Consider the following 60,948-nt stretch of genomic DNA (forward strand, 5'->3'; position numbering starts at 1 on the left):
TTGTTGTTGCTGTTGTTGTTGCTGTTGTCGTTGTTACTTTAGAGCAGGGGTCGCGGCAACCTTTCAAAGTAGAAGAGACCATTTCGTTGATCTTGTCTTTGACCACAGCTACTTGTACACAACACAGCAGCAGCAGCGGCTATATAGAAGATGTCAACCATAACAACACCAATTCTGACTTAAACAGAACAACTGATGGAAATAAACTGCGTCTATTGACTTTATTTCCCCTCTTAGCCATTCGTTAACAACACTGTTTGACTGATTGCACATTTTGTCGTCACCAACACATTTCATTGTGACCCATTCCCTGCCATATTTAACAATTTGGTTATTCTATTGGAACCTCATTTGCCAGTAAAAAATATGATAATTGGTTTTTTACCCTCCTATCTGGCAACAAAACTGACACCTTTTTTTACAAGGAGTCATGTTTGCATAGATCACAATACCTGCAGTCATAATGCAAACAAAAAACATAACTCTGATAATGGATGCACTATCCTTGAAGTTGATTGGTCCACACCCGAGACAGCTTTCCTTAGAGCCTAGTCTCACATGGTGTTGGACCAGATGACGCCAAAAGGCGCCTTTTGGCGTCATCTGGTCCAACCCATGTGAGACTAGGACAGTGCATCCATTATCAGAGTTATCTTTTTTGTTTGCATTATGACCGCAGGTATTGTGGTCTATGCAAACATGACTCCTTGTAAAAATTTGGTTATTACCTTTGCGTTCAATTATGTCTAACGATTACGGTTTTTTTCCCCCCAAACGGCTGCCCACAAGGGGACATCCAAAGAGTCACTGCGTGCGGTTGCGGAGCCGCAGGTTGGCGACCTCTGCTCTAGACAATTGACCATCGTCCTTTCAGCCCTGGGCTCGCTCTTCATCAGTCTGGATGATGTCTTGGGTATGCTCGGTATAAGCCACGCCACGCGGATCCTCCTCCTATAATTTGTCGGTGTCGTTCCAAGAATTTTCTCCGTGCTCGTTTGAGCATGTGTGTGTGTTGAACTTCTTTCGCACCGTACGTCGCCAACTGTGGTATCATCGGAGGTGTGGGCGGATGACAACAAGAAACTAAACACAAAAATAAATTCGTAAGAAATGAGTTTTCAATTTCAACGTTTTCATATTTTTCGTTCGTGTCCACATTACTGACCCATGTTGCCGCTGGTGGTGTTAGTGTAGGCATTTGTTAAATCTATACTGCAAAGGACAAACGCAAGTTGGCAATCATTAAATTAACGGGTTGCCTCATTTTTGTACTTCTTTTGGAGAATTGCCGTGTCTTTGTGTGACACTTGACTGTGGATTTACACCTCGTACACTATTTACGTCTCAGCTTCCTTGCCTATCATTTTCAATCACTGTCGAATCCGTATTTATTTATTCATTCATTGCTATTCTATGGTCGCTGCCTCTGTGGAGTATATGGTTTCGCACATTGGGACTCGCAAATCCAGAGATCGCCAGTTGGATTCCATCTCCCGGCGTGGCAGCTGAAACAGACTGAGCTCTTCAATGCTCAATCGCGTCTGTTCAGACCAGATGTCAGTCAATTGACAAATCGCGTGTGGCGGGTTTGGTGAAGTGTGCGCACTCTTGCCTCTTAGAAGATGAGCAAGTGACTGTTTTTCGTCCAAACTTTGCATTATTATTCTGCTCACTGCTCTTGCTCCCTTGGCCATACAAAGCTGTGTGTACTGTATCCACGCGTATACGTGAATCGAACTGCATCCGATGTGCGAGTTCAGAATATATTACCCATAAGCGTGTATACTATATGTTCCAACGCTGGCAATGCGGCGAATTTATAATTTGATTTGAAGCTTTCGTGACTGCAGGAATTACTCTTTGGTTCTTTCGGTAAAGTCACGGAGAAAGAAAATAAGTTAAATAATAGAAGACGACGTTTCGATTGCAACACAAGCAGTCGTCATCAAGTAGAACTAAATTTGAGAGAGAGACAAAACACAGACACGGAGACACACACATTTAGTTTTACCTGATGACGACTGCTTGTGTTGCAATCGAAACGTCGTATTCAATTGCTTAATTTATTTTATTTCTAAGTAATTTTACCGAAAGAACCAAAGAGCAAGTTTATAATTGCAAAACAATTTTAACGTGCATCCTTTCGTTCGTATAGAAAGTGATTGAGAGGTGTTTGCCATTGTAAATGGCAAGGGTGGATACATGGCAAGGGTGGATTGCGAGTCCCTGGCCGCTCCGTGCGTCCAACTCGGCTCAGTTGATGCGGATTCGTGTTGTACAGTTGCTGCTGCTCATGCCCGTTGCTTTCCTTCATTGTTAGTGATTATGCAATTTTAGCTGGGTGTGATTTATGGGATATGTTATCAGCAAGGGCTTACATTTTCACTCAATATGTTACAGAACGCTGTTTAGGTTGTCTGGCTTGGAGTGGGTATTTCTGAGGGTTGCTTTTTTTTCTCTAATAAGAGAGAGAGAGAGAGGAATTCTGCTCCATTTTCTCTCCCATGAAATTCTCTCTGAATTACAGGGCACCAAATGCATAATTTTTTAATGTGCTTCAACAGCGACAGAAATATGGACAAATAACTCCATCCGGAACACAGAGTATCTTAACAAGATTTGGAATGTATTAACAATGCCCATGTATTAACTATGCCTACGCACTATGTACAAGGACATGAAGCAACCAACTGTGGCAGATAATTTATCAACAACAAAGTACAACCAACTCTTCAAAGTTCTAAACACATCTACACAGCGCTCCCGCGCCTCGACAAAGACACAACACCGAACACAAACAACCCTCACAACTCAGTTTAACACGTAGCAGGCTTTCGCGACCAATATAATCCATAATATAGTTTTTTGGGGGTTAGATCACGTAAATATTTGTTCTGTTTACGTGACAACCCTTACTAATTGACTGTGTCGGGTGGTGGCGGGTTTAACGACACATTTATATATTTACGCGATCTAACCTAAAGAAATACGAGATTATGAAACCTCGAAACTTTCGGCAACATTAACAGCGTAATATCAGCACAGCGGCCCCTCTCGTCAACAATTAGAGAACATCAGATACAATAAACTCTCAAAATTCTCGAAACTCGAACAGCTGACACAGTCACAGCGACCCCACGTGTTGACAATCACAGAACACCGTGATGACTGAAACAGAGAGAGAGAAAAACGCGACGTCTCTTCGTACAACACGTTGGCTTGCGCATGATCTTCGTACAAGCTCTTACGCACGACTCGCTCTTGAGTGACCAAGCAACGCGGCAGGAGTCCAGGGTACACAACGGCAGTTTCGGGACTTGGCTGACGTCTTCAACAGCGCAGTGGACAGCTCGACACGGCCAACGCAGCCGCTGTCCTGGTCACTGGGGTCGCCCGCCATGCAGCAGCATCAAAAGCTGATACTCTCATGCGGGAGTCCGTCCCTTGGACGTGGTGAAGCATCATCGATCGTCTGCACCTCCCCGGGCGAACGCCGATCGCCTCGGCGGGACGTCAAACACACCGCGAAGCCCCCGAGAACGTGAAACACACTGTGACCCCCAAAGAACGTTAAACACACTGTGACCCCCATGGAACGTGAAACACACTGTGAGCCCCATGGAACGTGAACACACACTGTGACACTGTGACCCCAGAGAACGTGAAACACACTGTGACCCCCATGGAACATCAAACACACTGTGACCCCAGAGAACGTGAAACACACTGTGACCCCCATGGAACGTGAACACACTGCAACCCCTAAAGAACGTCAAACACACTGTGACCCCAGATAACGTGAAACACACTGTGAGCCCCATGGAACGTCAAACACACTGTGACCCCCCCCACGGCTAACGCCGAACGCATCATTGCGTTTTTGCACCATCCCCGAAAGCTCCACCACACTGAACATCGTGGTGAAGTTTGGCCAAATCACCCTCGCGACATAAAATGGCTCATGAGGCCTTCATCAAGCAGTGGATAGACTACAAGATTAAACATTCAAATATTTTTTTTATCTCGGAGATATTGGGGGGACTGATGCCCATGCAAAATTGCCATCCAGTCACATCTGATTCATCTCCAGTTCTTGTACTATATTATTAATGTCTTATTTAAATTCCATTTTAGTACCGTACTCTAATCGACATTATGAATTAGGACAATCATTGACTTACGAATAAAATGTGTTCATGAGACCCGTTCATAATTCGGAACACAATAACGCGTTGTATTTTAATGCCTATAGGTCATTGTTATGAAATGTGTTACGGTTAAATAAAAAGGAAAGCATTGTTAAACTGATAAATAAAAAAATTAACAATCTGCATTTGCGTGTAACACTGTAAATAAATACTGTATGGTAGATAAAACATAACATAAAGCAACATAAATAGAAACTAAATTCGTTTTATATTCACTTCCTGATGCTGGCTTGCTTGCCAGAAGGTGGCAATGAGGCACCACAATTGCGCGCACACACACACAGACACACAAAGATCCCCCAGTATAGCCTTAACAGACTGTTGGGGCAAGTGCTGTTAGCAAGCACCTATGAAGGCCGGCACGGCACACGAGGGGGTGGGTGGCCAACACCGGCTGCCTTTGTCTCCCGAGTGGCAATGTTTACACACCGCACCAGGTACTCATTTTATGCTGAATGGACCTAGGGGAGGCCCAGAACCGGTTCAGATAATCGTCACTGGTGTTTGCTGTGAGTGGGAATCGGGACGCCGCTTTGATAGCGCAGTACTCCCGCTCGCTACACACTCACTTTCACACGCACTTTCACGCACACACAACCGCCATTCGCCACTAAGTGGCGGTGACATCACCACGACACTTGTGCCAGGCTATGTGCACCTTGAGGCCACGTGAAGTGTTGAACGCCCGCTGGCAGGATGTCACGGGGCAGACCCAGATGCCACAGGTCGACTGACTGAGACGACTGGCTGATGCACCACCTGTGTCCCTACTGTGCCAACTTGCTGTGCTTTAGCCACCCGGCGCTCCGTTCGTTGTTGTGAGCGTTGCTCCTCTGCCCTCCGTTGTTGTTGGAGGGCGACTGCCTCCAAATGCCCAGTAGCGTCCTTCACGAGCCTCCTCCACAGAGGCCGATCTTGACACCGCTGGTACCAGTCGTCGGCAAGTCCACTCAACTCCACATCATCCTGTACCACATCACTCCATTTCTTCTCTAGCCCATGCCGCGCCCGTTTAGCCCCTTCGATCTGGCCGAACAAAAGCTGTTTAGGCATGCGGTGGCTGGGCATGCGGGCAACATGGCCCAGCCAACACAGCCTTGCCTGCCATAGGAGCTCACCGATGGGACTTTGTCCAGATCTTTCAAGGATTTGTGAGCTCCTCACACAATCCAGCCTGGTTAAACCCAGAATGGATCGTAGGCAGGCCAGCCTATGTTTGTAACCGGCGAAGATGTTCCATTAGAGAAGGGAGGGAATGACCGTGGCCGAGAAGACCTGAAGCTTCGTGCGGAGCGAGAGACCAGGTATCTTCCACACAGCCTTACGCAACCGATGAAAAGATAATGACGCTCGACTGATTCGGAGTGAGACCTCTGCTGTTAAACCGGAGCTGGTCATGAGTACACTGCCCACGTATGGGAAACTCTCCACTCTCTCCACAACTGCCCTATCACCAATTGGGAGTTGTGGGGGTGGAGTGTCCGATGGTACAAAATACCCAGGCAGGTGCTTAGTTTTGGTGGGGCTGATGGTAAGGCCCCACCTCTTAGTGGCAAGCTCCAGGTTTAGCAGCAGCGCCTCCAACTCCTCCTCTGAGTGAGCAGCAATGACCAGATCATCGGCATACATAACATGGTTGAGCAATATGGAGCCATCTCTTGACCGCACCCGGGCATCGATCAGCCTCCCATTGTATCTGCACCAGATGGAAATTCCTCTGGTACAGCTATTGAAGGCTTCACGAACTACGTGGTCAAAATAGATGTGAAATAATATGGGAGCAAGAGGACATCCCTGTCGCACCCCAAGGTGTACAGGGAATGGCTCTGACTCCCGGCCACGTAGTTTTACCTGGGCCCGCTCACCATCATGAAGGTCCTTAATGATCGTGAGCAGAGGATCAGGGACTCCGAAAGCACGAAGAACAACCCAGAGCCCAGGCCTACTGATGGTATCATAGGCATTGACCAGGTCAATAAAACAGCGATGTAGGTCTTGTTGGAATTCCCTACACCTCTTCTGTAGCAGACGGACAGAAAAAATGCCATCTGTGCAGGACCGCCCTTTCCTGAAACCGCATTGGGGCTCCGTAAGCCTCTCCTCAGCGTGCCTATCAAGGCGATGTTGAATAATCCTTGCCAGGACCTTTCCCGGCAGATGCCCCTGTAGTTGTTACTGTAGTTGTTACAGTCTGTGTGGTCCCCTTCCAGGGCATCCTTCCAATCCTGCGGAACCCGTCCAGTGGTCCAGACTGTTGTTATGACGTCATATAGGGCAGTCTGTGCACAAACGCCACTCTCCATCAGCATTTCACTTGGGAGATAATCTCTGCCCGGTGCCTTTCCTGGTCTCAGACTCTGGATCGCCTTCAGTACTTCAACAGATGGCAACTCAGCCAGCCACTCACAGGGGGTGACTTCTTCCAATATTTGAGGCAGTGCAGCCTCGGCAGCGTCATCCCCACATTGTCCCACATTGTTTTCCTGGCTGAGGGATTTCCCCTCCCCCAGGACCTCACAGAAATGCTCAGCAAATCTGCAAACCTGTTCCTGGGGGTCGGAGATTGGATCACCGTTCTTTTCGTTAATGATAGTAATAGGTGTGGCACTGCAGGTTACTTTTTTGATGGAATTAAAGAGCAATTTGTGATCGCAGGCCATTGAGGCAGACTCCATCTCCTCAGCAACCCGCGACCACTACCCATCCTTGCAGCGCCTCACGGCTCTCCGAACCTCCAAGCAAAGACTGCGGTAAGCCTCCTCATTCTCTGACGTGGGATGCTGTAGCTGATGAGAGTGGGTCTGTCGCTTTTTCTCAGCCAGCTTGAACACCTCCACTGTCAGCCAGGATCGCTGGGGAGGTCTGGACCGAGTACTCAAAGCAGCCATTGCAGCTGCATGAGCCACAGCCCTAAACCTCACCCATTTCCCCTCGACATCAGGAGGAGTGGGGGACGATGCCAACCCCAGCCGCAAGCGATGATTAAATTCTCACTTGCAACTTTCATCAGCTAGCTGAGACCATGCCACTAAGGGTTTGAATTGGGTCCTGGGCGTACACCCACCACCGGAGTGGAAGAATGGCAGATGCATCTTACAGATGACAAGTCGATGGTCAGTGAGCAGATCAGCTCTACGGTATGTCCTGGTGTAAAGGACATGGGCCCGCATCCGCTGTTCCATCACTATGTAGTCCAGCAGATGTTCTTGCTTGGACCCGGCATGCATCCATGATGTGGTGTGGATGCGCCGATGCCAGAACAGCATGTTGGTAATTACAAGCCCATGGACTGCACAAAAATCTAGCAGTATCCTGCCGTTGTTATTGAGCTGATCTGGCCCATGCCTTCCAATTACTCCAGACCAGGTGCCAGCATCATGAGCAACTCGGGCATTGAAGTCACCCAACAAGATTATTCTATCCCGAGAGGACACTTTAGCTAGCACCTGTGACAGGAGGTCATAGAAGGTATCTGACTCATCGGCCTTGCCTGCATCCCTCCACGGATGTTCGTCTTCAGTGGGGGCATAAGCAACCACGACCACCACTCCTTGCCTCTGGTTGATGGAAAGGTGAGCCCAAAGTAGGGCTTACAGCCTCCCACACCTCACAGCCACGCTCCCACGCCCCTTCATTATTTTGTTCAGAAGAAGAGCCACTCCCTGTTGTTTGGCAGTCTCCTGCCCCTTAGTAGAGTACTGTCCACCCCTCATGGTGGCAGGAGTCAGAACCGTTCCACCGGACCTCCTGAATACCACAGAGATCCAGGCGGTACCGGTCCAGCTCCCGACAGAGGAGTGGCAGCCTCTCCTCCGCAGTGAGTGTTCGAACATTCCACGTGGCCACACGTAGTGGTTTTTTGTTGTTTCTGGAGGAGCCCCAAGGGTAAGGATTCAGTCTCCTGGCTCCGCCAAATGGGATTTGGCCAGGCGACGTCATAGACGCCTGTCCCCCCAGGGCCTCCGGCACAAGCTTATTTTAAAAAAATTGTCGTCGTGGTTTAGTGGTAATTAATTGAAGGTGGAGGGGTTACCAGCCCCTAGCACCCGTCTAGAGCCCCCATTTGGCCGCTGTGGTGGTTACAAACGCCATGAGGGGGAAGGACAATCGGAATTGGCCTTCCCCCCACAGCACTGTCCACGACAGCGTTGCCCGTCCGGCACCAAGAGGAGGTAGGGTACGCATACACACACACATGTGCACACACACACTCCTAGGGTGAGGCTGACTCATTACATCTCCGCTGAACAAAATAGTTCTGCGTTTCAGTTTGCAAGTGCGAGTTCCCATTTTAAGTGAATGTAAACATATATATTTCATGGATGCTTGGTTCGGAAGTGCGGGTGTTCGTAAGTCGATAAATGTCTCTATAGAGTGTTTAATCAATATTTAGTTTTGCTCTGATTAATATTGCGTCGTTTTGCTCTGTTTGCTATTTTCTTCGTTGGTGTACTTATTCCTATGGTTTAGTTTTTTGTAATTTGGTTGACCCAGGTCACTCTTGCAAATGAGACTCATCCTGGTCTCTTGAGTTTCACCTGTTCACACAACGATGCACAGCATTGCCTGCATAGCTTTTGGAAGTTTTTTTTACGAAGGTTGTTAAAATATATTTACACTCTCCTACTCTTCCCGCCCCATATAAATCCTCATGCCCCTATGGGTGGTGTCCACTTGGGTTGGGCAGCGAGTCCAATGCCCTCCATTCGTACGATCCTGCCGCGCCGAATTAGAGATGATGTTTGCGGAGTTTCTATTCCCCTCCCAATGTGATCGGCGTATTGAACTGGCCTTGCGTTGTGTCGCAATAAAAAAAACCCCAACAAATGTTTTCATTACTGGTAACCACTTGGAAAAAAAACTGTAAAAATGGTTACCAGTTTTTCACACACATGTAAATATCTAGAGCAGTGAACGTAAAAGTTTACTTATTTAACTCAGAAACCATTAACAACCACGGTGTTAATGGTTTCTACACTGACCCTGCGATCCAGGTCGTCGGTTCGATCTCTGAGCAAGGCTGTTGAAACAAGGGGGCAAATTTCTTAAATCTCCACCTCCCGTGTCCACCGCTCAAGCAGATTGGTTTTCATTCATCACGGGCGATGGGCAGGTCGCGCCTTCAGTGGTTGCGTAATAAACGACTTCCACGACAATTGAAACTTGCATCTTTTCTTTATTTAGTGATGACTGCTCGGCACCGCACTCCCTTTCTGTATGGTCAGCCTCTCTCTCTCGCTCTGCATGCGCGTGCTCACTGCTCCTCCGTTCCCACGCGGCTTCCCTCGCTCTCCGCTGGTTGACGGCGCGCAGTGAGAGGGGAGAGCTTCGGTTCTCGAGGCTGCCACGTGGCCGGTGGCAGTCCGGACTCCCGGCTCCCACACCGACCCCGAGTCCTCCCCTTGCCTCTCCTTTTATCCCTCTCGGCAGAGCTAAGCTCCGCCTCTAACCACGCCCCCCCTCAGAACCTTCCCGATGGTTCCCACATATAACCACGTATTCCGCCCATTAACTTTGGCCCAGATGGAACCGTTAGCTCTGATTGACTATGACTGATGCAGCAGTGCCTATGCAGCCCTCCGTCGCCCTCTCTCATTACAGTTGTAAAGTGTGGCTCCTCCTGTCTCTTCGAAGCCGTCTGGTTAGCGTGGAGGAGTAGGGGAAAACATTCTCTCTGGAGGAGCTCTCAAGAGCTAGTAGAGGCACTGCTGCCATCCATTCTAATTCTCTATTTTTATTTTATCAGGTAGGGCCCACTGAGCTATATATACTTGAGCTCTTTGTCACAAATAATAGCTCAACAGCCAAATACTATAAACGCGTGACGTTGATTCTAAATGTGGAGGGAAAAACCGGAGGACCCGGAGAAAAATCCACGCGACCACGGGGAGAGAGACACGCAACCTCCAAATGTACAGCAGGCGTCAGGGTCGGGATTGAACCCGCGACCTCCTGCATACCGGGCGAGGGAGTTAACATCTCACCACCGCGGCTCCCCTTTAGAGCCGTGAACAAGCAGTTGCAGCGGCTGCACCTTTGTCTCGGATCCGAAATGTGTTTCTTACTTGAGAGTGCATGGACTGCCTGCAGATGTCTGTGGAGGCGTGGTTGTGGAGAGGAGTCGATGCGATCCTGGGCATGCCACTGCCTTCAACATCAGCATCCAGTGGGAAACTCTCTCGCGGGATTCGCGCGGAGACATAACCAGTGGAGGCAATTTCATGTTCATTTCCCGCCTAATGGATCCGCGGTGCCCTTCCTCTCGTGGCCACGGAGTTTTTGCTGTGATGTAATAGCAATTACCAATACAATGTATTACTATCATCGTTCATAAGTAGAGGAAGCACCAGTCACTGAGAGACGCTCCCACCAACACATGCCCCCCCCCCCTCATCCAGCCACTCACACCCCCCTCCCAGAGCCCCCCCCCCACACACCAACCCCCCGCCCTTCCCGTTGTCCGTGACAACCCTCGGGCGGGGCCCCCCTTCCAGCCCCCCGCGCCCCTCCCCCCCATGGCCCCAAACCTCAAGCGTCCACCCCCCTTCCCAGAGCGCCCCCCACTCAATCCCCTGCGCCCGCCCCCCACCTGACATCTAACCCCCCCCCCCACCGTTTATAAAGGGGGAGGTACCCATTGAGAAGGCGCGGTGGGCGGGGCATGCCTTGGTCTCCAGCCAATCAGAACGCTGTGGGCACGCGGCACAAAGTAATAGATTAGTCGGTTTATGAGAGTAATACACACGCATTTGTTATATGGTGTGAACTAATGCACATTTGTCACCTCTTGTGCTCAACATTAAACTTATGATATGCAACCTCCATACTTAAGTAATAAGCAGGAGTCTCGAGTGATATCATAAATACACACAGAGGAATAACGTGCCATTTCTGAGAAATGTGGCATTATCTATCACTGTAATATATCCACTCAAAAACTACACACTTTACACAACTGTTTTAATACTTTTTACCGACATTTCATGAACAGGATTTTAATGAAAAGAATTCCAAAAAGAACGATTTTCAAAACGATAATTCCGGAGAACATGAACATGGATATTGCAAGAATAAATATTTGGTCACCTCACTTCTATACGACTCATTACCCTCACCAATACCCATCAGCCTCACCACTACCCACAAGCCTCACCACTACCCATCAGCCTCACCACTACCCACAAGCCTCACCACTACCCACAAGCCTCACCACTACCCATTAGCCTCACCACTACCCACAAGCCTCACCACTACCCATCAGCCTCACCACTACCCACAAGCCTCACCACTACCCACAAGCCTCACCACTACCCATCGGCCTCACCACTACCCACAAGCCTCACCACTACCCACAAGCCTCACCAATACCCATCAGCCTCACCACTACCCACAAGCCTCACCACCACCCATTACCCTCACCACTACCCATCAGCCTCACCACTACCCACAAGCCTCACCACCACCCATTACCCTCACCACTACCCATTAGCCTCACCACTACCCATCAGCCTCACCACTACCCATCAGCCTCACCACTACCCATCAGCCTCACCACCACCCATTACCCTCACCACTACCCATTAGCCTCACCACTACCCATCAGCCTCACCACTACCCACAAGCCTCACCACTACCCATTAGCCTCACCACTACCCATCAGCCCCACCACTACCCATTACCCTCACCACTACCCATCAGCCTCACCACTACCCATCAGCCCCACCACTACCCATTAGCCTCACCACTACCCATCAGCCTCACCACTACCCACAAGCCTCACCACTACCCATTAGCCTCACCACTACCCATCAGCCTCACCACTACCCATTAGCCTCACCACTACCCATTAGCCTCACCACCACCCATTACCCTCACCACTACCCATTAGCCTCACCACTACCCATTAGCCTCACCACTACCCATTACCCTCACCACTATCCATTACCCTCACCACTACCCATTAGCCTCACCACTACCCATTACCCTCACCACTATCCATTACCCTCACCACTACCCATTAGCCTGACCACTACCCATTAGCCTAACCACTACCCATTACCCTCGCCACTTCCCATTACCCTCACCACTACCCATTAGCCTCACCACTACCCATCAGCCTCACCACTACCCACAAGCCTCACCATTACCCATTACCCTCACCACTACCCATTAGCCTCACCATTCATTACCCTCACCACTACCAGGGCCGGATTAAGATGTTGTAGGCCCCTTGGCTACAGGTACTAGTGAAGCTCCCAGTATTATTTTCCAAAGGAAAACAAAGTAAAACAAATTTTATTTTTACAAGGCTAACAACAAATAAAATTCAGCATTCCCAAATTAAAGAACTTTTCACTTCATCTCTGGAGGCACTCCAACTGGCAGAGGCCCCTAGGCTGCAGCCTCTAAAGCCCCGTGCCAAATGCCTTAATCCGGCCCTGACCACTACAGCCTCGCCACTACGCACAAGCCTTACCGCTGATTACCATCACCAAGCCATTCACATTCAGGCGATCAAGCGCAGTTAACAACGACCCCCCCCCCCCCGTGATGTCTCCTTCGCACCTTGTGGATGCGGTGCAACAAAACATCGCGTCGCTGAACGTTGCGCGCGGTGTCCGTGGTGCGCGCAACACGTGCGGGTGCGGTGAGCCGAGTTCGATTCCCGCTCACGGTCCTGGGCCTCCCCTAGGTCGACTCAGCCTCAAATTAGTACCTGGTGCGCGGTGTGTAAACATCGCCACTTCGAGAGACAAAGGCGGCCCGGCGTGGTGCTGGCCGCCCTGGGTCGTGCCGGCCCTTCACAGGTGCTACTCGCTAGCAGCACTTGCCCCCAACAGTCTGCTGCAGGCTATACGGGGGATCTTTGTCTTTGTGCTCTCACCCCTGGATGTTTCTGTTGCGCCGTAGTCACCTTAAGGTGTTCCTTGTTCATGTTTTTGTTTGTTGCGGTTGCACCCGATTTAAGAGCCGTATGGCGCACAGGGCAATACTTAACACATGAAACTGAAACTGATGACGACCGCTTGTGTTGCGATCGAAACGTCGTGATTTGTTTCATTGCATTTCTACCCACGTGACTTTACCGAAATAACCCACGAGCATGAAAATTCCTGCAGTCGCGAAAGCTTCAAATCAAGATTGAACTGAACAGTCTGTGCGCTGCGACTCACGCCCTCCCCTCTCCCGTGAAGCCCCCCTCTGCGTTGTCGAGGAAACTCGGCCGCTGCTCCCTCTCGCGACCACAAACGCCTTTGCCCCCCCCCATCACCACCACCACATCCCACCCCACCACGCCACACTTCTTTAAAAGGAGAAAGAAAAAAACCCACCCGAGACACGGTAGCCACGGGCAACGGATTATGTCGATAGGAAACGACCGTCCAGCGGAACGCGCCCGATAGCAGCAGCAGGCGCATGAGACATGAACGCGTCGGCTCGAGCAGCATCTGCATCACGGGGACGCGACGCATCCGCTCCATCAGCGCGCTGCGAGGTGGCGATGGGACGGGTTGGTGATGGGGGCGAGGTGGGGGGGGCGTGGTGGTGATGGGGGCGGAGTGGTGATGGGGCGAGGAGGTATAACGCTGCGAGGTGGCGATGGGACGGGTTGGTGATGGGGGCGAGGTGGGGGGGGCGAGGTGGTGATGGGGGCGGAGTGGTGATGGGGCGAGGAGGTATAACGCTGCGAGGTAGCGATGAGGCGGGTAGGGGGGCGATGTGGTGATGGGGGCGGAGTGGTGATGGGGCGTGGTGGCAATGGGGCGAGGTGGTTGAGGGGTCTGGGTGGTGATGAGCCGGGTTGGCGATGGGGCAAGGTATAGCGCTGCGAGGTGGTGGTGATGGAGCGAATTGGTGGTGATGGGGCGAATTGGTGGTGATGGGGCGAATTAGTGGTGATGGGGCGGGGTGGTGATGGGGCGAATAGGTGGCGATGGGGCGAGGCGGTGATGGGGCGAATTTGTGATGGGGGCGAATTGGTGGTGATGGGGCGAATTGGTGGCGATGGGGCGACGCGGTGATTGTTAAATGCCCGCGCAGAGCGCATACCTCGCGTCTCGAGGCGTCGCGTGTACTGCACCACAGACGGCCCGGGCTGGGGGTGCGCTGTCTAGGGGCAGGGCGTCACGAGTGTGGGCGAGACCCTCGCGATTGGGAGAGACGTGGTGGAGCCGTCGCGAGTCGAGTCGCTCGCAAGTTGCCCTCCCCCCTCTCCACGTCGCGCCGCTATTACACGGAGCAGCGTCCCGCGCCCTGTAGGGGCATAGCGAACGCTGGGGGGCAGCGTGGGGTCGTGTGGGGTCGTGTGGTCTGTAGGGCGCGGGGCAGCGTGGGGTCGTGTGGTCTGTAAGACGTGGGATTGTGAGGTCTGTAGGACGCGGGGCAGCGTGGGTCGTGAGGTCTGTAGGACACGGGGCAGTGTGGGGTCGTGTGGTCTATAGGACACGGGGCAGAGTGGGGTCGTGTGGTCTGTAGGACACGGGGCAGCGTGGGGTCGTGTGGTCTGTAGGACACGGGGCAGAGTGGGGTCGTGTGGTCTGTAGGACACGGGGCAGCGTGGGGTCGTGTGGTCTGTAGGACACGGGGCAGAGTGGGGTCGTGTGGTCTGTAGGACACGGGGCAGCGTGGGGTCGTGTGGTCTGTAAGACGTGGGATTGTGTGGTCTGTAGGACGCGGGGCAGCGTGGGTCGTGAGGTCTGTAGGACACGGTGCAGTGTGGGGTCGTGTGGTCTATAGGACACGGGGCAGAGTGGGGTCGTGTGGTCTGTAGGACACGGGGCAGCGTGGGGTCGTGTGGTCTGTAGGACACGGGACAGCGTGGGGTCGTGTGGTCTGTAGGACACGGGACAGCGTGGGGTCGTGTGGTCTGTAGGACGTGGGGTTGTTTGGTCTGTAGGACACGGGGCAGTGTGGGGTCGTGTGGTCTATAGGACACGGGGCAGAGTGGGGTCGTGTGGTCTGTAGGACGCGGGGCAGCGTGGGAGTGTGAGGTCTGTAGGACACGGGGCAGCGTGGGTCGTGTGGTCTGTAAGACGTGGGGTTGTTTGGTCTGTAGGACACGGGGCAGCGTGGGATTGTGAGGTCTGTAGGACACGGGGCAGCGTGGAGTTGTGTGGTCTGTAGGACACGGGGCAGCGTGGGGTTGCGGGTGGTGGAGGCAGGAGCGCGACCGCCACCATCTCGACCCTCGGAGTCCCGGGCCCTGGAGCGGAGCCATGGGGCAGCTCTGCTGCGGCTGCGTCGGGGAGACGGAGGCTGAGGCAGGTAACGAGGGCCACGTGCTTCGAGTGTCACCGGTTCGCGCCCTGGTCTGGGCTCTGTATCCCCCACCCCCCTCACCATCTGTGGAGTGCCGTGTAAGCGGAGTGGTACACGGGTCCCTGTCTGTACAGGATACTTCACCGCGCTGTTCACTACGGATTGGTGAATGTGATTATGTATACTGAACTTCTTTCGCACCGTACGTAGCCAACCGCGCTTATCGGAATAGGATTGCGCGGTGCGTTACTCACGATCCGGGGTCGGTGGCTCTTCAGCTGCCCCCCTTGCGGGCAGCCGTTTAAAATAAAAAATAAAATGTTAACCTAATTTAACGTAAAGATAATTGATTAAATGTGGTAGGCAATGAGTCACTGTAGAATGTCTTGGTGACAATGTACAACAGTCAAACTATATTCTTAACAAATAACTCGGGGGAAGGGGGGGGGATCTAAATAGATACGGTTTATTCCATCAGGTATTTTTGTGTGTTATTGTTATCTGCTGTGTACACGCTGCTGTTGTTGTGTGTTGTGTACACGTAGCTTTGCGTGTGATGCGGCTCTCCAACTATTTTGGTCAAGGAAAAAAGCAAAAAATGCCTCTTCTTCTTCGAAAGGTCACCCGACCCTCTGCTCGTGGAGGTCGCCCACCCAAGCTCTGTCCTCCAGGCTCAGAACCGGCTTGGTGGCCCAGATTTGACGAGGTCGGCCGTGATGCAGACAATTTGGCGATAGGTGAATGGGTCACAGCGAATGACAGTCATCTATTGGCTCGGCTTGCCCAGTCCACACTGCAGCCGCTCGTCGTCTGGGTAATTTTTTTATTCCACGTGGTTCACTCAGCAAATCCTCACAGAGTCTCATGATTAATTTTTTTCCGAAAGGGTCACGCCAATTTTGCGCAGTAGGGGCCGATGATTGCTTGTGCTGCTGCTGTGTGTGGATTCAAATGGAGTCAATTAGCGGGGTTTTTTTCTTTTTTCGAATTTGGCAGATGTTTGGCCCCGACGCCGGCACACAGCATAGCCCACTCTTTCGAATGCATGTCGGGGGATCTTTTAACGTCCGCCGTGAAGACGACGGCGCATATTTCACGGTTTATTTTTCGACCACCGGTATTAATCAGAGCGGCCACTCGAAATGGATCCGTTAAAAAAACCTCCGCTGTGCTGCGTCGCCGCCCCTTGTTGTTTGACCATACTTCACCACACTTCTCAGTCGCGTTGGGGATCCACCGAGGATCGGTTCGCTTGCTGCTAATGATGTTATCCGTGGCCAGGATTCGAACTCTGGTGGCCAGGTTCACTGGGCTACTGGCAGACTGAACTACTGAATTTTTATTTTATTTTACCAGGTAAGGCACCACAGAGCTATGCAGCTCTTTTTCAGAAGCCACCTGGCTATTAAAAAATGATAGCTCAACGAAGTGGCTCATTATCACGTGGACATTTCTAGCAGCCAAATTTTCTAAATGCGTGATATTTGATTCTATATGTGGAGGAAAAACCCGGAGGACTCGGCAGAAAAATCCACGCGACCACGGGGAGAGAAACACGCAAACTCCAACTATACAGGAGGCGTCAAGAGTCGAGGTCGAACCCATGACCTCCTGTATACCAGGCGAAGTAGTTAACGTCTCGCCACCGTGGCGCCCTGACACACGGTGTACGCGATACGAAGCGAGTTGTACGCCTTCTGGTGTCATCTGGTCCAACACCAATGGAGACTAGGCTCTAAGGAAAGCTGTCTCGGGTGTGGACCAATCAACTTCAAGGACAGTGCATATTATTATCATCATCATCAGAGTATCTTTTTGTTTGCATTTTGACTACTTGTGTTGTGGTTATTGCAAACATGATGCCTTGTATAAAGGTGTCAGTTTTGTACCAGTTTAAAGGGTAAAAACCTACTACTATGAAGCGACGCTGTTTGAAGCGGCGGCCCGCACCTGGGTATCGCGCGAGGGGTCTGGCGCCCAGTTTCCGCTGCTCGCGATTCACAGATTCCGGTGACAATTTGAGATGAGCGCCAATCGCCACGAGTCGCGTGAGCCGCAGCAGCAGCGGCAGCAGCCGTGGCGCCTCGACACTCACTGCCACCTTGCACTGTCACACGCTGCAGAGGGAGCCGACACTCAACAGGCCGTGTGTGTGGGGGGTGTGTGACGGGGTGGTGATGTGGTGGGGTGAGTGAGGAGGTGGTGAGGGTGTGGTGAGTGAGGTGGTGATGAGGGTGTGGTGAGTGAGGAGGTTGTGAGGGTGTGGTGAGTGAGGAGGTGGTGAGGGGTGAGGTGGTGAGGGTGTGGTATGAGTGAGAAGGTGGTGAGGGTGTGGTGAGTGAGGTGGTGGTGAGGGTGTGGTGAGTGAGGAGGTGGTGAGGGGTGAGGTGGTGAGGGTGTGGTATGAGTGAGAAGGTGGTGAGGGTGTGGTGAGTGAGGTGGTGAGGGTGTGGTGAGTGAGGAGGTGGTGAGGGCGTGGTGGGTGAGGAGGCGGTGAGGGCGTGGTGAGTGAGGAGGTGGTAAGGGCGTGGTGAGTGAGGGTGTGGTGAGGGGTGAGGTGGTGAGGGTGTGGTATGAGTGAGAAGGTGGTGAGGGTGTGGTGAGTGAGGTGGTGGTGAGGGTGTGGTGAGTGAGGAGGTGGTGGGTGAGGAGGTGGTGAGTGAGGGCTTGGTGGGGGTAAGAGGTGGTGGGGAGCGGGTAGTGTAGTCGTTAGTGCACTGTGTTACAAACCCGGCGACCCGAGTTTAATTCCCACTCACGGCCAACACCAATGACGATTATCTGAACCGGTCCTGGGCCTCCCCTAGGTCGACTCAGCCTGAAATAAATACCTAGTGGGGAGTGAAAACATCGCTACTGGGGAGACAAAGGCGGCTGGGCGTGGTGTTGGCCACCCACCCCCTCGTGTGCTGTGCCAGCCTTCATAGGTGCTCGCTAACAGCACTTGCCCCAACAGTCTGTTAAGGCTATATGGGGGATCTTTGTCTTCGTGAAGTGGTGATGGTAGTGGTGGTGTGAGAAGGAGATGTGTGATTGTAACTATATAATGTCGACACGAAGTGAAGTCAATCAAAGCTGTAATCATGAACTCGCTGCAGCAATCAACTCTGAAAATCCTTTGGAAAATTTCAATGTGGGGAAGCCTTCATCAGCAGTGGGCGAGTGTGTTTCCGTTTAATCTTCTTACCGTTTTTCTTTACTCAGACAGCTTGCTGCTCGTGCAAGTGTTGTTGCTGTTACAATGATTGTTTGGCTCCTGGACTGCCCACCACGATGAAGGGCTACGCCTGAGATAGGTGGAGGCTGCACTCCAGGCACGAGCCCCAGACATTCAGTGACCGCCAGCCCCGAGCAGAGGTCCCGCTGCTCACTGCCACGATGTTTTCATGAAATTCACATGCCACAATAATGCATCCCAACTCCATGCTATTACGGATTGGTGAATCGCCCGTAAATTATTGCAGAACACATTTACAAATGCTGTACTTAAACGATAAACTACTATTTTTGATTTGACCAGGTAAGGCCCCATTGAGATATATCACTTTTTTCAGAAGCGATCTGGCTATCACAAATGATAGCTCAACGGAAGTGGCTTGTAATTACGTGGAAATGTATAGCAGCCAAATACTCTAAACGCATCTGTCTAATTGTGGAGGGATAAACCGGAGGACCCGGAGCAGAATCCATGCCACCACGGGGAGAGAGAAATGCAAACTCCAAATCTACATGAAGCATCAGGGTTGGGGTCAAACTCACGACCTCCCGCATACCAGGCGAGGGAGTTAAAATCTCGCCACTGCGGCGCCCCCTTCACGACACAAATCATTCCTTCATTGAATAATTCCAGGACACAGTCGGCCACGCGTCTCAGCGGTGGAGCCAGCGTGCGGCTCGCAATCGCTCCCTCCGGGGGGCCAAAACACAAACAAGTAACACTTTTTTGCAGAAGTCAACTAAAGGTTATGTGCAGTGAATCGCACCCGAATGTGGGATTTTCCACACTGGCTTATGGCTATAAATGGGGGGGATGGGCACCTGCTCCAATATTGAATCCTCGACATGGGTCGAGGAATCAATATGCGAAGTTCACGAGAACGTTGACCATGATGGTAGTAATAGAAGAGTGACAAGGAGGCAACATCTTCTTTCTGGTGATGAAAATGCGGAGCAACAACTACAATTTCACATTCAGGTGGTCAAGCCAGACAACCGTGTCAGGAGCAGCAGCGGAGTATATCGCTCTGACATCTCCTCCTTCTACGTATTTGTGGATCGGGGCATTGCGTCGTCACGCGTTGCACGGTCTCCTTTCCGGATGACCACAATCGCACTTGCTGGAGAGTTTTTAATTTCCCATTTGTGCATCAGCTGTCCGCATCCGCCATGGTTTGTGTGGATGCGATTTAGGGTGGGTCAGCTTCATGGAAGATCAAACCCAGGGATATTCTGAGTTAGGTCTTTCATACGACGTTTGCGAGTTCTTTTGAACTCCATTCAGCTCTCCAAGCTTCATCGGGATTGAACTCGCGTTATTGAAGGTGAAGCACATTGGTCCATAAGGAGACAACTGATCAGGGGTCAGCAAGTTGACTGCCGTGAATTAGTGAGTGCCGGGTCATCAATAAACCCGCCTGCTTTACTGTGAAGTCTATCGGAGTGCAGTGAGGTAGGAATGGGGTGCTCCACCCCAGATATTGCAGCACTCTCCCAGCCTCTCATCAATGGGGAAGCAGCAGCGGCCGCAGCACAATCCCACCCGGCACTAAACCAGTGGGTTTATTTTATTATTGTACATAGCCAACCGTGCTAATTGGAGGTGGTTGGTAAGGACAACTAATTAAACACAAAAACAATTCTTGAGAAATGTTTTTTTCAATTTAGATGATTTTAAAGTGCATAGCCCCAGTTGCTTCCTAATATTGGAAGGATCATACACATTTATCGGATGCGTAATACGTATTTAAAATGTTATTATCTTGATATATATGATATTTTTTTCAGTAATTGCTTCGATTCAATACAATAATTATACTTTGTTTCGTGATGTCGGTCTGTGTGAGATTCATTATTTGTCTCGCCCGGCCCTGCTCTGGTCAAGGCTGTCGGTGGGCGTGGTGGGCTGGGGCATTGTGATGTGGGAACGATCACACGGACGGATTCGATCTGCGATGTGAACTCAAACGCTGGGATGCGATTGCGTGCGTCACGGTGCAGTGAGATCGGGAAATTTGCGCGGTGATTCTGGCAAACGAGGGAAGCGATGGGGCACCTGCATGTGACTCGCAGCGCGTCGAGCCAGGAGACACTGTGCCCTGTGAATTTGGGCCTTCGGGCCACTGATTTTAAAACCCTATCTTAGACTGGAAAGGGGCTTCCTCCCCCCACTCCTCTCTGCCTGGGTGGGATTTTCTTCCTCTCCGTTTCAACCCCATGTTCATTCCTTGAGTCAGCATCCTTTACGACCCGCTCTTGGACTTAATAGTAATTACATCTATATAACGCTTTTCATCAAGGATCTCAAAGCGCTGTACAGGACACAGCAGCCGCAGAAACTCAGCATAAAAAGAATATTATAAAAAAAAAATCTAGATCATTTACTAAATAGATGAATACAAATAAGCGGAAGCATATAAATAGGTTTGAAGGCGCATTTTTTTAAATGTCCACAGACTCGGAGATCCCTGATATCTTGTGGAAGAGAGTTCCTGTGTAGCCTAAAAATAATATTATAAATACATTTTCTAAACCATTTAATAAATTAACAAGAAAAATAAGCGGAAGTGTATAAATAGGTTTGAAGTCGCATTTTTAAAATGTCAACAGACTCTGAGATCCCTGATATCTTGTGGAAGAGCGTTCCTGTGTAGCCTGGGGGCCACACGGGAAAACATTTTGGTCACCCATAGACCGAAACCTCGACCTGGGAATGCAGAGAAGTTCTGCATCCCCAGATCTTAGGGACCATGAGGGTCCTATATGGGCGCAGCGTGTCAATGACGTAGGCTGGGGATCCCCCTTGAAAATAATTCTTAAAAACCCATAAACTTTATGTCCAGAAGCAAAAGCTGTACCTAGTATGAAATAATAAACGTGACTTTTCTCATTTGTGTCCAATATTTAAAGCACATTTCGTCACTGTGTGATATCTCTTCAGAAGATGCTGCCGCTTGGCGGTTAAGGACGTTGCTGAGCGTTTGCCCAAAAGTGCAGGATGTTTGTATTAAGGCTGAACGTGCTTAGTATGACGCTAAGACCCGAGATAAAACGAGGCACAAACAGGAAGCAGGATCAATGTAATCAACCTCTGATCAATAACAGTGCAGAGCGCAACACGTGCGGCAGCGCAACAGGGAAGACACTACATGCAAATCGCTGTGAACTACCGACAAGTACAAATGACCGTAATTAAATAGAGCTATTTCATTTTAATGATGACGGACTTCAAGGTTAACGGGCCTCCATGAATCGGCGACAGTGTACGGCGAGGTCAACCGCTAGTGCTCACCCCCCCCCACCGCACTCTGCGTTGCCAGAGGGAGAGCGGCAGCAAGAAGGGTGACTGGTTTGTGTTCGGCCTCCGCCACCGTTCCACGACATTACATAAGCTGCAACCGCAGTGGCTACTTTATAACCGAGGGTTAAGGCCTATTTCTGTCATTTAGCCTTGTCATTTTACTCTGGCGTATTATTATTAATTTAACCCTTTTTTATTTCGTGTTTCCTTCTATGTGTGTTTTTTTTTGTTATTTTTTACGAGCGCTCTTGCAACATTCGTCTCCGTAAGTGTTTTTGTTTTATCTGAACTTTAGTGACGTGACCTTGAACCTTGCGGTGTGAAAGGCGCACTCTAAATGGTTAGCGGTTGCCTATGCGCAGTGTGAAAGAAGTTGGACATTTCTAAATAAAGATGATGATTAATTTAATTATTTTCAGGAGCTCTTGCGATTGTTTATCAGTCTGAGATGTGCCATGTCAACGTGTTTGTAGGGAATATGCATTCACGTTACATAAGTGATTGTGTTTTATTTTGTATGCAGCATCGTGCGAAGGACGTCGATTTTGTAGCGCCCACTGATTTTGCACGGAGGCGCGCTCGTGACATCATTCCCTGTGACTGAAGCAGCCGAGCAGAGACACCTTTTTTGTGAATGTGTTGTTTTTTTGGGTTGACGAAGCTACAGATGATCCTGTGATTCACATCTCACCACAGCAACTTGCATAACTGGAAAGACGGCAGGATTTCTCGTCGAAACGATCATCTCACCCGACACGGTGATCGCGACAGAAGTAAAGAAATCCGTATAAAACTGCGAACCATTGTCAAGTGCTGGCTGAAAACGTGCCACACCAATATCGGGCATTTCGTATCTCCGGGGGGACCGTGAGGAATATAAATAGGAGTGTGGCTGCCACTCTACAGCTCCAGCACCACAATCCTCTCTGCTAGCAGGCGGCTGGCGTCTGTGGAGCAGCACACACACACACACGCGCACGTGCTCATGATTGAGGATTTCCAGAGGCAGCAGCGCTCTCTTCGGCGCGCGCGTACCAAGGTCACGGCCGCTAGCTGCGTCAGGCTCGCTCACGGCAACCACTGGCGCAGTGCCGCTTGCCCTGCTGCCCCTTGCATGTGCAAAGTAGAGTCCCATCTCATAATCAACGTTTTTGGATTTAGATCGCGTTATTTATAAATGTGTCGTAACCCTCCACCACCCGACACGGCCAATCAGTAAAAAAGTGTCACGTTGACAAAAGACAAATAGTTCACTGCTTTAGCCCACCGGTGTGTTGAAGCGTGAAACCACAACATTTACAATTTTTGAGTACGACGTTTCGCTGGTAATTGCATCCAGCATCATCGGGCAATTCGCCAAAATGGTGAGGCTCTGCTCTGTCTCCCGTTCTTATATAGAGCAGCAGCAGGGTCTTTTGTCAACGTGACACTTTTTTACTGATTGGCCGTGTCGGGTGGTGGAGGGTTACGACACATTTATAAATAACGCGATCTAAACCCAAAAACGTTGATTATGAATAATATTGGTCGCGAAAGCCTACGTGTTAAACAGTCCCATCTTTTAATCCACTGCTAAATGAGGTGCCCCCCCCTCTCTCCTCCACCGTGCTGTGGGGCTCTGTTGCCGAACCTCACCGTACAGTTTACTGATAGACAGCCAGTTTTGTTTTATCATGTTTAGCTTCTTTTTTCACACGCTGGTTGCCTGCCTTGAGTTTTACCCACCCAGCAGCAGAGCAAGGGGCTGCTTGGTCCTGACTTGCTTATCTGCTTCTGCCATCTACATGACAAAGGCTCAGTACTAACAAGCAGCAGACGTCCTAACCATCTCACAACAACTCCTCTCCCGCGGCCCACCCTGGCTCCTCCCCCCCTTAACCAGTATATATGTAGGACTCGTACAAGGGTTGTCTTTCTCTCCTCTTTATTTTCCTCTTAAGAGTCCACCTTCGCCGCGCCACCGCTCCGCGTCTCGGCGTGGCCTCACTCCGCTCCGCGTCTCTCCGTGCCCTCTACCTCACTATCGCTACGCTTGTCGTCTCTACGGTTTCTCCTACTCTGCATCCTTCCGATGCATGGCTACCCTGGTTGCTCACTGCGTTCTCGCTACCACTGTCTCTCCGTGCTTTACTCTACTAACACTGTCTCTACACTTTACTCTACTATCACTTGCTCTGCGACTCTCCGGGCACCGTTACTGCAGCTCCATCCACGACGCCAACTCGTACAGGACTCCCTTCTCTCCGTTGCGCTCTGGCTTATATCCCCACACCAATTAATCTTTCTTCCTAATTATCTCTACCCCCCGCTTATCGCTCACCCCCTGCCCCCCCCCGTGTCACGTGGCCTTGTTTTCGCCGCCAGAGCGACGCCAGCTAATGCCCAATTACCTTTCCAGCCAATCACTGGCCTGTGTCCTCCCGGCTACCCTGACACTTGTTTCAACCCTTAACGATCCACTTCGCCTAAAGTCACAACAACCATTACCTCACATCACCCCACTGTACTGTGCTTTCTTGCATAGCAACAGAGGCGGGGGATGCGTGGCGCGCTATACTCAAGCCCTACATATATAAGGTCGAGTCTCTTGGGACTTCTCTCTTTACTTGATACAGAAATTGTGCTGTGACGGTTCCACCTGAAGACGGAAGCTTGTGTTGCCTCCGAAACGTCGTGATTTATTATTGTATTTCTATTATTACTTCTATTAATTTAAATTTTTTTACCTACGTGACTTTACCGAAAAAGCCTAAGAGTATGTACTTCACCGTGCTGGACAACGCGAGTTGGTGGAGCGGGCGGGGGGGTGAATGTAGATGTTGACTCCTGACAACGTAACCCCGCAGTCGTGTGGCTGATGGGATGCGTTAAAAAATATTTAGTTTTTTTGTTTAAATACGTGGCGCGAGAGATATTTGTAGGTGTTGTGTCTCGTCCTTTATTTAGTTCATTACGATGTTAGTTCCTTCACTATTTAAAAGCAGTAACGTCCATTTAACAATTTTCCTCTCCACGAGTTCAAATCTGTTTGCCGAGTGTAGGTTCGTCTGCCGTCATGAGCTCACATCGCTCTCGCGGCGACGTCGCTGTGCATCTTGCATCGCACGCAGCCCGTGATCCCCTTCCCGCGACGAATCCTCCGCAGATGGAGACGGCCCTCACAGTGATTTCGGTTTTGTCCACGAGGTTGCTCCGAGGTCAATGCCAATTCGAATTTCGCTAATTGGGGTGCATTGTCTTGCCTCCTGATGCTTGAGGTCAGCGTTCGTTCACGTCACGTCGCTGCTGGCCTTGAACCCGAAGAGATGCTATCGTGTTTTGCTTCCCTACACCGACTCCGAATTTAGCAATCAATTTCACATCTCTCGCAATGTTTCTTCATAACGAGGCAACCAGTTCACCACGCGGCACATTCTATGTCTTAACTCCCCCACCCCGCCCGCTCGCCCACATTTTGCGTGGGTAAAAAACTATGTTCAGTGGAGCCTAATTAACTTACGCTAATGCATTATTAGCGTGTTGCTTCATCTGGGCCAGCATCCACCACCACCCCCCCCTATTACCCCATGGATACGGAGAGTTTACGCATTGGGAGAGATCACGTAACCAAGTGTTTATCTGTAAACGACAAAAAACAACTCGGGCACGCTCGTCAACGACTCTGTGGCCTCCAAAGGAAGGGTATACAACAGGAGACGTTACGGCCAATGGTTCTTCTTTATTTAAATAGTTTTTACACGCTTTCTTTTCAAATCTTGTAACTCAATTTTAACCCACTTCCCAATGTGGTATCGACTGCAAACTTGGTATACGTATGTCATACTGATGACAATACTATATTCTATCATAAAAAAATATATATATTTTTAAACATTATTTATTGAGATGTTATGTTTCGGCTTGGGTCTAATTGTCCACGGTCAACTGACGGCTGTAATTGGCCACAGTTCCTTACGTTGTGGCAAGCTTCGGGGCCACTTCCTGGAGTCGTGGAGTTCTTCCATCACTAGTACATTTCATTAAAGCGTGTTTTAAAAAAGTTTTTTTTTTATATTACTTATTTTTATTTCTAACAGTTTTTCTGTACCCAAGAACAAAGGCTGTTGTTAATCCCGCCAACACCCGACACAGCCAATTATTAAGGTTTTGTCACGGAAACAGAACGTGCCAATTCGTTACTAGTACAGCACACCGGTGTGTTGGAGAGCAAATCTGCAACATTTACAATTGGGTTTAACAACACATTTCTATTTACGCGATCTAACCCAAAAACACCTATATTTTGGATGATATTGATCGGGAAAGCCTACGTGTTAAACTAATCTTTTTGTGTTTTTGCCAGTATCAAAATAAGAAACACAAGAATAATTCTAGATTTGAAGCTTTCGTGACTGCAAGGATTCATATTCTTAGGTTTTTTTCGGTAAAGTCACGTAGGTAAAAAATTAAAATTAATAAAAGTAAAATAAAATAAAAATCACGACGTTTCGGAGGCAACACAAGCTTCCGTCTTCAGGTGGAACCGTCACAGCACGCTTGCTGTATCAAGTAAATGAGAGATTCCAAAAGATACTACCCCGTATATATACTGGTTGAGGGGGGGGATGAGCCAGGACAGGCCCCCTTTTTATTATTATGGTAAGGTTGGTGCGGCTTGAGACTACGGCTAGTCTACATAACAACATTTTTTAGTTTTTTACCTACGTAACTTTACCGAAAAAATCTAAGAATATGAACACAATAATAGGTTTTATTTACCCGTTCTGGCTATAAAAACGGAATGTTTAGTTGTTCGAACACCGAATAGATACCTTTGGAAGTGCACGCTCGCATGGCGCACACAGCCTCAGGGCCGCAGCAGCTCCTGCATGGCGCTTGCGAGCGTGAAACGATACCGAGTACAATGTGTGTGTGTGTTTTTTTATTAACAGTACACACACGCGCGCGTGCACATGCATTCTATACGCACATGAGGCGTGCGGCGTTTTTTTTTATTATTTATCAATCTATTCATGTGTTTCACTGGTTGTAATATTGACCGTATAAATTCACGTTGAATGAGTCAGTAATTTAACATGTTTGTAGATGTGTCATCGCGTGTTTGCTGTGGATGCGTGTGAGGAGTGGCGGCAGAGTGGGTTAGCGCGCTGCGCTATGAACATCAAGTACCGATTCAAGCTCACAGCTAACATCAGTGACGCATTTCTGAACCGGTCCCGGATCTCCCTTTAGGTCAGGACAGAGGTCGCAACCGGGTACCCGATACCCGTACCCTACCCGATACCCGGCTACCCGTACCCGGTCGGGTACGGCCGGGTACCCGTTTGCGACCCTGGTGCGGCCGGGTACGGGTAAGGAATCAAAACCCGTTTGCGACCTCTGGTTCAGGATTCGGAAACCTGCTGCCTCCTTGTGGCTCTTTGGCCACCTCCTTGCGGGCAGGTGTTTTTTTACTTGAATATTAAAACATAATTTAACATAAAGACTATTGGTTGAATATGGCATGGAATGTGTCGCTATGGAACGTCTTGGTGATGACAAAATGTGCAACAATCAAACTGTGTTGTTTAAATAATAACTAAGGGGGGAAAAACTAACTAAATAGGCGCCGTTTATTTCATAACCTATCTTGTTTATTTAAGTCAAAATGTGTGTTGTCATCTGCTGTATACCTGCGTCTGATGCGGCTCTAAAACTATTTTGGTCAAAGACAGAAACAAACAAAAAATTATCTTCTTATTTGAAAGTTTGCCGGACCCCTGCCTTAGGTCGACTTTTCCTTAAATGAGTACCTGGTGCGGTGTATAAACATCAGCACTGGGGATACAAAGGCGGTCGGGCGCGGCGTGGCCCAATCACCCCATCGTGTGCTGTGCCGGCCTTCATAGGTGCTCGGTAACAGCACTTGCCCCAAAAGTCTGTGGAAGGCTAAACGGAGGGATCTTTGCCTCTGTATAGATGAAACTGTATGTGTTTGCGACGTGAATGTGGGAGTGGAGACCTGGACATTATTTCGCAAACAAGGAATATGTGAAAGAGATGCTGAAAGTGATTGCCACGTGATGTAGCGCATACTAAGCCGCATTATGAACCCGGCAGCTTAAAAAAGAGCTGCCTCTTTCTTTCTTAACTCTCCTTTGAAAACGAGAAGTTCCATCCCAAGGGATTTTCAGGTGAAATATTGGAATAAAGATGAATAATGTATGATTCGTTTATTTTGGGTTGTAATGTTACTTTTATAAAAATTATGACCCTACATACAGCTCTTTTTAGAAGCGACCTGGCCACGAATGATAGCTCAATGAAGTGGCTTATCACGTGGAAATGTATCGCAGCCAAATACTCTAAACGTCTTTTTCTAAATATGGAGAGAAAAACTGGAGTACTCAGAGAAAATCCCCCGGGAGAACATGCAGACTCCAAATATACAGCAGGTGTCAAGGGTCGGGATCGAACCCACAACCTCCAGCTTACCAGGCCAGGGAGTTAACATCTTGCCATCGTGGCACATCATGGGAACATGTACTGATTCATTTGGTTTGTCAGCAATACCGGAGGAGGAATGTTGAAAGGCAAGGCAAGCTTTGATGATTATATTATATCCGACAATTCACTGGAGATTACACCCAGCATCATCAGCTGTTAGCAAGAGACCACCTCTCAGTTGAGACTCTCCAACGCGATCTAATCCGAAAAAAACTAGACCTGAATTATAGCAATGGTGGTGAAAACCCTATTTGTAAATTAATAAATAACAAATATAGCATCAATTCTCGGAAGAACTTTAAATAAGTAGGCACGGATCAACGAGCAGTCGACGGCACATTTGTAATTCCCACTGATGTCGTGGTCACAAATCTCGATGGCTTATAGGGCACGCGTGGCACGGGGGCATGGAACCAATGGGGTCCTTATCGGGGAAAAATAAATTGGGTTTTTTTTTTGTCCAATGAGAAGTATACATTGAACGGGGGGCGAGGGAGGAGAGTGTGGACATTCCACACAGATAATTAAAGCGACAACACATCCCTGCGTGGCGTGAAACCAGCGGAAGAAGCAGTGCACAGTCGAGAAGTGGTGCCAAGTGCCGAGGATGGAAGCCATGGGTGTGGGGTTTAAATTATAAACTAAAACTTAGCTATTTTTTATTTTACCAGGTGAGCCCCACTACGCTATGTAGCTCTTTTTCAGAAGCGACCTGGCCACAAATGATAGCTCAACGAAGTGGCTTATCACGTGGAAATGTCTAGCAGCCAAATTCTCTAAACGTCTGTTTCTAAATGTGGAGTGAAAAACCGGAGGACCCGGAGAAATATCCACGTGACCACGGGGATAGAGACACGCAAACTCCAAATATACAGCAGGTGTCTGGGTCAGGGTCGAACCGACGACCTCCTTGCATACCAGGCGAGCTAGTTAACATCTCGCCACCGCGGCTCCGTGTACAATGTTCAAAACCACACCATGAATGAAACTTTACATCGCCATAATAATACGTCTGGTTTGTAGCGGGCGCAAAATCCGTGCGGCAAGTCACTTTCACGAGCCGGGGGGGGGGGGCTACTGTGGAGCACACGGAGACCATCGCTCCCCCAAGCCGCGCACGACTCCCGCGGACTGTGAAGCAGCAGCAGCAGCGCCGCAGAAGTGAGAGCGGCAGGGACGGCGCTGTCCTGCGCAGCGAACCGCCGTCTCCGAATTGCGCTCGGTCCTCCATCAAATTCGCGTTAAATTAGATATCGAGTGTAATCCTGCAACGAGAAATTGCCTCGGCCGCATTGTCCGATGTTACCTTCCTCATGCCTTGCGTCGCCAAGGCCCAATCCATCCCTGAACCTCTATTACCAGTGGCCACGTCGCTCCCGTGCCCCCTAACGGCACGGGGTCATAAATTATTATCTTCGAGACACGCCCTTTGCCATTCCATTTGACTTTATAACAGATGTGGTTATTTTTAGGACTGCGGTAATATAGCGTTCAAATGCACCCATAAATCACAGCCAGGCGTGTGCGGCAAGTGGCACGCGGTGCCCCGACCTTGTAATTTGGCACTTCCACGGCCCCTCGTTATTATAATGACATGTCCAACGACAGCTGAAATGTAAAGGAATCCTCTCCTGCACGTTTACATTCCTGCGTTCCAAATAATAATTCAGTCATTAATTAAGATAACTATTTCAGTGGAATGTCCGCAATGAATAACGTGTGGGAGCGGCGGTGCGGCTGTTAGTGCACCACGCTTTAATAGACCCCATCGCCTGAGTTGTATTCGTGGCCGGGGCGTAAACGAGTGGCAGGTGACAGCTGAACTGCTCCTAGGCACCGACCTGGACAAACGTGCGCTGACCAGCCTGGGGGAAGTATGGTCAAACAATCCCCATGACCAACACGGCATGGGGAGGCGTTCATCCAGCAGTGGATTGACCACGTGGTGTGCTTTACCATTAATAAAAAAAATTCATGACCATAAATAGAATCCGTATAATTCAAGGTTGTAAACACACGATGAATCTATGAGAGGGTTTATAAGCAAGGATTGACCAATGTGGCTTTCATTATAAACGTTATAATTCACGTTGGAGTGAGTCCATCAAATTGTAATTAAACAAGGAATAAAATGCACGCAACATGATAACGGAATGACAAGGGACTTTGTGCTGTACCTGACAATAAACACAGATTACTCATCAGCACTCATCAGCGCTCGGTAACACTTGCCAAAATGCAAAAACACTCATCACGAACGGCACCACAGGGGATGTAAAATTTCCACCAGGGATTTAGAAACAAAATACTCGACAAAAACGAACTGGCCCAGCATCTCAATTCAGGGTGCACGTTGACACGTTGTGTTCGCATGACCCCAGCGATGACCCCAGTCCAGCACAGCATTAGGCGGTGCTCAGGTGTTTCGGTGTCGAGATGTTAACTACCTCGCCTGGTGTGCTGGAGGTCGCTTGATATTTTTCTCCCCATATTTAGAAATACGCATTGAGATTATTTAGATAATTTTGCTGCTATACATTTCCACGTGATAAGCCACTTTGTTGAGCTATAATTTGTGGCCAGGTCGCTTCTGAAAAATAAGTTAATACCTCAGTGGGCTTTACCTTGTAATATAAAACTAGTTTACTTTTGTTATAGTTGTAAGTGATGTGTTTACTTTTCCAAGATTTTGCACCCCTATCGTGTTTTCCTGTTGTTTGTTGTTGTCACGTTTTGACCCCGTGCCCCTACTGGACATCTGCGAAAAAGAGCTTTATAGCTGATCGGATTCCTCTTCTGCAGTATAAATACAGATTGTGACTCTGATGTCTTGAGACTCTACGAGGCTTTCCTGGAGGAGTGCGCGAGACAATTCTGACAGCCAGAAATGAGGGTATCGAGCGTGCGCTCGGAACGGGGTTAAGGAAAGCCAACAGTGGCCCTCGCCATAGCAACGTGGAATTTCCCATCACTTTGACTTTGTTGGTCAAGCACCCGAGTCGGGCGAGCTAAGAATGATAATAGTTATAATCTTTATTTTATGTAGCGCCTTTCATGACGAAATCTCAACACGCTTTACAATAATAAACAAAAACTTCCAAAGTATGAATACATTCCAAAGGAAATACAATAAATTCTGATCATAATGAGAATAATCACGACACTCGCAATACACATAACAGGAACAGCTATGATCAAAGCCAATAATAAAACGACACATTGAGGTAAATCCTGATCAGACTACAGGAAAGGCCAATGAATAAAAAGAGGGTTTCAAAATCGGTTTAATAGTGCTGACCGTTACAATTCCTGATATTGGGGAGGTGGGTGGGGGGTGGATTGCATGTACCATGGCACGTGTGTCTAGCATGTGCTAAGTGTGTGTGTGTCTGGTGTATACCGTGTAGGTGTGTGCCAATCACGCGTGTGGCAATATATGAATGTGCATGATTACATGAGTGTATTTACATGTGAAAGACACGTGTGCGTGTGCCAAATGTCGAAGTGGTAGGGTAGCACTTAGCGCGCTGCGCTAGGAGTTCTACAAGGTCGATTCCCGCTCATGGGGAACATCGGTGCTGGGCCTCACCTAGGTCGACTGGGCAGTAAATGAGTACCTGGTGGGGTGTGCGTAAAGGCGGCCGGGCGTGGTGCTGGCCACCCACCCCATCGTGCGCTGTGCCTGCCTTCATAGGTGCTCGCTAGCAGCACTTGCCCCAACAGTCTGTTCAGGCTTTGTCTTTGTGTAAAATGTATGCGCGTGTAGCATCAGGGGTAACGCGAGAGATTTGTGCAGGAATTGGACCAAGGTTTCATTCCCGACGGAGGTAAACAGCTGTTCATTGCGAGCTTCACAACAAATTACACGGCAAAGGGTATAACACAACGCTGCGTGTAATTGATGCGTCACGTTGAAACGCTCATACCGTGTTCCTGCAAAGCTGGGAGGGTATTCGTTACTGATGTGCGAGGAACACAGCGTACATTGCAAATCTCTTATCCACTAACTTATTGAAAGTACATTCTGGGCGTGGTAAATGTCGAAGTGAGTTCATTTCTGTGGCGTGGCGTGAGTTTAAAGTGTAAAGCTTGTGGGGTTATCGAAGTTAAAAAGTCGACTTAAGCCTCCCCCCGTATCTGTCTCTCCACACAAAACGCATAAAGAGTTGTTTTCACTTCCCATTTAGTTACACGGGCTTTTTGCGAGCGATTTAATTCAGTATTTTCAGAAAAATGAACGTTTATATTATCCGATGTCAAGGAACAGATGCGGGAAGGAGGCAATATTGTCTGCTCATTCGTTCGGCTCCCCACATTCTCCACAACGACGCGAATCATTGTTCTGTTGAGTGTCACCGATGGCAGACGGCCTCTGTGGTTCATTGTCGTCATCATTCATAATCAAGGTATTTTTTGGGGGTTTGAACGTGTAAAATACAAATGTGTCATTAACCCACCACCCAACACAGCCAATCGGTGAGGTTTGGTACGTAAACAAAACGTGCCAATTCGTTACTCGCTCAGCACACCGCTTGTGTGTTGGAGAGTAAACCCACAACATTTACAATTTGAGTATCGTGACGTTTCGCTGGAAATGACATCTCGCTTCATCACGCGATTATGTTGTGGATTTACTCCAACGCACCGGGGGGGCTGAAGTAGTAACGAATTGTCGTGTTTTGTTCACGTGCCAAATCTTACTAATTAGCTGTGTCGGGTGGTGGTGGGTCAACAACACATTTATATTTACACGTTCAAACCTAACAACAAAAAAAAACATTATTGTGAGTAATATTGGCCGCGAAAGCCTACTTACGTGTTAAACTGATCATCGTCGCCGTCGCCACTGTGAACAGCAGGTGGCTGGCAATCCCAGAAATCCGCAGAGGACACGACGCTGGCGAGCGTGAGCCGGCGCGTCGTCGAGACGGCCATCAACCGCGCGGTGCAGCAGTACCTGCGGGAGAGCACGACGGAGCCCCGCGACAAACTCGCCGACCCCGCGCCCGACCCCGCGCTCGACCCCGCGCCGCCAGAAGACAACGGAGCCGTCGCCGACGCGGTCGAGCGGAGGGTGCACGCGAATTAATTCCCGGTTGATTCTCGGCGTCGTGACCTCCTGACCCCCCCCTTGGCGATGACCGCCGCTGGCGATGTACGAACGTTGCCGAGCGAGGTACGCCGCGGCCGTCGGCTATTGGACTGTTATCGATCCTTCTCCGTATGCGGTATGGGTTGTAGCATTGTAACAGAGAGAAGTGAAACGTTTCCAAAAACGTTCCTCAAAAGCTCACCCGGCAACGTTGGGGGGGATCGTATTTACGAGCTGATCGTACATGCACGATTCAACACTATGGACCGTACACCACAGTGTAGCGAGCGACGCAGCATTAAAAGTTACTCCAGTCAACCCTTTGAGTTGTCCGTGAGCGCATTGCTGGCTCCACGACGAAACCGCTCTTCACAGGTCCGTGACTCGGTGCCCGCGTGAGCAGAATGAAGCTGACCAATTTGTCGCAATAGAAACTCGCAGGGAATTCGAAGTATCCACGTCACCCTCCCCCCTCCCGTTCTGCTTGGGTAGAAACAATATCTGTGTTTAGTGGAATCTGATTAACCTAACGTTTTGCATTCGTGGTGTTTCGCTTCATCTGGGCCACCACCCCACCCCCTATTACCCCGGATAACAGAGAGGTCATGTATTGTGAAAAATGACGTAACCAGTGTTTATCTGTAGAGAAAAAACTCAACACTCTCGTCAACAGCACTGTGGCCTGAAAGGAAAAATAAATAATCAGCGACGTTTCGGGCAATGGCCCGACTTCATAGCACATTTCCCTTAACGTCGCCGATTAAAAAACCGGCGACGTATAATTATATAATTAATGTAGAATTATAAATTCTCATAAAGTCATACCTGTCAACCCCTTAGCAGTGCCCTACCTTATTACAGACCAATTCAGACCCTATCAGTCACCCCGTGCCCTTATAAATCTCAACGTGCATCCGACAAAGTCACAACACAAGGGAGAAACACAAATAGACAAACAAATAATGTTGCCCGTATTGAAACGGCTCTACGCCGTATGGACCTGAACTCAATTTCCCTGTACAGGAATACGGGTAAAGCGTATGGGTTGACAGGTATGTGAAGCAGCGTTGTTGGCGTATGTTGTACAGCGTGTTATTGATTGTGCTTGTGCACCACTCCAAACGTAGCAGCGGTATCACCAAATAAAGTGCTTACCCGTGTACGCTTTTGACGACCACGATCTGAAACGTACAGTCGAGTATGCCACAGTGTTGCACCGTCGATGTATCATCATTAATATAATTATTCAGCTCTCATTTGTACGCTACCGTCACGATCTGCAGAGCAATAATCATCAGCCTGCGCTGGTGCGATAGACGCCGGAGGCTGTTGTGGAAGGCAATCGCATTGATTACAGTTGCTCATATCCTCGCAATGGGTCACGTGATGAAGCAGTCGTGCCTGATAAAAAGAAGCGTCGTTTCGTTTTAGAACTCTCCGACTCCCAGCTACCGGCTGGCATTTGGTGCGCGGTGAATCGTAGCCACCGTCTCGCCTGGCGTTCGAGAGAGGGAGAGAGACGCAAAGATTCCTGCGAAACAACGACCCCAGACGTTTGAGTCGTGACCGTTGTGATATAAACAGACCGTGTGCTGCAGTATGAATCATAATACGTCAACCAACATCGGAATTAACATTCCAGTGGGCATCTGTGTGGTAGTGTGACGTACAATTGGGTGTGTGTGTATAAATGCCTTAATATTTTCAACTGCTTTGATATTTAGGAAGTGACTACAGTATTTGTAATGGAGATGAGTAAATAGTATCAACTCAGATTTCCACATCAGATGTAGCCACTAATCACTCACATTTTGCCCGCGTTCAAACTGAGGACAATCCAATATCGTGTTTAAAGTTATCAACGGGTGAACACAAATGCTCAATAACACTCACACACCACTCAGAACAAGACTTTATTGTTTTATTACGACTAAATTAACAAAAGTCGCATTTGATTTAACACCTCGGTGTTTGCAGCCAATGTGATTCGTAATTGATTTTTCAATTAGTGGGTGGTGTCAAGTGTTGGAGAGTTTAAACGACACAAATGTGTCCAAAATTCAATTATGATTCAAAGTTACGTTGGGCTAACCTACAATATGTATTGTTTTATAATCATCATGGGACAATATGTATTATTGTTACAATCATCATGGGACCTCACTTTCCAGCATCAACATATAAGAACAGGTTTTTACCCTTTCTGGCAAATAGTTGTGTTCAAGTGTTTAAACACCAAACAGAAACCTTTTGCAAGGAATCATGTCTGCATCAACAACATATACTTGTGGTGGACATGTAGACAAAAAAAGGAGGCTGTCTCTGGTGTGGGCCAATCAGTTTCAAACACAATGCATCATAAACTATCAGAGCATGGTTTTTCGTTTGCTAGCATGTTCACCACAAGTACGTGTGGTTAATGCAGACATGATTCCTTGCAAAAAGGTTTCTTCTTCTTGGTTCTTTCGGTAAAGTCACGTAGAAGGGAAGTAATAAAATAATAAAAATAAAACATAATAAAATTATTCTCACGACGTTTCGGCCACGACGTTTCGGCCGCAACGCAAGTAGCCGTCCTCAGGTGAAAACCAGGTCTGTCGAGGCGACAGCGTCTGAATGAAACATTCAGACGCTGAGGATGGCTACTTGCGTTGTGGCCGAAACGTCGTGAGAATAATTTTATTATGTTTTATTTTTATTATTTTATTACTTCCCTTCTACGTGACTTTACCGAAAGAACCAAGAAGATGAATCCCTGCAGCTTTAAATCGAAAAAAGGTTTCTGTTTTAGAGTTTCAACATCTCAACATCTCAACACAACTGTTTTATTACCATATATTCTCAGATGTTATAATCATGTTTGGTTCACCTGTATGGACAGACAGAGATATGAGCTTTCACCAAATCACGAGACTTGAAAGCCTGGGCACCCCTTGCCAACGAAGAGACGTTCCATTCACCATTTGATTTTCCACGTGAAATCTTTGAATAAATACCATAAACGTAACTGTTGCCTCGCGTGCGGCTGATGATGTCCGACTGGCAAGCTTCATGCTCGTTGCGCTAAAACGCGGGCGCCTTTCAGCGCCGTCGATTTTCCGTGCCCAGCGTGGGCAGACATCGGTGGCCCGTGCCGGCTCTTCCGCCGTCATTGAAGGACCGTGTCTCGTCTTGGACACACGTCTAGTTATGGTGGACACAACAACGACGGGTGACATTAAAAGTGTCTTATTTTTTCTACCTACGTGACTTTACCGAAAGAACCAAAGAGTATGGATTCCTGCAGTCACGAAAGCTTCAAATGAAGATTAAAAGTGTGTTGTTGTTGTTCAGAAAAAATGGAAGGAACCGGAAAGAGAGGAAGACCGAACAGAGAGCAGCTTGACTACGACGACTTAAGTAGGTTGGTGCCAGAGAGACGTGGCCACGACTTGAGCACAAGACGGAGTAAAGTGTAAGCAAATGACGAAATGTGCAGCAGACACCGACACGGGCGATCTGCCCATGGATATTGATGATGATGTGTCTTGTATTGGTGTGGCCCGACACTTGTTCTACTGCACAAACACACCCAACAATATTAATTAATGTATACATAAGCATCATTCATATTAATTAATGTAGACATAAGCATCATTCACACAGATTGCATCTCTACACGCTGCTGTAGAATTGTCACGAGCGTGGTTTTCGCAGACGAGCAGGAGTGCAGCCAGAAGCGGCTGGGTGGGGAGGGTGGGGAGGGGCTGGGTGGGGAGGGGTGGGGCTGGATGGGTGGTGGGAGGGGTGGAGCTGGGTGGGGAGGGGCTGGGTGGGGAGGGGCTGGGTGGGGAGGGTGGGGAGGGGCTGGGTGGGGAGGGTGGGGAGGGGCTGGGTGGGGAGGGGTGGGGCTGGATGGGTGGTGGGAGGGGTGGAGCTGGGTGGGGAGGGGCTGGGTGGGGAGGGGCTGGGTGGGGAGGGTGGGGAGGGGCTGGGTGGGGAGGGTGGGGAGGGGCTGGGTGGGGAGGGTGGGGAGGGGCTGGGTGGGGAGGGTGGGGAGGGGCTGAGTGGGGAGGGTGGGGAGGGGCTGGGTGGGGAGGGGTGGGGCTGGATGGGTGGTGGGAGGGGTGGAGCTGGGTGGGGAGGGGCTGGGTGGGGAGGGGCTGGGTGGGGAGGGGCTGGGTGGGGAGGGTGGGGAGGGGCTGGGTGGGGAGGGGCTGGGTGGGGAGGGTGGGGAGGGGCTGGGTGGGGCTGGATGGGTGGTGGGAGGGGTGGAGCTGGGTGGGGAGGGGCTGGGTGGGGAGGGGCTGGGTGGGGAGGGTGGGGAGGGGCTGGGTGAGGAGGGGCTGGGTGGGGAGGGTGGGGAGGGGCTGGGTGGGGAGGGGCTGGGTGGGGAGGGTGGGGAGGGGCTGGGTGGGGAGGGGTGGGGCTGGATGGGTGGTGGGAGGGGTGGAGCTGGGTGGGGAGGGGCTGGTCACCCCGTGGTGCCCTTATAAAACTCAACGTTTAACCTACTCACGCCGGCTTGTGCCCGCCCTCACAGTCGGGCATATTTGCGGAATACACCACGCCGCCGTTGACCCTGACCGAGCAACCCAACGTTCCTACCAGCTCCCTCCGCAGGAATGTGTTAACAACGGACGCTCTGCACGCGTGAGATTTTTGTTCGCACTCGCTGGTGAAGCTTGTAAACCACGTTGCTTACGATCAATGACATTATAAAGGAGTTTTATATGGTTTTCAGTTCCCAGATGGATAGAAAAAAAATATCGTAATTTATTTATATTGGCAGATCATTCACCGATGACTCATGTATGATATAACTTCACGCATTTATAAATCATCTCACGTACCCCCTGGGAATTCGTTTGTAGACACACTAGGCCAATGCCTAGCTCAGTCTTAACACGGCTCTGAAGAGCCCCCTGGAGGCACAGGGATGCCACAGAACTACCACAGAATTACCACACGCAACCACACGGCTGGCAAAGCGCACCTCCGATTAGCGTGGTTGGCTACGTACGGTGCGAAAGAAAGTGAAACACTGCTCAAACAATACATAATTATCGTTGCCAACCTTGGGCGATGATTGCGTCATGATGCTAGTTCCCAAATGACATGTATGTAAAGTACGGGACTCACTGTAAAGTACCGGACTGACTGACTTTTCTCTGCTGGACATCTGTGAAAAAGAGCTTCATAGCTCATCGGATTCCTCCAGAATAAAGAAACCCACCCGATGGCACAACTCTGTGCCCTTGGTATCCACGCGGGAGCCGAGGCACGCGAAGTTCCATCCCGAACACCACGGCTCACGCATTCCGGGCCATTCCAGGTGGCAGTCGTGTCCGCCACATTGAGGAGGAGGTGACGGGCGGTGAGATTCGATGCCACTCGGCGCTTGAATTTCCCTTGACGCTCGTCATCAGTCCATGCCCGTCAACCCACACGAGTTGAACCCCGTATCCTTCTCGTGCAGGGAAATTGAGTTTTCAGGTCCACACGGCGTACAGCCGTTTCAATATGGGCAATAAGTAATATTAAAAAAAAACTTTTTTTTAAAACACGCTTTAATGAAATGTACCGTACTAGCAATGTAAGAACTCCACGACTCCAGGAAGTGGCCCGGAAGTTTGCCATAACGCCGTGGTGATTTACAGCCAACGTCAGTGGAGCGTGGCCAATTAGACCCAAGCCGAAATATAAGATATACAAAATAATGTTTAAAACTATATATATTATTTTTAATGATAGAATATAGTATTGTCATCAGTATGACATAAGTATACCAAGTTTGCAGTCGATACCACATTGGGAAGTGGCTTAAAATTGAGTTACAAGTTTTGAGGATACAACAGAGTTAATAAAAAGCGTGTAATGATAAAATAATAACAACAGCAAATGGTGTCTGTTTGTGTTTCTCGCCTTGTGATGGGACTTTGTAGGATGAACGTTGAGATATATAATGTCTGAATTGGTCTGTATTAAGTTAGGCACTGATGAGGGGTTTACAGGTACAGTACGTCAGCACAGTACACACACAGTACACGCACAGAGTACACACAGTACACACACACAGTACACACAGCACAGAGTACACACAGTACACAGTGTACACGCTGGAGTACACAGAGCGCACGCACAGGGGCGACACGCGTGCTCGCTGCTGTTGTTGTTGTCGTCGATGATGATGCGCGACGCGACACGGAACTGCAACCCGCGGGTCACTTCCCCGTGCGGCGGCCCCGGTCGCCTCCCAGCGTGGAGCTCAGCGCAGGTCTCCATCCTCGGCACGGCGCCTGGGACCCCTGGGGCCAGACGGGAACCATCAGGGGGGGGGGGCACAGCCAGGCGCTAGGACGAGACTCAGGCAAGAGCCACCGCGACCTCTCCTCGCCTGCGAGCCAGTACCGAGCCAGCCCGAGGAGTCGTGGGGGGTTCTCCGGAGGTCACCTGGCACGGCAGTGGCACCGCGACATCCTTCGGGGTCGTTCCGTGGTTAGCGGCGGTGGTGGAGTCATCGCGAGCAACAGAACAATCGTCTCGCCGCATGAGAATGCAAGTTTGTGTTTGTGCAGCACGGTGGCACGCGAGTCGCAACAACAAATCTTGACGGCGGCGTCGTCGGCTGAAGAAGAAGGCGAACGGCAGCCAACAAACGCAACTCGCTCAGTTTCGGTTTCACTTCGCGTTTTGTGTGCGCGGTGGTCCGCGCAGTGGCGAGAGGCGCTGCCCGCACGCGCCTGTTCGGTGCGTAACGACGGAGCGCACACACAAGAGGCAAAGACAAAGATCCCCCGGGTAGCCTGGAACAGACTGCAGGGGCAAGTGCTGTTAGCGAGCACCTATAAAGGCCGGCACGGCACACGAGGGGGTGGGGTGGCCAACACCACGCCCGGCCGCCTTTGTCTCCCTAGTGGTGATGTTTACTGCACACCGCACCGGGTACTCATTTGAGGCTTAGTCGACCTAGGGGAGGTTCAGGACCTGGTTCAGATAATCGTCACCGGTGTTGGTGGCCGTGAGCGGGGAATCGAACCCGGGTCGCCTGGTTCGTAGCGCAGCGCGATAACCACTACACCACCGTTCCCCACACACACACAGGTAGAGGTTGAGCTACCCCAGGTAGCCTTGACCACACACACACAAAGGTAGAGCTACCCCAGATAGCCTTGACCACACACACATCGCAGCCTCTGTGATTGTGCCAGATCCGTACGAGTGCGTGGCGACCTCCATTGCATTCTGTGTTGATGATGGTGGTTTGGTTGGTGGTGAGGGTGATGGGGGACGTAGTTTTTTCTCGTTGTGCCCCGCTGCAGTGTCGTGGAGTAGACCTCGGTTCAGTGAAAATAAAATCGAGTAGCGTGCACGGGAACACCGCAGCACTGCCGATGAGACGTTGAATGTGGAAACCGTGCCAATGGGAAGTGTACAACTTATATTGGGGTTGTTGTTGGGGTTGTTGTATGTGCAGGGACATATTTGAAGGGGTGCAAGTTGGTTATTGATTGTGCTCTAGTACGGTGCTGTGTACACTGGTACATGAGTACATTGGCATGGTACAGGCGCAGGCCCTGCAATTGCTGGCGAAAGGGCCTCCGCTCGAGTGAGCGTCTCCTGAGAGAGCGAACTTGCACTGTGGGCGAGACACGACGTGGATAAAGCGATGTCTCACCGTCACATCTCCGTCTCCCGCGTAGACAAACAAAAACATGCATTTATTATTACACGATTTGTATTAACTCGCTCTGTCTGTTGTTGTCGTATCCTCAAATCTTGTAACTCAATTTTAACCCACTTCCCAATGTGGTATCGACTGCAAACTTGGTATACTTATGTCATACTGATGACAATACTATATTCCAGAGGTGGGACAAAGTCATTGTTATGCAAGTCCAAGTCGAGTCGCAAGTCATCAAATTCATGACTCGAGTCTGACTCGAGTCCAAGTCACATGACTCGAGTCCACACCTCTGCTATATTCTATCTAATTGTCCACGGTCAACTGACGTTGGCTGTAATTGGCCACGGCCCCTTACGTTATGGCAAGCGTCGGGGCCACTTCCTAGAGTCGTGGAGTTCTGGCATTACTAGTACATTTCATAAAAGCGTGTTTTAAAAAAAAATTTATATTACTTATTTTGTACAAAAAACAATCGGCCGCACTGCCTTCTGGGAGTGCAGAATTTAAAGCAGCGTTGATTCAGTGCACGCAACACTTTGGATCGGTTTCGACATTGGGTGTCTCATCAGCGGCAGAGTCAGGCTCGCTTGACCAACGCTGATGAAACTGCGCGGTGGTGAGATGTTAACTCCCTCGTCTGGTATGCAAAGGTTGTGGATTTCGATGCCGACCCTGACGCCTCGATGTTTGGAGTTTGCATGTTCTCCCCGGGGTCACGTGGCTTTTTCTCTGGTTCCTCTGGATTTTCCCTCCACATTTAGAAACTTGAGGTTAGCCACTTCGTTGAGTTATGATTTGTGGCCAGATCGCTTTCGAAAACGATCTAATAGCTCCGTGGGCTTCACCTGGTAAAATAAAAAATAGGGAAGAAAAAAAAGTTGTGTGCGGAAACCAAAAAAAACGCAAATTGCCTTCATTACAGATCACGTTTTTTTTTCCTGGCAACAGGGTCATGGCGGGCACAGGATCGTGTGGCGTAAACGGCTCTGCTACGGAAGCTGCGAGCAAGCTACACACGTCCTCCCTGCTGTGCAAGCTGCTCTCTCCGCTGCTCACCACGCACGGCATGGACAGGCGCACGGGGAAGGCGATGCCGCTCACGCAGCTGCTGGGACGCGAGGCGTTCGACTGCAGCTCCCTGGCTGACCGAGCCTTCCAGGTGCAGCCCGAACGGCTGAGATGCCCGGGCTACGGCATCGACCGCACAGGCAGCACAGACTACCTGTGCGCGACACTTGACAAGGTACGGCCGCTCGCCTGCGCCAATATGCCGTGCGTACGACGTGAACGGACCTGAGAATCGGTCAAATGGATGAGTGGGGAGAGGCCTAGACAAATGGGAAATATAGCGGTTGTCAGATGAAGGAGTTTCACGTTAATTTTGTTTTAACCTGGTCAGAACTCACGAGACTAGGGTATGGTCCCATTTTCAAGTGAACTGGGTCACCAAAATTAGAAAAACAATGACATTATTTTAATTTATACCTACGTGACTTTACCAAAAGAACCAAAGAGTAATGACATGAAAGTACAACAATTAAGCTAATAGAAATTAGAGCAAAAACAACCGCATTACTGAATAAAGAAAAAATAGAATGCAAACATATGTTTCTTGTAACAAAAGTCTTGAAAATTTGTACTTTTCAAAATTATTCATAATACAACTAATTTTTGTTTAATTTTACCAGGTAAGGCTCACTGAGCTATACAGCTCGTTTTCAGAAGCGACCTGGCTACCACAAATGATAGCTCAACGAAGTGGCTCATCACGTGAATTCATGCTTCTCCCGCGCATTCCACCCCTGCCCAATCTAAACTTTAAACTATTTTATTTTACCAGGTAAGGCCCACTGAGATACGGTCGCTCTTTTTCAGTCACGTCCTGGCCACAAATGATAGCTCAACCAAGTGGCTTATGTGGACATTTATAGCAGCCAAATACTCTAAACGTGTGTTGATTCTAAATATGGAGGGAGAACACGAAGGACCCGGATAAAAATACACACGACCACAGGGGGAACAAGCAAACTTCAGATATACAGGCGTTAGGGTCGGAATCTAACGACCTCCTGTATACCAGTTAAGAGTTGCGCGATCATCAAATTTGGTTGATGGTGATTATTGCACGTGTGTGTGCGTGTGTGAACAGTCACGGGTACCTGCCACGTAGAGCAGAATGAGTGGTCAGAGTAACGAAGTGATGGACATAGGAAGCAGGGTGTGAGTGGTCAGGTCGGTGTATCGTTGGAAAACGTGAACCAGGTTCTGCAAGTTGAGAGAACAACAAAGTGAGGGGTTAGCGAAATTAGAGGCCCGGAGAGAAACGGGGATGACTGGGAGAGCCCGGCGAGTGAGATAAGAGAGTGAGGAGTGGTGGGGATAGTTCCCTGCAGCACAGCAAGTAGAGAAGTGGAAGTTAGATGTACAAACAGGTCGCATTGCACGTAGCCAAGTAGGATAGTCAAATTCAAAATGTTGAAACGATGGAGGAATGCAAGGGTAGTGGTGGCGCAGTGTTTTGCACAAGTCGCCATGGACCCTGGATCCTCCGGGTTCAGTTCCCAACCACGGCTACAGTGATTGGCGAGAACCAATTCTGAGTCCTCCCACCTTAGCCAACTCACAGTGACCAGCCTGGTCAAGTACAGTAGAACCTCGGAGATCGAACACACCAGAACTCGAACAAATCGGTGTTCGGACGATATTTCCGAACATTTTTTGTCCCGGAAACCGAACGAAATTCGGAGGTCGAACGGGAAATCGCGACTTGAAAGAACCTGTGCGGCTGAGACGCGTATGGCCAGCGTGCATGACGCTTGCCCAGACAAAGGTTTTACCGTATGAGAGGCTCAGTCAGGAAGGGGACTCCCCTTCCAAACAATAACACCACCACCTCCTCCTCACCACCTTCCACTCAAGCCATCAACTCTCCTTACCACAGGTAAAGTGAAGTTCAATGTTCATTTATTTCATTTATTCCATATATTTATTCCATTTATCTATTGTGTTTCTGTATGATTGTATGCATGTAATTACTGTAAACTTGGTGTAAAAATGCTTTATAATGAGAGATTTCTTGTGTCTGGAACCAATTAATGTCATTTACATTAATTCTTATGGGGAAAATGTATTCGGTGTTCGAACAAATCGGTGTTCGAATGGCATTCCAGAACGAATTAAGTTCGATCTCCGGGGTACCACTGTATGGCCAAAGATTGTCCGCTGATGTGGCATGGTGGGGGTGTGCGTTTGGTGTAAAGTACGGCATGTTGTTCTATATTACATTTCGTGCTAAAGAGCAGCGGTGGTCATGTTGAAGATCGCAGTGTTGTCTGGGACACAAACACGGTCGATATGCAACTTACATTTGACACCATTGACGCTCAATTAACAAGATGTGCTGTGAAAAAGATCTGGCAATATCAGTGGGCAGTTGCGTGAATCTCATTACTGTATTGACTTTGTGCGAAATGGCTCGGGCGATGAGGGCATTAGTTCACTCTGTTCATGTTCAATTCGATTTCTGTCAGGTGGCATATCGTTACACACACTATGAACCAGAGGTGGGACAAAGTCATTGTTATGCAAGTCCAAGTCGAGTCGCAAGTCATCAAATTCATGACTCGAGTCTGACTCGAGTCCAAGTCACATGACTCGAGTCCACATCTCATAGGTGGGACAAAGTCATTGTTATGCAAGTCCAAGTCGAGTCGCAAGTCATCAAATTCATGACTCGAGTCTGACTCGAGTCCAAGTCACATGACTCGAGTCCACACCTCTGCTATGAACACGTGTGTACACAAAAAGCTATTGGCATCTTCTTCCTTGACGGGAAGGAAAACAACGCAGATGATAACGATGGGCTACTGAGGAAGGTGATGGGTGAACGTGAAACAGGTATGGTGGTTGCCCACAGAAAATGCACAATGTACATGCATAATGTGCAAGCGTGATGTACATACATTATGTATGTCAATTAACTGTGAATAACCAAACCAATTATTATAATAGATATCCATTGTAATCATATGAACACATTAAAACTCTCCACCCGACACAGCCAATTAGTAAGGTTTGTCACGTAAACAGAAAATGCCAATTCGTTATTAGTCCAGCACACGGGTGTGTTGGAGAGAAAATCCACAACATTTACAATCGGAGTACGTCGTTTCGCCAGTAATTACAACCGGCATCATCAGGCAGCAGCCAGATTTGTGGAGAAATCCTCCTGTGTCGTTCCTTAAATAGAGGGATAGATGTGATGACGTCACCTGTAAGCCCTTTTTGTGGGACACCTGCATTTGAAAACTTCGCAATGATCGCCTCCTACTGGCAGACTAGGCCCAGGCTACTCTTGCAAAGGGACACGCTTGGTCTCTTGAGTTCTCACCTGGTTAATCAAAATAAACCTGCACCTTGAGCCCCGGTAGCACTGTTGACACAAGCCACATTCTGGACTGGCTTGACAGAGAAAGTTTTGTCCTGTTATAGGAATCCTAAGGGGGTGGCCTGATTAGAAAGGCACGAGGCATTCGTAAACAGCAGCGGGCCCCCTATACTAGCACAGTGTTATGATGCAACGAGTCGGTTCAAACAGTTGTGTGGTCAGCTGGCAGTGGCCGGATCGCGTGGTGGGACTGGTCATCCATCCGATGTGATGCAATGGAGATTAGATGGCATCCTGATCAGCTGATTGGGTCATGCATGATGCAATTGAAGTGTTTTAAACAGTAAAAATATGTCCTGACAGTACAGTTTTATGAAGAGCCGTTGTTTCCATGGACCCATATTTACACGTTGTGTCCGCGTGCCTCCAGCGATCATTCCAGTCAAGCACAGGATTAGGCACTCCCCAGGTGTCTCAATGGCGAGATGTTTAGTACCTCGCCTGGTGTACATGAGGTCGTGGGTTTGACCCCGACGCCTGCATACATGGAGTTTGTATGTTCTCCCCGTGGTCGCGTGGAATTTCCTCAGGGTCCTCCGGGCTTACAATCTACATTTAGAAACATGAGTTTAGATTATTTGGCTGCTACTATAAATGTCCACGTGATGATAAGCCACTTCGTTGAGCTATCATTTGCGTCTGGGTCGCATCTGAAAAAGAGCTATTAGACTCAGTGGGCCTTACTTGGTGAAATATTTAGTCTTCTTGGTTCTTTCGGTAAAGTCACGTAGAATGGAAATAATAAAATAATAACAATAAAACATAATAAAATTATTATCACGACGTTTATCGACAGACCTGTTCTTCACCTGAGGACGGCTGCTTGCGTTGTGGCCGAAACGTCGTGAGAATTATTTTATTATGTTTTATTTTTATTATTTTATTATTTCCATTCTACGTGACTTTACCGAAAGAACCAAGAAGATGAATCCCTGCAGTCACGAAAGCTTTAAATCGAGAAATATTTAGTCTTTCTTGTTATCTGTGTGCCTGTCTCAGTGTTCCGGTCTCTCTCTGTGTCTCTGTGAAGGTTTTTTGTATTCTATCCATGTGTCTGTGTCTTCATATCTGCGTGGCCCTGTGTAGTTGTTCGTAGCCAAATGGCGATGGGCGATCGCGTGTTTCTTTCGCTCATTAAATTATATTTTAATCACGATATCGGTCGAAACTGAGAACACGTCTCCATTAGTCGAGGGATTTTCAATTTGGGGCTTTCACAGCTGGCAGAGAGAACGGCACCAGACAGTGACGTCACGAGCCCCGTTCTACTTTAATAAAGTGAATAAATCATTTAATCTCAGCAACTTTGAATGAACTATCCAGGTAAAAACAAGGTGACGTTATTTATTTAGCAAAATATATACCGCGCATCACGATCTTCCTTGGGAATGCTTTTGTTGTTCCGGTGGTGGTGGTAATGGGCGACCGTTGGTCCTGCTGTGCTCCAAGCCCCCTCGCACATCGCTCCCAGCTGCCATCCTCAGCAGCGCCCCTAAGGGTTTGGCGCTCGCTCTGAATTTGGCACATTTATAATTTAACACGTAGGCTTTCGCGACCAATATTATTCATAATCAACGTTTTTGGGTTAGATTTGCGTTATTTATAAATGTGTCGTAACCCTCCACCACCCGACACGGCCAATCATCAAAAAAGTGTCACGTTGACAAGAGACAAATAGTTCACTGCTTTAGCCCACTGGTGTGTTGAAGCGTGAAACCACAAAAAAAATGTAAATGTTGTGGTTTCACGCTTCAACACACCGGTGGGCTAAAGCAGTGAACTATTTGTCTTTCGTCAACGTGACACTTTTTTGCTGATTGGCCGTGTCGGGTGGTGGAGGGTTACGACACATAAATAACGCGATCTAACCCAAAAACGTCGATTATGTACATTTATAATTCCCGACGCCTGCGTGCGTGGTGTCTCTGGTGGGGAGCGGAAGTGTGACAGTGCACTGTGCTACGAACCCGGCGACCCGAGTCTGATTTCTACTCACAACCAGCAACACCAGTGATGATTGTCTGAACCGGTCCTGGGCCTCCCCTAGATCGACTCAGTCTGAAATTAGTACAGTGGCTGGTGCGACATGTAAACATCAGCACTTGGGAGACAAAGACATTTGGACATTGCGATAGCCATCCACCCCCTCGTGTGCCATGCCGGCCTTCACAGGTGCTCGCTAACAGCACTTGCCACATGGGGGACCTTGTATTTGGTGTTTATGGGCAGTGTGTTCCGTCACCTTGGTATGAGAGTTGATCTACATTTAATTTGTTGTGGTGCTAGCGGCTATGCTTGTTGTTTATGGATGTGTGGCTGAACCGGCTGGGCACATTTTGGTAATGGATTGAGGCGAAACCATTTTCACACACAAGGGTCATGTAAGGTGGGGTTAATATGTTCTCAGCAGGACCACAGAGGTCCCTGGAGGCCTGGGCAGGCAAAATGCCCCTAGGGGGCCACTTATTCCAGATGAAAAATAACTTTTAAACCATGAATTAGAAAATGTAATAAACCTGTCCATTTATAACGTCTGAAGGAATGGCAATACATTCATAACAAACAAGAACAGCTGCTGCATTGTTTACTTTGTATAGCAACACTCCGTACAGCGACGTCATCAACAACACCGGCCACGCGGCTCGGCAGTGGGAAGGTTGTGAGTTCAACTCCTGCCTGGTTGGTTGGTCGACTTGACCCTTCGAAGCTCAACGAGCACCACTTTGTGGGGTAGTCAACAGTGGTTGTCCTATGGATAGACTCGCCCCAGCCATTAGAATGCGGAATTTACACTCGACTTAGCTCAGGGCTGCAAACAGCGGCTGTAAATGAGAGATGGATTAAACACATTTTTTTAATAAAAAAAGATTTTACTAAGTAAGGCCCCACTGAGTTTTGTAGTTCTTTTACAGCAGTGACCTGGCCACAAATGATAGCTCAACGAAATGGCTCATCATCATCACGTAGAAATCTACAGCAGCAGCCAAATACTCTAAACGCGCGGTGACGTTGATTCTAAATGTGGAGGGAAGAACCGGAGGACCTGGAGAAAAATCCACGCGGCCACGGGGGGAGAGAGAGAGACACGCAAATTCCAAATATAACGCAGGCGTCATGCTCGGGATTGACCCCACGACATCCTGCATACCAGGCGAGGTAGTTAACATCTCGATACCATGGCGCCCAAATCCTGCTTGAGGGTTGACTCAGCTCATTATCATCATCATCCCTCCATCTGGGGTGGATGAAACGAGCACCATTCTGTGGGGACCATCAAAGCGGTTGTCCTACGGATTGCCCCGTCCGCGCCAAAGCAATGTGTAACTTCGACCCACTGCCACTCATCACCGCGATTCGACCCTGGAGCCGTCGCGCGGCAGTCTCTGACGTGGCCGGTGCCTCTCGCCCACCAGGTGCAGCAGGCCAACAGCGGGGACTCGCGCCTGGTCCCTCTGCACGTGGACGGGGACGGCCACTGCCTGGTGCACGCCATTTCCCGGGCGCTGGTGGGCCGCGAGCTCTTCTGGCACGCGCTGCGCACGGCGCTGCGCACCCACCTGGAGGAGGAGAGGGACACGTACCGCGCGCTGCTCGCCGACTTCTTGGTGGACGACGAGTGGGACGAGATCGTGCGCGAGAGCGAGCCCGACTACAGGCCGCCGCGGGGCACCCTGCACGGCCTGAGGAACGTGCACCTGCTGGGCCTGTCCAGCGTGCTGCGACGGCCCATCATCCTGCTGGATTCCGACGGCGGCATGGCTTCTTCGGGGGACTATGCAGGTGATGGCCGCAGACGTTGCGGGGACGTCTCTCGAGGGTTGCCCGCGTGTGTGCATCACGATGCGCGTGTGTACATCGCAACACGTGCGTGAAATTACGAGGGAGAGTCGTCACATTGCGCGAGCGAGTGACTCGCTGAAAGGCACTGCCGCTGTGCAGTGCGTGTGGGGCCGTGTGAACGCTCAGGCCAGCGCCACTGTCACAACACGTGTGTGTGTGTGTGAGTATATGTATGGGGAGCAGTGGCGTAGCGGTTAGCGCACTGCGCTACGAACCTGCCGACCTGAATTCGATTCCCGCTCATGGCCACCAAAACACCTGTGACGATTATCTTAACCGATCCTGGGCCTCCGCTAGGTCGACTCAGTCTGAAATGAGTACCTGGTAAGGTGTGTAAAAATCATCGTCCCTCACCCCCTCGGTGTACCGTTCTGGCCTTCATAGGTGCTCGCTAACGGCACTTGCCCCGACAGTCTGTTAAGGCTATACGGGGGATCTTTATCTTTGCCACCCCCAATTCATTTTGCACTCATGATCAGAACCAGTAGACATAGCGGCGAATCAGGAACCACGCTCAAGAGTTCGTAACCCAACAATACCCTCGTATGGAAAACATTTCTGCAATTAAAACAAAAAATCTAATGCGATAGTTTCAGTGGTTGTTATCACACAGCGGCGATGTGTGTGTGTGTGTGTTTCAGGGACGTTCCTCCCGGGCTTAGTTCCTTCCGAACAGCGTCGCAGACGGAGCGACGGAAAGTTACACCGGCCGCTGTGCGTGGCGTGGGCCAACCTGGAGCACATCCACTTTGTTCCTCTCGTCGGAGTCAGGGGCCTTGTGCCTCCTGTTCTGCCCAAAGAAATGCTGCCCAAGGTCTGGGGATTCACCGACAAGGCCCTGGAAGACTACATCGACTTCAGCGAGGGCGACTGCTGTGTCATCGGCGGAGACCGAACGCTGACCGACAGCTACGTCGAACGTCTCATCTCGTCCATGCAGGAGATGTTTACCGAAAAGCACGGAATCCCCCCTTCCTTAGTGGTTGACTGTCAAGAGTCGCTCAACATGGGATCATGGAAGACGGACGGAGAAATGATCGCGACGCTGAAGGTGTATTTAAGCGAGGGCCATCTGTATCAGTGCACCAACTGCATGAGCGTATTCGTGGTTGGGAATGAAACGACAGACGGCGACAGGGCGCCAGATCTCCAGGGCGAAGAGCAGCAACCCTGCGCGGTCAGGGCGGGCGCGCCATCGGGCGCTAGTGTCCCTTCGCCTTGCAGAAGCTGTTCCTCGGAAAGGGTCCGAAAGATCCGCGAGGACGGCTCCACGCAATATGAAAATACCGACCGAACGTCAACCCCCTCCGGCACGTGTAAATGTGGATTTAAGCATTACTGGGACGGTCAGGAGTACGACGGGCTGCCGCAGCTCGTGGGGGTCTCGTTCAGCTTGAACGGGAAGCGGATCGAGGACACCGTGGTGGTGTTCAAGGACCAGAGTGACCCCGGGCTCAACACAAATGTGCAGAAGATGGCTCAATATTTGCAGCTCAAACATTTTCCGGGCGCAGAGGTGAGCGGTGAGCTGGAGACCCTAGCCGCTCACGTCCTGTGCAAGCAGCAGCAGCAGCTGTTGGCCACAGAACGGGGCGACCGTAGCGTGGAAGCTGGCGACAGAGAGACGCGTGCAGACGACGCGGCAGAAGACGCGAAGCCCAACGGTGCCCTGCTGTCAAAAGACCGTGCCGAGGGCACTGACGCTCTGGGCAGCACCGAGGAACCCGCGGGCAAGGGACAGGCACGCCAGCCTGGCTGGGAAAGCACATCCCAGGGTGGGACCGTATCGAATGCAGCAGCAGCAGCTGCAGCTACAGCCGCAGCAGCCGCAGCCTCTAGGAGGCAATGCCTCCTAGAGGCAGACTGCACGCAGGAGCTAATTTTACTCAACACCATGGCCAACGTTTTGGGTGAGAAACACACAATGGGCTTGGTATTACTGCGGTGGCTATTGAATATTGCGACAGTTTGTGTTCACAGCATTGCATGCAACGATTGTTAAAGCCGCACAATAGATCCACTCATTCGCAACTTGCCAGGATGCCGGGATGCGAATGAGGACGAGCGAGCTGAAAATACTGGGCACGTCACCCGCAGTCGGCATTGCCACCCGGGCGCGGCTCAAACCCAGAGAGCATCCCTGCTGCACAAACGAGCTTCGAGAATTTGCTCATCTCCCGTTTAAAGCTCTGAGCCAGTGGGTCGAAGTTACACATTGCTTTGGCGCGGACGGGGAAATCCGTAGGACAACCGCTTTGATGGTCCCCACAGAGTGGTGCTCGTTTCATCCACCCCAGATGGAGGGATGATGATGGGCTAAGTCAACCCTCAAGCAGGATTTGGGCGCCACGGTGGCGAGATGTTAACTACCTCGCCTGGTATACAGGATGTCGTGGGTTCAATCCCGACCATGACGCCTGCTGTATTTTAGGAGTTTGCATGTCTCTCTTTCCCGTGGTCACGTGGACTTTTCTCCAGGTCCTCCGGGATTTCCCTCCGCATTTGGAAACACGCCTTTAGAATATTTGGCTGCTATTTATTTCCGCATGATAAACCATTTCTGATAGCCAGGTTGCTTCTGACAAAGAACTAGAATAGCTCAGTGGACCTTACCTGGTAAAATAAAAATAGTGAAAAATGGTAAGTTCGAGTACCTGTGTGGAAGCAGACATGTACAGTGTGTGACAATTCATATACCGGCCTCGTTATTTTGGGTGGATTTAAAATCCCCGCCCTAAGTTTTCAATTTATCGGTCGATTTCAGCAAACAATTTACACATCTCATATCGAATTTACAGGTTGAAAATACGCCTTCATGGAATGCTTTTGCTGACAATTGGAGCTGTAGAAGTGCCAGTCTCTCTTAGCACCCATGCGTTCTGCGGCCCGTGGTCACTGCCCTCTGCGGAAACCAAGTTGCATAGGAATAGGAACCGGTTTGAAAAGTGCGGGTACACTTTGTGTAGTGTTACGGTTCGGTATACCATCATGTGGTGTACCGCACGCCCGATTAGCACGGTTGGCTACGTACGCTGCGAAAGAAATTCAACATAAAATAATAAAAATGAAACATAATAAAATAATTCTCAAGACGTTTCGGCCACAACGCAAGCAGCCGTCCTCATTGCGTTGTGGCCGAAACGTCGTGATAATTATTTTATTATGTTTATTTTTATTATTTTATTACTTCCCTTCTACATGACTTTACCGAAAGAACCAAGAATATGAATCCCTGCAGTCACGAAAGCTTTAAATCGAAATTCAACATAAATATACCGACACATTTCCACCACCGCTTACGGTGGTGTACCATTTAAAGGATATTCAAAGCCCTCTTTGAGCGTCGAGTGACTAACGCTGAATGCAGTCCACTCGATGAATCGTCCGCACGGTGCCTGATGTTCGGCTAACTTGTGTTGCAGGAGACAGTTTGTGGTCGCTTGTCAAGAAACTTCCGTACACGTTCTGCGACGCCGGAGTGTTTCTCCGTAAAGCCAGCGACGACTTAGGTACGGCCGTGCCCGCTGGTGCAACACCACTCATTCATACAATGCAAAAGAAGTTCAACATACTGTACTGCACATGCAAGAGTGAACTCTTGAAACAATTTTGTCACAGGTTCTGAAGTTGTGATATTAATTCAAAATGAGTGAATGTAGTTTCAACGCTGTTTCTTGTTTTAGTTATTCTTGCTCCACCTGTTTACGCAGCAGGGTCTCGCCGAGTCTCAACTCTTTTTCAGGAGAGTCCTGCCAAGTTTTTCACAGCAGGGGGCGATGATGTTGCCGCTGTGTGTGAACCCAATTGAGTCATGTCCCTGGTGTAGCAACCACATTATCAGCTCGGGGGGTGCGGTAATCGGTTAAGTGGGGGCCCAATATATGATTTGCGCAATTTGCGGAAGCCAAACGTTACTGCTCAAATTAAAATAAAACGTGAAACGTAATGAAAGTATTTCCATAAAAAATGTAACCGTGTTTTAAATAAGTGTTTTCTTTTTTACACTTTTGTTGAACACAAATCTCATGGTGGTTGTCAAGGGGGGGGCAAGGCACCCCCTGCCCCACGCTCGTTGAGTAATATTGACTTAAAGCTTTCGTGACTGCAGGAATTAATATTCTTAGGTCTTTCGGTAAAGTCACGTAGATAGGTTCAAAGAAAATAACACAAAATAACAAAAAACTACGACGTTTCGATCGCTTGTGTTGAGATCGAAACGTCGTGATTTATTTTATTTTATACTTACGTGACTTTACCGAAAGAACCAAAGATTATGGATTCCTGCAGTCACGAAAGCTTCAAATCAACATTGAACCGTCTCTGATTTTACATTAACAGGTTACATTTCCCACACTAACACAGCCACCTCGCTCACGAGCTCGACGTTGCTGCTCTGCGATCTGCCATTATACATGCTAATCTCTCACATTAACATGCTAATCTCTCACAGTAACATACTAATCTCTTCCATTAACATGCTAATCTCTCACATTAACATGATAATCTCTCACATTAACATGCTAATCTCTCACATTAACATGCTAATCACTCACATTAACATGCTAATCACTCACATTAACATGCTAATATCTCACATTAACATGCTAATCACTCACATTAACATGCTAATCTCTCACATTAACATGCTAATCACTCACATTAACATGCTAATCTCTCACAGTAACATACTAATCTCTCACATTAACATGCTAATCTCTCACATTAACATGCTAATCTCTCACATTAACATGCTAATCTCTCACATTAACATCACAAGCCCCGCCCACTACCATTATGACCCTTAGGCTACACCCATTTTAAACCTTTTAAAACAGTCTGCCTCAGCAGCTGTCCCCCTCTTTTTTCTTCCTGATGACGGACGCTTGTGTTGCGATCGAAACGTCGTAGTTTTTTGTTATTTTCGTTATTTTCTTTGAACCTATCTACGTGACTTTACCGAAAGACCCAACAATACTGAGTAATTTGCAGTTAACTTTTTCTCATCGTTGGAATGTTTCACGCATGTGCCCCATACCCCGCTGCCTCATCCACGTTGCATCCATCTGTCACCCTCATTCACCATCACACTGCACCTTATTCCTCCTTCCCTACCGCTGCACCATCAGCAGCTCCATTCCCAGGCCCTGCCCCATCCCTTCCGTCACCACCTCACTGACAGCCGCTCCACCCCATCCGTCGCTCCCCTTTTGCCCCTCGAGTACCGCCGTCGGCTGGAAAGGGCGCTATATGAGTCCTCAATAGAATAGATTGCCGTTCCACACTGTGCGCGTGCGTGTCGTTCTCAGAGTTGGCGGATGGCGTGCACTGCAGCTTCCCGTGTCTACCCGGCCGAGTGTTCGTCTATAACGAGAGCAGCCATCGGCTGGACATCTGCCTGCTGGAGAGAGGCCACCGGTCCGTGGGGCCGGAGCTCGAAGACCGGGAGGGCCCCGGGCCGCCGGAGGCATTGGCGGGGAGCCTTCGTTCCGCGGACCTCCGAGCTGCCGCGCGTGTGAGTGAAACTCGCGCTCGCTCCGAGCCGTGTTTTCACGACGTCTTAAGGCAGGAGGCTAAAGTTTAGTGGCGAGTTTGTTTGTTTTGTTGAACTGGGGGGCGCGGGGGGGTGACTCGGGGGGAGACCGGCATGAGTGTCATCTTCACGAGTGATCTCGGTTGACAAAAATAACAAGCAACGTTATTAAGCAAAGTGCAGCCGTGCAGTCGATAGAAATCGGAACAAAGTCAACCAAATAAAAGACATTATGGACGAAATTAAAAATGATTTAATGAAATTATTTTCTTGAACAGAAAGTTTGATCGGATCAATTACTTTTCAAAACCATTTACAATAAAATTAAGTTACAGAAACATCATGACACTCGTGTGTTAACAGATAATACACGTCAAGTTCATCGTTACCGTGCGTACATAGTATGGACGAGCTCCTAAATTCCGGATAAATCCGAAAAATCCAGCTGAGATACAAAACTTTGGATGATATGTAAAACGTGTTCGTTTCGAATTCACATCACAAATCTCATGACATTGGCTCCAAGATATGTTACATTCGTACAGAATGCCAGTGATGCAGACATCAGCACAATATGTCCACATCACTCCCGTTAGGGTGCCACGATGGCGAGATGTTAATTACCTCGTCTGGTATACAGGAGGTCGTGGGTTCGATCCCGACCCTGACACCTGCTCTATATTTGGAGTTTGCATGTCTCTCTTTCCCCGTGGTTGCGTGGATTTTTATCCAGGTCCTCCGGTTTTCCCCTCCACATTTAGAATCAACATGCGTTTTGAGTATTTGGCTGCTATAAATGTCCACACGATGATAAGACACTTTGTTGAGCTACATAACTCAGTGGGCCTCACCTGGTAAATACATAAATACAACTGTAATTGTCCTTAAAAAGACAAAATTCTAAATGTTTAAATACTAAACTCATCCCCAGTACAAACCACCTTTACATGCATCGTACGCATGTAAACGGGACTGAGTAGTCGAACAATATAACCATAGCACTTCTCCCTACAGCATATTTGGAAGACGACTATGTACATTGCTGCAACCATTTATAAACGGCCCGGTGGCGCGTTTGGCGAATTTTTGGAGAGGTTCGCGGTTCGATCCACCGGCCGCCCTGGTTATTACTGCAGAGTGCATCAGACCCCTAAAATACTATGCGATGGCTGCTTCGCAGGGGACGTTACAGACCCCGTGACGTCATTCGCAAGAGTCGGCCATTGTGTGCTCGTGTCATCCAAATTTGCATAATTAGAACAAATATCCACAAATTATTCCAATTAAATAAAAACATACCAATCATCGTCCCCCGACTGCAACAAACTTGGCAGAGTCGAGAGACTCGGCGATGCTTCCTGGGGAATAAGAGCACAATTAATATTTACAAGCAGGCAGCCCATTGCAGGATGCAAAGGCAAGAAGGTGCATTTTCTCAAGTTTTTTTCTTTCTTAAATCTCCATGTAGGGGTACGTTTTAATTACACTGATGTTGCACGGTCGCTAGGGATCTGCATAGAGATCTAGTTGTAAGATTGATTATGGGTGGTGCACTACCGTCTGAAAATATTTTATAATTAGCTTTGGGTGATGTTTGGCGCATATGTGAAATCTCTAGGCAACGTCTTATTTTACAATTGCTGCTTAAGACATGATAAAAAAAAATGGTTGACTTACAATACCCCTGGCATGTTTTTGCATAGGCGGCACACAAAGACATTTACTAAATAATCACTATACATGAGGATTATACAGGGATTAGTATTGATGTGCATGACAGCTGATATCACAAACCAGCCGTGCCCGGGCTGCCCAGTGAGCTAAATCTGCCCTGCGGTGTCTTCAGATTTCTTATTAGAAGCCTCCCTTTGTGGCTTTGAAATAAAATTATTTTTGCATTGTCGAGCGCTCGATGTCGTCTCTTGCAGTGACGTGATGTTTGAGGGTGTTATGGGTAGTGGGCACATCGACACGGCTGTGCCCACAGCCGCTCTAACAGACTGTTGGGGAAATTTCTGTTCAGCGAGCACATATGAAGGCCGGCACGACACACGAGGGGGTGGGTGGCCAACACCATGCCCGGTCGCCTTTGTCTCCCGAGTGGCGATGTTTATACATCGCCATCAGGTACTCATTTGAGGCTGAGTCGACCTAGGGGAGGCCCATGACCGGTTCAGATAATCGTCACTGGTGTTGGCCATGAGCGGGAATCGAACTCAGGTCGCCGGGTTCATAGCTCAACTCGCTAACCACTACACCACCGCTCCCCACTTTATACACAAACATCTCTCTCCTATCTCTATTCTAAAGGAACTACTCTATTCTGAATTAATTCCTTATAGGCTTTCATGACCGATATGATTATTGGGGTTTTTTGGGTTGGGTCATGTAAATGTGTCGTTAAACCCCCTCCACCACCCGACAGCGAATTGATAAAAGTGTCACGTGATTCACACGTGACTTCAGCAACACCCCTAGCGTTGTTGTTGAGGAGCAACCTCACAACATTAAAATTCAAGGGACGTTTCGCTGGAGATGACGCCCAGCATAATCAGGTGGCGAGATGTCAACTACCTCGCCTGGTATACAGGAGGTCGTGGGTTCGATCCCAACCCTGACGCCTGTTGTATATTTACAGTCTGCGTGTCTCTCCTCGTGGTCGCGTGGATTTTTCTCCGGGTCCTCCGATGTTTCCCTCTGCATTTAGAATCAATGTTTGTTGAGTTTGGCTGTTATAAATTTCCACGTGATAAGCAACTTCGTTGGGCTGTCATTTGTGGCCAGTTCGCTTCTGAAAAAGAGTTATATCGTTCAGTGGGCCTTACTTGGTCAAATGGAAAAAAGAGTTTAGCTTCATGTTTTAGTTTAATTACCAGGAGTTTAGATTTCCAGCGGAAATTCTCGTATGGCAAGGGGGATCTTTGGTAGGCCAACATCTTTACAACGAGATGCATTTAAGAAGAGAGTTGCCTGCACATCTTGAAGGGCTCTAAAGGACGATAACATTCTGTGACATCACCACCATCGTGCCCCCTGTTGCCCGTGTTAGGGGCCGTCCATAAATGACGTCACGCGATTTTGGACGATTTTTTACCCCCCCCCCCTCGTCACAAAGTCAGACCCACCCTAAAATATGACGTCAAAAAGCTCTGCCCCCCCCCCAAAATCATATTTCCATTTTGAAAATAAAACATGCTTCAAATCGCTTTAAATTATTGTCATTGTCGTGCGTATTTAATGTGGCGCTGCACTCTGATGTTGTAGGAGTGTTGTTATAACAATTAGTGTTGTTATAACAATTCTATATTTATTTAAAGTTGCGCATCTTGCTGTGACGTCACATTTCTCAAGCACCCCCCCCCCCCCTCGTCACACATCGTCCCAAATGTCTGACCCCCCCCACCCCAGGTGCGTGACGTAATTTTTGGACGGCCCCTTACAGCAATAAGAGAAGCAGATTATATCATTGCACTATGACCACCCATTGTTGTCGGCATGGGTCTTTGGCATGGAGGTACCAGTGAAAAATGTTGCTTTTGTACAGACATTCAAGTACGTGACAGCACTGGTATTATGTAATCAAACCATGTGAATGTAGCAAACAAAACCCGGGGTGGGCGGGCAGCGAACGACTGCTGAGATAGAAAGCACCAACATTGAACAAATAAACAATTCCCTGCCGTGAGCTGTTGTCCGATGTCCAGTGTACGTATGTATGTTGCACTTCTTTCGCACCGTACGTAGCCAACCGTGACAATCGGAGGTACAGGGGAACGACAACAAAACTGAACACAAAAGGCAGTTTTAATGAAATTAGTTTTCAATCTCCAGTGGCTACCCTAATATCAGAAGGAAGAGCGTTCCAGACGGCCACAGAAGTGCATGCTTGAAGCGCAATGCAATGCAGTGACCGTCTTTGTTCGACGACGAGGCAAACAAAAGCCGCTGCTGCTGCTGCGAGGATGACCAGAGTTTGCGTGATGGTAGTATACAACAAAAATTACATTGACTGAAAACGCGGACTCGCAATTGCAAACTGAGACGCGTGTGTGTGCGCGTGCGGACGTGCGAAACCTGGACCCCCCTAGTGGAGCATCTTCGCCGGTTAGAAACATTTAGGCTGGTCTGCCTACGATCCATCCTGGGTTTAACCAGACTGGATTGTGTGAGGAGCTCACAAATCCTTGAAAGATCTGGGCAAAGTCCCATCGGAGAGCTCCTCCCGCAGCAAGGCTGCGTTGGCTGGGTCATGTAGCCCGTATGCCCAGCCACCGCATGCCTAAACAGCTTTTGTTCGGCCGGATCGAGGGGGCTAAACGGGCGCGGCACGGGCTAGAGAAGAGATGGAGTGATGTGGTACAGGAGGACGTGGAGCTGAGTGGACTTGCCGATGACTGGTACCAGCGGTGTCAAGATCGGCCTCTGTGGAGGAGGCTCGTGAAGGACGCTACTGGGCAGTTGGAGGCAGTCGCCCTCCAACAACAACAGAGGGCGGAGGATCGACGCTCACAACAACGAGCGGAGCGCCGGTGGATAAAGCACAGCACGTTGGCACAGTAGGGGGCAAAGGCGGTGCATCAGCCAGTTATCTCAGTCAGTCGACCTGTGGCACCTGGGTCTGCCCCGTGACCTCCTGCCAGCGGGTGTTCGACACTTCACGTGGCCTCAAGGCGCACATGGCCTGGCACAAGCGTCGTGGTGACGTCACTGCCACTTAGTGGCGAATGGCGGTTGTTGTTGTTGTTATGTGTGAAAGTGACTGTGGAGCGGTTCGCTGCTACGCTTCGCTACGAAAGCGGCGACCCGAGTTCAATTCTTGCTCACGGCCAACACCAGTACCTGGTGCGGTGTGTAAACATCACCACTGGGGAGACAAAGGCGGTCGGGCGTGGCGCTGGCCACTCACTCCCCTCGTGTGCCGTGCCAGCCTTCATACGGGCTTCTCGCTTTCAGCACTTGCCCCTGCAGCCTGTCGAGGCTATACGGGGGATCTTGTGGTCAGGGTGTGTGTGTGTGCGTCTTTGTGTGTGCGTGTTCCCTTGTGTGTCTACGCGCGCACGCGCATGCCTCGTATGTGTGTTCCCGTGCGTGTGTATGTTCCCGTGTGTGTGTGTGTGTTCCGGTGTGTGTGTGTGTTCCCGTGTGTGTTCCCGTGTGTGTGTTCCCGTGTGTGTGTGTTCCCGTGTGTGTATTCCCGTGTGTGTGTGTGTGTTCCCGTGTGTGTGTGTGTTCCCGTGTGTGTGTTCCCGTGTGTGTGTGTGTGTTCCCGTGTGTGTGTGTGTGTTCCCGTGTGTGTATTCCCGTGTGTGTGTGTTCCCGTGTGTGTGTGGAATGTTCGAACGCTCACTGCGGAGGAGAGGCTGCCACTCCTCTGTCGGGAGCTGGACCGGTACCGCCTGGATCTCTGTGGCATTCAGGAGGTCCGGTGGACCGGTTCTGGCTCCTGCCACCATGAGGGGTGGACAGTCCTCTACTCGGGGCAGGAGACTGCCAAACAACAGGGTGTGGCTCTTCTTCTGAACAAAAGAATGAAGGGGGCGTGGGAGCGTGGCGGTGAGGTGTGGGAAGCTGTAAGCCCCAGGATACTTTGGGCTCGCCTTCCCATCAACCAGAGGCGAGGAGTGGTGGTCGTGGTTACTTATGCCCCCACCGAAGACGAACATCCGTGGAGGGATGCAGGCAAAGCCGATGAGTCGGACGCTTTCTATGACCTCCTGTCACAGGTGCTGGCTAAAGTGGCCACTCGGGACAGAGTCATCTTGTTGGGTGACTTCAATGCCCGAGTTGGTCATGATGCTGGCACCTGGTCTGGAGTGATTGGAAGGCATGGGCCAGATCAGCTCAATAATAACGGTAGGAGGCTGCTAGATTTTTGTGCAGCCCATGGGCTTGTAATTACCAAC

The 60,948-nt window shown here is 49.4% G+C and overlaps 2 protein-coding genes across 7 annotated transcripts; both read left to right on the forward strand.

The window, feature by feature from the left end:
• Positions 1-13,546: 13,546 nt before the first annotated feature.
• On the forward strand, positions 13,547-36,563 carry LOC144935855 (uncharacterized). Of its 5 annotated transcripts, none has more exons than XM_078862676.1 (3): positions 13,547-13,719; positions 15,333-15,473; positions 33,327-36,563. In XM_078862676.1, the coding sequence occupies exons 1-3, from the start codon at positions 13,626-13,628 to the stop codon at positions 33,557-33,559; spliced, it is 468 nt and encodes a 155-aa protein (XP_078718802.1). In that variant the 5' UTR covers positions 13,547-13,625; the 3' UTR covers positions 33,560-36,563. The 5 variants fall into 5 exon arrangements, with proteins under 5 accessions (XP_078718802.1, XP_078718803.1, XP_078718804.1 ...); XM_078862677.1 differs by having other exon boundaries at positions 33,330-36,563; XM_078862678.1 differs by having other exon boundaries at positions 13,547-13,704.
• A 3,030-nt stretch (positions 36,564-39,593) lies between these two features.
• On the forward strand, positions 39,594-58,623 carry LOC144935856 (deubiquitinating protein VCPIP1-like). Of its 2 annotated transcripts, none has more exons than XM_078862682.1 (6): positions 39,594-40,291; positions 42,177-42,471; positions 49,089-49,455; positions 50,157-51,425; positions 52,938-53,024; positions 54,822-58,623. In XM_078862682.1, the coding sequence occupies exons 2-6, from the start codon at positions 42,181-42,183 to the stop codon at positions 55,094-55,096; spliced, it is 2,289 nt and encodes a 762-aa protein (XP_078718808.1). In that variant the 5' UTR covers positions 39,594-40,291; positions 42,177-42,180; the 3' UTR covers positions 55,097-58,623. The 2 variants fall into 2 exon arrangements, with proteins under 2 accessions (XP_078718808.1, XP_078718807.1); XM_078862681.1 differs by having other exon boundaries at positions 39,594-40,099.
• The last annotated feature ends 2,325 nt before the right edge of the window (positions 58,624-60,948 follow it).

Source organism: Lampetra fluviatilis, chromosome 14, assembly GCF_964198595.1.
Source record: "Lampetra fluviatilis chromosome 14, kcLamFluv1.1, whole genome shotgun sequence".
NCBI lineage: Eukaryota > Metazoa > Chordata > Hyperoartia > Petromyzontiformes > Petromyzontidae > Lampetra > Lampetra fluviatilis.

Excerpts from the sequence above, each read along its gene's own strand:
- LOC144935856 (XM_078862681.1), top strand. Across the intron at positions 49,456-50,156 it reads TTCTTCGGGGGACTATGCAG|GGACGTTCCTCCCGGGCTTA; the intron begins GTGATGGCCGCA and ends TGTGTGTTTCAG. Across the intron at positions 53,025-54,821 it reads TAAAGCCAGCGACGACTTAG|AGTTGGCGGATGGCGTGCAC; the intron begins GTACGGCCGTGC and ends TGTCGTTCTCAG.
- LOC144935855 (XM_078862676.1), top strand. The coding sequence starts at position 13,626 with ATGAGACATGAACGCGTCGGCTCGAGCAGCATCTGCATCACGGGGACG. Across the intron at positions 13,720-15,332 it reads GCGAGGTGGCGATGGGACGG|GACACGGGGCAGCGTGGGGT; the intron begins GTTGGTGATGGG and ends TGTGGTCTGTAG. Across the intron at positions 15,474-33,326 it reads GGAGACGGAGGCTGAGGCAG|CAGGTGGCTGGCAATCCCAG; the intron begins GTAACGAGGGCC and ends CACTGTGAACAG.